The 72,089-nt window shown below is 38.9% G+C and overlaps 2 protein-coding genes across 11 annotated transcripts; one reads left to right on the plus strand and one right to left on the minus strand.

The window, feature by feature from the left end:
* Positions 1-3,876: 3,876 nt before the first annotated feature.
* CYLD (CYLD lysine 63 deubiquitinase) lies at positions 3,877-29,851 on the minus strand. 9 transcript variants are annotated; one of them, XM_050713131.1, is made up of 17 exons: positions 29,685-29,851; positions 25,214-25,866; positions 23,938-24,240; positions 22,984-23,089; positions 21,809-21,907; positions 21,007-21,123; positions 19,037-19,416; positions 17,287-17,452; positions 16,357-16,498; positions 15,633-15,755; positions 14,292-14,383; positions 13,180-13,246; positions 11,758-11,890; positions 11,039-11,147; positions 10,214-10,332; positions 9,349-9,565; positions 4,080-8,419 (listed from the first exon to the last, which is right to left on the minus strand). In XM_050713131.1, exons 2-17 carry the CDS (start codon positions 25,718-25,720, stop codon positions 8,235-8,237), a joined length of 2,865 nt encoding a protein of 954 aa, XP_050569088.1. In that variant the 5' UTR covers positions 25,721-25,866; positions 29,685-29,851; the 3' UTR covers positions 4,080-8,234. The 9 variants fall into 9 exon arrangements, with proteins under 9 accessions (XP_050569090.1, XP_050569088.1, XP_050569091.1 ...); XM_050713134.1 differs by having other exon boundaries at positions 24,073-24,240; positions 29,685-29,745; XM_050713135.1 differs by having other exon boundaries at positions 24,073-24,240; positions 29,630-29,698.
* Positions 29,852-35,444: 5,593 nt separating this feature from the next.
* SNX20 (sorting nexin 20) lies at positions 35,445-43,184 on the plus strand. 2 transcript variants are annotated; one of them, XM_035543206.2, is made up of 4 exons: positions 35,445-35,579; positions 37,654-37,832; positions 39,442-39,593; positions 42,174-43,184. In XM_035543206.2, exons 2-4 carry the CDS (start codon positions 37,667-37,669, stop codon positions 42,840-42,842), a joined length of 987 nt encoding a protein of 328 aa, XP_035399099.1. In that variant the 5' UTR covers positions 35,445-35,579; positions 37,654-37,666; the 3' UTR covers positions 42,843-43,184. The 2 variants fall into 2 exon arrangements, with proteins under 2 accessions (XP_035399099.1, XP_035399101.1); XM_035543208.2 differs by having other exon boundaries at positions 42,198-43,164.
* The last annotated feature ends 28,905 nt before the right edge of the window (positions 43,185-72,089 follow it).

Genomic DNA, 72,089 nt, shown 5'->3' on the forward strand with positions numbered 1-72,089 from the left:
AATATTCAGAGAAAAAGTCACAGGAGAACTGATAATGTGGCAATAATAATGCGGCTGAAGAACAGCATTGTAGTGTGAACTTGTATATACCTTGGTTTCATTTACATGTTTAGCAGCTGCTTGTTTCTCCATCATAGAAAGTTCATTACTTGGCTTGTAAGAAGAGAGGGTAAGTCTGTTCACCTTTGGGCAACTAGCTCTGCATTTATTAATAGTTCTTACCCATCTCATTACACATTTAATTGCTGCATTATCATTTATTTATTCATTGATTTATTGTAATAGATTAGTAGAAAGAAAATTACCTTTGCAAATTACTTGGATAGGTGGGAAACCTGCGTGGTTAAAAAAAAAAAAAAAAAAAAAAAACAGCGTGGCACTTGAGGTACTACCTAACTGATAGCATCTTAATGCATGAGCACTAGCATAGGAACTGGCCTCATTGGAAAGGGAAGGTGAATCCAAGCAATTTCAATACTGTTGCAAAAGAAACGACTGTGGAATTTATATGCAATTTATACTTAAATTCCCAGGTGTCTCATTTCTTCATGAAACTGGACGTCTGCTGAAAATGAGTGATAACTAGGATGGGAAGAAAAGAGGACTCAAAAATTGGAAACATAAACGTACAAAGTTTGCAAAGCATTTGGGTAAGGAGCGGCTGACTGGTGAGACATTCCTAGGCCTCGCAGGGCCTCCCACTATACTCTAGCACCACTTGAAGCCTGGCAAGAGCCAAGTAAACTTGTAGAGCCTTTAGAGCAGAGAGAAGGGCAACGAGAGGCCTTTAGTTTGCACTGGGATTTCTTCAGGTCAACCTGGAAGATAGTGGAGAGGTGGACAAGGCATCTAATTGGCAATAGAGCACACTGGGAGGCACTGGGAGGCATCTTGGGGACACTCGAGTGAACCAGGAGTGTTGGGGAGCCACTCAGGGGCAGTAGAGCACACTCGGGGGCACTGGGATGCCAGTAGGTGACTCTAGAGATCCCTGGAGAGTCCTGCAAGGCCTTCGAGTAGCACTAGAGTACACCAACAGGCCTTGCAAGGCCTAGAAATGTCACTAGAGTACACTGGAGGGCCATGGGATACCTTAAGGCTGCACTGGGACGCACTTAGGGAATCCTAGAGGATAGTGGGGGGCACTGGGAGGCTTTCAGTGGGAGCTAGAGTGCACTGGGGGGACCTGGTATACATTCGGAGGTTCTGGAGTCAAGTGGAGGGCTGTTGCAGGCCTCTAGTGTGTACTGTGAGGCATTTACAGCACCGTAGGACAGCACAGAACCGTAGGAGGCCTCTAACTGGTGCCAGAGGACGCAGTGGGGCCCAGCAAGGCGTCAAGTGTGCCCTACAGCACACTGGAATGCCCTGAGAGGCCTCCAGGGGGCATTATATTACAGTAAGTGTCCCTAGGATGCCTCTAGGTTCCAGTAAGAGGGCCCTTGCACACAGCCTTGTTCCTGCCGTGCTGCATCCCCTCACAGATCAGTAATGCTGTAACCTCAGCCATTGTCACCACATTAATTCAGTGAAGGCAGCATCTGGCTGGGGAAGATCTGTGGCTTAATGGACGTCAACGAAGACAGCATCAACAATAACCTATAGAGAACAGTTGCATGCCCACACACACAGAGTTTACTTCACATTTGTAAACATACATAAATGCCAATATCTGTTATCAAATTACTGTAGCCACCATTAAATTGGATGCAAAAGTTGACTATCAGGGCCAGAAAATGCTACCCTCTCCCCCTGGCTTTTTGTATATGTTTTAATTGTACTACTAGCTGAGTTATAAAACACATCAAATGTCTTTGTCACAGCTCATGAGCACCTGCAGAGCTGCATGTGGGCTGAGGCAGGAATGGCAGCTGGAGGGCTTCCCTCGCTGCTCCCAGCCAGGCTACGTGCTGCTGCCCCAGCACCTCAGGGCCCTCACTGTGCAGCTGGGTTGATTCCAAACCCGGAACCACCCTGTTTTTGTTTTTCCCTAGTGTCCCTTTCTGCAGTTGCTCACAGTAGGCAGCTCCATCGTGCCCTGAGCAGCACCTCAGAGTTGCTCTTTTCAGGCCCAGCCTGGGCCTGGCAGCCACACACTGGCATAGGGTCCCTGCAGCACAAAAGCAGCATAAATGGGGGGTCCTGGAGAGCTGCAGTGCCAGCCCTGCCTCCACTGGGCAGCCTCAGTGCCCCTAGAGCAGTGTGGCTCCATCCCACCAAAAATCGCCTGAAGAGCAGGGTGCTCTCTAACTCTGTCAGTGATGCTGCAGCTGTGAGCATGCACCCTACCCTGGCAACCTTTTGCCCTCCAAAACGTTTAATTCCTGCGATGTTGATGGGGGAGGTGGGCCTCAGCCAGGTCTCATTTCCTGAGCTAGCCTGGAGCAGATCACTGAGGAAACGTCTGGGGACAAGCGGGAGGTCTGCCAGCGGCTGCAGCCATACCACTGGGCTCAGCAGCCATGGCTGGGCCTGCACCTTGTGCATGTACTGAAGACCTCGACTCACCTCACGCATTTTTTTCTTTCTACCACATTTTGTTTTGCATGCATATTTGTTTGAAAACTGCTCCTGCTTTCAAATTGTTTACAGTCTTTATTAGCTTCTACTAAGCTCTAATCCCTCAAGATCTTGTAGGTATATCTCCCTGTAGCGAACGGCTTTGGTCACTGAAACAGCAACTTCATTCGGATCCAATTTTCCCTCTCTGGCGCGTTGCACAGTGCTGCAGGGCCCTTGGGCCTTTGGGAAGCGCTGCTACCCGAAGGCAGCCTGCCCAGCCACACACTGCAGGCCCCAACACCAACCCCTCGGGAGGTCTGTTCTGCTCAGCAGGGACACAAGCTTGGAAGCAGCACTTGCCTGTTCACCCCCTGTGGACTCGACCACTGGGAGAACGACACATGTGCAGTTCAGACCTAAAGCCTATAGTGTGATATTTACTCTGCTTGAAGGTTACACGCCTGAGAAAGTTGCATATGTACCTAATTTCATTAGCTCAAAGGTAGTTTTAACAGTAGCACCAGACAGATGGGATTACAGTATCTGCATAGCCAAATATGAATATAAATCTTCACTTTTTATAATCAAGGGTTTAGAAATAGGCAGTTTTCAGCTGGTACAAGCAGTGCCCTCTTGTGACTGAATACTCAAAATAGTCAGACGTCCAGCTGTAGTGAAGAAAACATTCATGCTAGTGCTATAAAAAGGTGAGATGTTCTGAGCACCTTTCCCACACTGATTCACAGGTCTTAGCTTTTAAATGTGAAATAATAATCTTACTTCAAATGAAAAATCCAGTACTAAGAGTAGGGAAAAAATCTTTATAGAATTACCTAATACATTCCCTAAAAATATATATTTTACAACTATTTTTACAAGTATTTAAGTATTTGCAGTAAGATGGAGGTTTTAAGAGTAGTTAAATTGACAGCATTTCTTTTACAGTGCCACGTAGAACTCATCATTAATCATTGCTATTATACTCAAGGAATTTAAAAAAAAAAGAAAAAAAAAGAAAAAGAAAACTAAAAGTAATGGTTAGTAATATTTTTTTAGAGAATGCAAATTTGTGTGTACAAATAATGGATGCAGTGCTGAAGCAACAGCATGACCCAAGAAGGAGTTGAGCATCTATGTTCAGTAAGTTCGTATAGTAAGCATTTAAAAAAATACTTTTTTTCCCCATAGGCAAACTACAGTCAGCTACAGCAGGTCCTAAGTTTTCTAGAAAAGTTGCAATGAAAAGCCACTAACAAAAAGACATAAAAGAAAACCCTCTAAGTACACAAGCTAGTTCAACACTCTGTTCATTGTTGCTTGTTACACCCACAAAACTCTTAAGCCCCCCCCCCCAAAAGAAGTAGAGAGCACCATAAGAATAATACTTTTAATTAATATTAATACAGAAAGAGCACATGGTACATTCCTTTCCAGCAGCAGTCAATTCCTTTCTACCATTGGGGGGGGGGGGGAGGGGGGGTAGTTAAGGCTCGTTCAGGGCAACCTGATAGAATGGTTTGTTTCCCAAACTCATTCTTGCAGACAACGCTCGTAAGTTTAAGAGACTATTTGTGCACAAAACATGAGATGTTTATTAGCAAAACCTCACGAACAGAGAAAAAACATGCTTTGTTACAGTGGTAAAAATACACAATGTTTTCAAGCTGCTTTTTATACCAACACAGTTCTGAAACCATAAAATTCCGATTTGCAGCAAGTCATGCCTTAGCTTTGTATTAAACAGGCTGTCATTAGGGATCATGGTGACCAAGTTCATCTAAGTGGAGTATAAAGTGCACAAGAAAAATAAGTGCATTGAAATGAACCAACCAGTTATGATTATGAGTAACATCTGTTACGCATGGTACTTGCTTAAAATAGAAATTGCTCAAGCTATTTAGTAAAACACAGTACTACATTTTCAAGAGCACAGAGTCAGTATCACAAATATTAGAAAAACGTATACTGAACAGGTACTTTTTTTTTTTTTCCTCCAGTTGCCTCCCACAGCTAAAGATACCAACATTCTGATGTAGCCTATGGTGCTTTGGTTTTGGTGGTGTTTTTTTTTGTTTGTTTGCCTTTGTTTTACAGCAATGTGTAAGGTATCACCTTTAAGTAATACCTTTTCTTTTTATCGCGTAGATTCAAAATAAGCATTAAGTACTGCAGCGATTTGTTCAATTTTCCACTGATGTGAAATGTGAAGCTGTTTCAAAAAAAAAAAAAAAAGCAGATTAGAGGCTGAGAGTTGTCCAGAAGTGCATTTTTTTTTCTCCTGAGGTAAGAAAAGATGCTTCTGGTTTTTTTACATGCTGTTAGCAAAACACATACGAACTGTGGCTCCTAAGTATAAGACCATTGTTAGCAATGCTTAAGAGGCAAACCCATGAAGCAATCATCTAACTGCTGTCAATTTATGGGTATGTCCACCGTATTTAAAAAAAAAAAAAAGAGAAAACTGAAAGGGAGGTTCCAAATACATTAAATACATAAAAGGTGGGTGCTTAGTCACTGGAACCTTTGGGCATTACATTTACCAGCAGTGGATGTGTTAAAATACAGGCGCTTTCTTCAAACTACCTTACTCAATTCCCCATCAATATATGCTGAAGGCTAAAAACAGTTTATCACCCTATTGTATGACTTATTTTACAAGTTTCCTTTCACAGTGAGTTTTTTTCTCCTGCATAATCCTTTTCTGAGAAAGAAAACCAAAATTAGGGTTAGTTTCCATTTTCATTACATTAGTTTCCATTTCATTTACATTGCCAGATTAATACTTTAAGTATTGCATTGGATCTGAAGTAAAGTAATACTTAAAAGATTTTTAGATTAAAAGGAAAAAGACTCACTTATCAAAAAACTTTTTTTTTTTTTTAATTCCATAGAATACATCCCTGCCCTCTTAGCTCATGAGCAATAAACTAACCATGTAGTCACACACCGTTTGCAAAACTAGTTGCGGTTTTACAAAATGAAGTTGTACAAAATGCAGGCTGTAAAACATTGTCTGCATTTCAAAAATGCAGTATTTGCCACCAAGAAGCATGCACAGTAATGCATTTAAACTGTTTTTTGTGTGTTCTGCGCATACCCCAGTAAAAGTTCACACTTTTACATTTCCAGTCTAAGACCAGAAGATTAGAGTCAAGAAGCCAAGAGTGATATGTACACATCTATTTTAATATACTTCTGCTAATAAAATATGCATTCTGAAAAAAAAAAAGAGAGGATCATTGGATAGTTGCATTTGTGAAAAAGTTGATTATACTTTGCTACAGGATTATTCATCTAGAAAAATTTAATGTGGTTGCCAGGCCCAAGTCTCCCCTCCAGCCACAGCTGTTCCAACGGTCTCTGAATTACAGCAGGAAGGGGTAAGGCTTACTTACAACTTTAGTAGCTTTCAGTACAGATGAAGGCAGGGAGATGGAGGCAGGAGAAGCAGCTGATTCAAGAGCAGAAGGCTGCTGTTATGCCATATGAAGTGTAATGCATAGGGAAAAGTGAAAATAAATCTAGGGAGAAGAAATCCAGACATCCAGACTGGTCGCATTTTTACGTGGGCTTGTGCTTGTCCATCTGTAAAGCCTTTACGTTTGCTACTTGCAAGTACTTTCAGGTTCAGTCACAAAGGGGCATGATGTTGCATATCTTCAATACGCAGCCAAAAGGAAGGATGATCATACCTCATGCTCACGTTACATTAATAAACAGAAGGTTAATAAACAGAAGGTTAAAAAAAGACCACACAGCTTGTATTCCCTTGCAGTGCTTCTGTGGCATCTTTGTCAAGACATGTAAGTGCATGCAGCTGCTTTTCCAGAGCAGGCTGGTACACAGCCTAAGAGCCCATGGACAATAACCCCTTCTAGTGACAGCTGTTTACTTACAGAATCCATCACCTAAAGCTTTACTGGAATTTTTCAGGAGAGAAACAGTTCAAGAGCTCAAAGTACTACTGACACTAGAGAATCAGAGTTTTGCCAAAGAGCACAGACTAGGTAAGTAAGGCATGGGATGGTGGAATCCAGACGATTAGAGGCAAAAGCAGCAGTGACATTTAAAGAACTTCCCTTGCTCTTCACAGTGAAAAGTTAAAACACACTTCAGCAGCAGCCAACAGAACAGATCAACTCTCTCAACATACCTACATTTCTTAGAGCTGACAGCTAGGTACTTCAAGTGTAATTTTCATATCTTGCTCTAGTACAAACACTGTGGTACAGCATGTGCCAAATACACATTTTAGTTTTGTTTTTTTTTTCTTCTCCCAAGAAGCACAAAGTAACACTTTCTACAATATAGGATCACTCTCCCTTGTCTTTACAACAATGAAGCACGACTTTTCCTCTTACATTTTTTGACCTTTCCTTCTACAGACTCAATCCCACATAAGATGCTTTTGTATGGAAAGCTTCCTAAAAGTTGAAAATGTACAGTGCTCTCTATATGCGATTTATCATGTTTGTACAGCCAGATTTTACTGTATATATATATATATATATATATATAATGTTTGCTAGTCAGAGTAGACAGCAGTAGCTAAAAAAAAGCTGCTAAAACAACAGTATTTCATTACAAACAAGAACCAATAAACTTGGTTCTAACCAATAATATTTTACACCAATACAGGTTTTGCAGCTTTGAGTTAGTTCTCATTAGGTACTTGGTATACAGTAAAACTCTTATCTACTTTTATTTCTGGTTTCATCTTTCCAGAGATTTTTAATAGTCATTAATAATCCTGAAATGAAGAGTCAGATGTGTAACATAGTCCCAGGCAGTAGCTTAACGTACTGTATAAAAGTCAGTGTTGTTTCACCAAGAACCAGAGTCTACTTCTGTAACATTCCCTGAGGCAATTCTCCATTTTATTGTTTTGTCCTCCAACCATTTGTACACAGTTGATGTTGTTCCAGTCTGCTTCCTTTAAAAATACAGTTAGGAAAAGATGTTACCTTGCATTGGTAGTTTTGTTTCAGCCATTACACTTCCCCTCAAAACCTTCTTCTTCTTTCTCCTCTTCCTCTCCCCAAAAATCTCAACTTAAACAGCAAATCGGTGTGCTTGATTTTCACAAGACAGGAATTCAGATATTTAAATGGATGTGAATTTTTCAGAGATGTAAATGCATGAACTGAAGAGAATGCAGTAATGAACAGCTAACAGGACAGAATTAATTACAATGAACAGTTTAAAATCTGTGTTCTTAAAACTGAAGTTCTCTCTTGAAGAGAGAATCTACGGTGCTGAAAAGATCAAGGGTGAGGAGCAGTGCTGGGGAGGGTGGGAGAGGAGAAAGAAATACGAGACTCATCATCCTTGGTCCATAGAAATACACTGCGCAATAGCACTGCATCTTTACACTCTCAATGGACTAAGGAGGCTTCTCCTGATAAAACTCCACTTTAAAGATTTTTTTTTTAAAAAGTCTGTATATTATCAATGCACTTAAAGCTTTAAGTTTTAGTAACTTCATTTAGACTTTGTTTATAAAACAAACACACACAAGCACACTTCCTAGAGTGCAAAATGCTTAAATACTTCAATTACAGAACTCCACATGTAGTTTTTGGAACAGTAATCCTTTTGTTCTCAGAGTCCACTTCTTCCTTGTCATCGCATCCATTGCCAGCAACGGTTGCATTAAAACTAACCAAAAAAATGCAGCAAATGCAACAGTAGAAATCTCTTTACTGTTTCTTCAGTTTTCCAGAGGACATCGTTCATTTGTATAAACTCATCGTTGGACTTTGATACATGCACATGTAAGCATCACAAAGCAGTCTTCGTGCACACCCTTGAATTTTTCTGGAATCCAGTGAATGTAGTTCTTCTAGAGACATCTTCAGGTATTCACCAACTTCTGGACATGGTGTAACCTGTGGAATGTTAAAGCCATTCTGACCTCCTATTACGTATAAGGAAAGAAAGAAAGAGATTAGGATACCATCTACATCTATTAGGATATATATTTATTCTTTATAATTTACTTTAATTATGACAGCATCAACAATTCTTGGAAAGGCCTTCTAAAGAAGGTAAATGTTTCATTCTGGACTACCTAGGGGTACACACACAAAAAGCATACGTGTCCAAGAAAAATTACGACTTATCAGAATATCTGTAGTGTCCAAAAAATCTCAACTCAACCAACTGACATTAGATTTAGTCTTTAAAGAATTACTGCATAATTCCTCCTGCACAAGGACTTCAAAGCATCATGAAAAAGTAACATCAAGAACAAGTATTTGCTTTTCTAACAGAGCATCTTTTATATATTTGAAATACTCGTCTGTGTAAGAAAAAATGGCAAGGTATTTATCTTCTTACTCAGAAGATTTGCTTCCCAAGTTTGATTGCTCTATCACCAAACAAACAAAAACCCACACAACCACCACACATGAACCCCACCAGAAAGAGTACTCTGGGTATTCATTAACGCTAAAAGTTGTGTACAACCTCACAAGAGTGACTTGCATATAAACTCCATCTCACGTGCTACTGAATTTGTTAATAAAATGACACCTAATAACAAACTTGCAAAATATAGAAAAAGCCATGAAGAGCCTTGCTGGAAAGCTTCTACAATTATTCTGGTAGCATCTACTTACTACTAAAGCATCCAATTTAGGTGAAATTCAGACCGTACACATTCAGGCTGCTATGAAATCAGTGCGCTGAGGAAAAGCTGAGTCAATTCATGTCTCAGCACTAAATACTAGTATCATCTAACTTGAGGTATTCACAGATGTAATGAAATAATGAAATTGGCACTACAATTTAGAACAGTAATACAAGTAAAAAAATGAATAAGATAATAAATTGAAGAAGATGTACCATCCCGATCTGCCATGCTGTCAAAGAAAAGCCAGGCGGAGTCATCCCTCCCATACTTAACAAAAGCTACATAGTGGCTCGTTTCTATGCAGAGAACAGCAAACAACTCCATCTTCTGGTATGGGATGCAGCCATGTCGCCAATCCCAGTCTGGCAGGTCTTTAGGGAGTGACAACGGATTGAATTTATGGCTCTGTCTCTTGGGATGAAGATGAACCTACAATTGAAGTAATATTTCAGAAGAGAAAAAAAACACAAGATTAGCTTAGTCTGCCACAGAAACAAATAAAGAGAACAGTACTGCTGAACTGAAGATTAATGGCAGCAGAGAAGGAACTGCAATAAAAGTAGCAGAGTAAACATTTCTTCTCTTTTTTTCCTAACAGTTAGTTCAATACTGCCCAGAAAAGTCAAATCTAAGGATAGAAGAGGGGGCAGGTTTAATGCAATAATTTCTACTATATTTAGAATTGAAAACAAGCTGTGACTTTGACAGCTTTATGCAAGTTACCAAACAGCTCTAAACATTAAATGGTTCTGTGTCATGAATTTATCAATTCAAACAAGGTAGCAGGTATGTAAAGTTATGATTTAAAGCAAGCCACATGGGAATAGATTCCAAGCTGCCTGCAATTACTACTTTTCCAATGCATTCAGTAGCAGACTTAGTATTTGCCACATTTTTATTATAAAATTCTTGATAAATATGTTTCAGGGTCAAGTGGAGCTCCCAATTTGCCACTGAAGGCTACACTACCTGGCACGGCAGTTACACTACTATCGATGAGAAAGGTTCACCACACTCTTATTATTGCAGCGAATACCATTTGGGGTAAACACATAGAGAAAAGACAAGACAGCTTACTTGTGTGTTGCAGGTTTTGCAGAACTGCTTGATTTTTCCAGCAGAAATATCAGTATCTTCATAACATTCTCTGCACTCATACATAGCAAGCCCTCCACATATACGGCATTGCCTGGGAGCTGCATTTTTAAACAAGATATTAGTCTCCCACCTGGGGGGGCTTTTTTAGTTTTCTAAGATGACAGGTATGGAAAGGAAGGAGGCTTATTACTTTACATGAAGAAAAATTATATTAAAAAAGCTTAAACCATACTGCTGATCAAAGCAGAAACATACCTCTGTATTTAATTTCTTCCCTTTGATATAATGTGGAAGAAGAGAAAAAGGTTTAAAGAATGGTAAGTTGCAAACAGAGGATGATAAATTTTAAGGTCTACCAACTGGATGAAAAGTAAAAACAGGTTTTTAAAAATAAAAACATCATATTGGTCTTAGCCTCTGCATCTGTCAGCATCAAAGAAATATGTAACATAAGCTGATGGCCATGACAATAAAAGAAAAGGTAATGACAGTTTCAGAACAGAGATTAACGCAAGAATTAATAGAACTGTTAAAGTTGATTAAAATATTTAGAACTAGATGTCTTCCCATAGGTAATGGGATGATAAACTCAGTGGATGACAAGTATAAATTTAGGACTGCCTAATTGAAAAATTGGGAGACTTAAAGCTGAACATGCACCATCATTGACATGCTACAGGTTTACACGCTACTCAGTTCTGAACATACACACACTCTTGAAAACTGCCCGATATAATTACTTACATTGTGTTAGCCACTTTCAAAAACTCATTCTCATTGTACAACACAATACTATATACTTACTGTCTTCAAGTAAGTCTGTTATGTTTAACTCCAAGGATGGAAAAATTTTGTTGAACATTTTGAAGTCTTTTCCAAATCGAGGCATCTGAATAATCAGGCAAGAGGGTGCCTAGGTAAAATGACAGAAAACAATGCAATGAGTTTCAAATAGGTAACAATCTAAATTTAGAGAGATATTTCTAATACTATGAACATATTCGTGTTATTTACACTTGCAGCCCATTGCCTTCAAAATTAACAAGAGAGTAAAGCAAGACAAAATTAAAACTAAAAAAACTACAGCTACAAAACAGGCATCTAGCATCTAATCCATTGTCAAATGTCTTAAGTTCCAGTTATGGTCAAGCACAGTATTAAATACTGTACTTCCTCCCCTTGCAAAAATAAAGATAAAACATGACTTAAGGCTTCCCTTCATAAAGCTTTTTACAAACACAGGAATCTCAAAATATTAGTCCTTAAAACAAGTTACTGGCAGTAATCAAAAAGCTTTTAGTAATTCTTTACCTAAATTACTTCAGTCTGTTTAGCCAAAGAATATACATTATTAAGTCAACCATAAAATATTTTTGTAACATAGGCAACCTGTACCACTGACCTAGTTCTCCCAACTCCAACATGTTCGCATTTTCTTTTCAAACAAAATCCCACTTTTGTCCTATTGCTGAATGGGTAAATATTTAGGTATCATTTCTAACAAAGCAACCATTGTCACCAACCTCTGCAAACTTCAAGTTGCTGTTGATGAATGACCACTCCAGTAACTGCTGAATTGTTGGGACTCCCACTTTCTCATTTTTGTCCATAAAAATTTGATAGAAATAACAGTCTTGTACTTTCTGACCTGCTGATCTAAAAACAGATTACAGGAGAGAAAAAAAAAATCAGATCTACTGTAACAGCAGCTGTATTTTCCTAAGAACATATTAACTTCTATAAAATATTATATCCAACATTCTACTTTGAAATATGTTGTGCTTTTAAAAAAACACCAGCAACAAAAGGCATTAAACAATAGGCAATCAAGTATTAAATGTGGACTGATTGTAGAAAGACTTATTTAGGAAACAAAAGCAGTATGCTTTGTAATGCATATGCCTATGCATTACTAAACCACCAACTCAAAAATACTTCCTAAGCATGTACAGTGAAAACTCCAACACACTAAAGCAGCTTTCTTTGGAGAGACAAGTAAAAAGTTTCAGTAATAAAGCATCAAAAGGAACAATAGTAATTCTCTTCTGTGCCTTCACAATATTCCCAAAAAGGAGTTAAAAAAATCTGACTGGGTTTAATGAAGTATTTCACTTTATTCAAGGAGACATTTACACTGCTTAACTATATTCACCTTCAGTAGAAATTTCAGAAATGGCTAGTGTTGTTAGACTTCCTACACAGCCAACACAACTCTTCAAAAGGGTAATCCAAACTCGGGGGGCTGCCCGGTTCTCAGTTACAACTCCCGTGGTGAGGAAAAGACTGAAAAACTATATAAAATGCAACATCGCTGCTGCCATGGAATACAGCAAGGAACCTTGGAGTGTCAGGGGCCAGCTAGCAGAATGACAGCAATGGGCAACAACCCCCTGCCTCTGTTCATTTCAGTTATGACAACTGAATCCTCGTAGTGCTACTGTCAGAGCGAAGGCAGATATAAATGTCAGTACCTGTTACTTTGGAAAAGAGAAGCAAAACTTGATCAAGACAAGCCACTGAAACTTTTGCATTAGCCCTAACAAGGAAGGCTAACACCTTCTGACATGCAAGTCAGATTCCATGGCTTAAACACTGAATCAGGAATCTCTGCAGCTTGTTCCAAAAATAAGCAGCTATAAGCTATAGCTCACATTAATAAGGTCCTCTTACACTAGCCCCTCCCCAGCATAGGAAGGCACTAAAGCTCCCACACAGACATCCCTAGGACAGGGAATCTTCATCCAGTTCTCATGAGACTGTTTGTTGAGTTTTTAAAACAAAAAGATGAATAGGGCAAAATACACTGTTGGGTTTGTGAATATAACTTCATTGCATTTAATTTTATTAGCAGTAATAAACAAGTCAAAAGTGTCTTACAAGTTGACTCAATGTGAAAAGCAACAGACTCTACGGATAGACAAGTTCAACATAAAAGAGAGATTCACCTTATTTTCAACAGTGGCTCAACTCTTAGAATATGGTGAAATAAAATATTCAAAAATTCTTCTGGATCTAGGAAAAAAATGAAGTGTTGTTACTATGTAAAAATAGATACAGTATTCAAGACTGATGTGAAAGTTTCAAAATTTTTATAGAAAAAAAAAGCTTTACATTTTTCAACACAGTAAGATTATGACAAGCTATGAACATTTTTATGACACTAACCTCTATTTACACTTTTGGTGTCAAATGGCCCTAATAAAAGGCAGGCTCAACAGGGCAACAAGGCTTTCCAGTACAGATTGAAAACATACTCTGTATTTCAGAAGAATCATTTGGCGCCATGGTTTTTTTTCCCAGTAGAAATAAAAGCTTTCAAAATACAACAGTGAAAGCACATAGGAAAGGGGAGGCGGAGTGACAGTAACACTTGTATGAAAACACACAGCAGTACAAAGTTCATCTATCCTAGAGACTGAGTTCTCTAATCAAGAATGCAGCCAGAACAAGCTTCCCAAGAGGTCTATGCTCCCCTGACATACAGTTTTCTAGTATATTTCTCTTCCTGCTACCAACTGCAATAAATACTGATTTTCAAAGCACTTAATGTTTCTTCAGGTAAAACCACACCAGCCACATAATAAAGCATTCATCACAATATGCAGAAGATCAAAAGATTAAAACATGTTTTCTAATATAACATGTATTTTATTTCTTGAAATAATACATAATCACTGTGATGATGAAATGTTACAGTGGAAAGATCAAAGGGAGCAAAGTAACATTTTGAAAGAGGACAGACCACAACCTTATCACAGTCTCACTTCTGAGATCTCCCCTAACTACTAGAAGGGAGTTCTCTCTTCACATAGACATGGGCACAGGAAAGCAACAGCAAAGAAAAAAGATCCAGTCAGAGAAAGACAAGGGATTCCTTACGGACCCAAGGAAGTAGAAAAGAACCTTTCTACCACCAGTGGTTACTCAAATCTCTGGTACATATACTGCTGCTACAGAAAGATGTGTGTGTTTTACTTTGGTATACTAATATAGGCTTTTAAGTTCCTTTGTAGTACATTTCTTCCAAAAGTTAAAGAAAGGAATACCTCCCAGTTACCTTTTTCCTCTGATGTGAATCCTGATGCAGCTTCAACTTTTTCAAGTATTTTCCTCAGTTTCATTATTTTTGTAGCACATACATATCCATATCTAAGATAAATGGGTTAATAAGCTATTAGCTACTTTGCAGTCAAGTCAGAGGAGCAGAAAACACTCTTAAACGTTGAAACAGAGGCTCACTTTTTATTACTGTGTACAGTATTTCTTCAAAGCTACGTATTGACTCCTCATACTCATATGACTCCCAGTTTTCTAAATGCATTATAAATGCAGTGCCGTGCTCAATGTTCTTGCAAAACATTAAGAACATTTTTTTCAAACGTTAACTTACTAAAAGGATAACTGTTTCTGATTAGTCAAGTAACTACTTTTGATTTGTTTTCACACTGATTTGCACCACTTAATGCATCATTTTCAGAATGTCATGCAACAGCACTGTGGAAGTCATTAATAAAAAAAAATCAGTATTTGAGAAAGATACAGAACTGTATCCCTGACCCAAGAAGTTGGTGTTTTGAGCATTCCATCTTTTCCTCTATCTTTACAGAGTAGAGGGAAAGTTTTAAGCCTGGCAGAAAGGCAAGAGGAGTAACACTTTGTCCTCTCAGCCACTTGAGATTTCTGCTACTGTGTATGCTATTGCTCCTACCAGAGAACCCTTGAATAAACCATCCAGAGTACACACTTTATACAAGAAAGGGTTCAGAACCCATCATCTTATTCTGTGAACGTGAAGAAAACTTCCTAATGAATTGTTCAGAGGCAGCCCACAGAGTTTCAGAACTGTTATCTGCACATTTAACAAAATTAGGATGAAGCCAAATAATTTATGATAATTTTTGCCATTTCCCCTTTGTTCATTGTACCCAAGAAATTATAAAGTTCTGTGAGTGTTTTGGCCACTTGCAGACCACACGAAAGAATCAGTGTAACTTTAAAAGCCCCTCAGAGTCTATGAAATTGTGAAACTCCGTAAGATAACCCAAATAGTTTTCTTATCAAGAACAGAAACATTAAAGACATAAGTTACATCAATTCACAATATCCACATTTATCAATGCTTTTGTACTCATTTCCATATAAGTTTTACAGTAGCTTCATGCTGATTCTAATTCCAAATAGAGACTACAAATGTAAGCATTTTATAACTAAACTATGAGTAACTATTTGTAGTTCGTATTGATGAAATTTACAATGAAGAAGTAGTACAAATATTTTTAAAAAATCAAACTGGCAGCAGCAGCTATAAACTTTTCAGATTTGCAACAGGAATGCACAGACAGCAGGATTTATTATAAAGTTTATATTAGACCAGAGACTAGTTTATGTCTTTACTTACATTCTAAGAGGATTCACGATCTCTGTTCGCAACAGCTCTTGAGTCTCACTGTAATACTCTACATCATTCTTTTCTTTAGGTCTGAGTAACACAGTGTCCAAAACAGAGCTAAAGGAAAACAGGCTACAAAGGAGATAAAAAAAAGAAAAAAATGAAGGTTGCTTTGATTCTGGAAGATAGAACTATTCAGATGCCTCAGCAACATAAAACAAGCCAAGCAAAGCCATAGGAAGAATTCAAGAACTAAACAAGTTCAAAATCAGATAATTACAGACACAAGACAACACAGCCGTACTGAAGAGTAAAAGGTCCACTCTAAACCAGTACCCTCACTCCAGCAGAATACAAAACCAGTTGCCGTGACAGGATTCTGCAAACAAGTTAAGAGATTGTTCCCCCGGACTCTGCCCTGCCCCAAGTACTCTTTCATCCTTCAACAGTTCACAGACTTCAGTCAGGAAGTGTATAGATATCTAAGGCCAGTGCAATTTGGACATGGGGAAGACCGATTAGTATTTCCAAGTTAAGCAGCAAATCCTGCAGAACTTGTTCAAATTTAAAGAACACAGTAATGCGTCAAAGACTGTACTGCATGACTTTGTAAGCTTGTTATTTGCACAGTAATAAAAAAACAGACAATCACTGCAACAAAGATTGTGTGTTCTGCATTTCTAGCATATGTCCCATATGCCTTGGGATGCCATGATACAAATTATGAACTTACCAGAATAAGGTGGAGTCTAAGTAACAGGAGTTGTAATGACCCTGGATACCTTTCTTCTTTCCAATCATTGTCTCTAAACCTTCTTTTTCCATTTTTGGAGGAGTGTTTTCTTCTACCACTTCACTTAAGTAACCTCCAAAGGCTGAAATTTTTTTCAAAAGACACTTTAAAGCCTCCAATTTTATCCCTCTTCAGATTTTCCTATTAATGTTTTATAGCTAAGCTACTGCCTTAGTGTAAGCTTTCCTTTTCTGGACTAGAATAGCATTTTATTATAACTGAGATACAATCTCGTCCACAAAGTGAACAAGGCCTTGCATTCCACACACAATGCACACCAGAGCGCTTCAGAAAGCCTACAGCACTCAATTAATTTTATCCTGTAGGAATGAAGTTCTCTTCTCAGTTTAAATGCCCTGTTCACACCATCTTACAAATATCAAGACACCCATCCTTTGGGGTTGTTGCAGGCACAATGACATGGATCCAAGAAAGCTAAGATATCTAAAGCCATTTTTTTTTTCCGACCACTAATTTTCATCATAAAACCACGCTTTCTCTTAGTGTTTAGAAAAAGAAATTATTTGACAAAATAACTTAGTTCTGATATTGCAATCTCATATTGCTGAGCTTGCAGATATCATTTTCAGCAAGACTACTTTACAATTTCTAAAGTAAAGAAAACATATAGCACAACAAGAAATCCTTAAGTCTTATGGCATTTCCTTAAATAAATGAAGATTGTCTTGTTTTAAAAGTATAAAAAAGCAAGTCAGAGAACTTATGTTTTGTACAGATTCATGATTCTCATTTAAGTAATAGCTGTACAGATTTCCAAGTGTTCAATACACAGTACATACTGCAGGAATAAACAAAACCAAAACCCATGTCAGTTCCCAGCTGATAATTTAATAAGCAGAAGCTTGGTACCTAGAGAGTTGCAGCGCTCAATCTGGTTGGAGACAGGCTGCAGCGATGCAAACCTGGAATCTGGCCTGCAGCTTTTGAGTTTAACAAAAAGAGCTTTCTTTGGAGCACAAGTGAAGTATCGAGTTCCTTTAAATGTTCCATCTGTACAACCTGCACATTCATCTTCCTGAAAATTAAAGCGAGAATTCACTGTTTTCTCATATTTCTACAATTCTGTAATGAGAAAATACATATCCATAAATCACCCTTTAGGTCCTCTGAAGCTTAATATACAACATTCCCACATTTTGGTATACAAACATCAGTTGAGGTGTTCTTTATCTGGATTTGTTAAGAAAATTAAAAGCTATACTTTTTCTTCACACTTAACCTTTCACTCCATCCAAAATAAAATAAAAATTCCATCAAAAAAAAGTTGAAGGATGGGGAAGAAGATTGAGAATAAAACCTAGTCAACTTTAGGAACTCAACTAAGCTAGCCACTTACCCTAGATTCCCTTAGTAGGTAGAACGGACGCACACGGACTAGTGAGCATCTTTCAGTACTCAATTAAAATTGCTAAGCACTGGGATGTGTGAATACTTCCAGTGTGATTGTGAACTGCACAGGAAAACTACCCGCTTCAAAACACAATGTGTATGTCAAGGAAATACAACACAAGTTCTGTCTGAAGGACAAAAATCATCATCATTAAGTATCTCTGACAACATAATGAAGGTATATTACCTGCTTACCAACAACTGCTAGGTTCTAGTGCAGAAGCACATGGCAGACAGATCCATGACGCCAGTTTAACACAAGCTATCCTAAGGTGCAGTCTGACCCTGTGGCTAACTAGAGCTTGAGCTCTACCCAAAGAAGCCAGAAGCATCACGATTTTTCCAACAGCTGGAATGCCAGTCACAATCTCACCTACTTGGCTAAAAATATTTTCTGTTTATGAAAAAGTCAGATAAAGCAGTGTACAATTATAAAAAGTTATGCCAAAGTAAAGAACTCCATGCACCTAATGGTTTAGTGATGAGACTCAATAGGTCAGGTTGATGGTTGGACTTAATGACCTTGAAGGTCCTTTCCAGCCTTGATGATTGATTCTGTGACTCTAATCACATACACATTAATCACTGATAGCCATTCACCACCATAGCAACAGCAACTAGAGAGTAACTGTTAGTACATAAGAGCAATTACGTTTGCAGCAATTGTGCGTTCATCAAGGGATGGTAGGAACATGTAGCATGTGGCTACTGTAACAGAACATCACTACCATCAATTACCGAAATCGGTATTACAACTCTACTGGCAGACACTGCTTGTTTGCTGGCATACATCATCATCTCCCCTCTTACGACTGAGAGGTTTTAAGTAGATCTACATTTCAGAGCCATTAAACAGCTGTTCCCCACCCTCCCCGCCATGAGGATCTCAGTAAGGTGAGCAAAGGACACTCCCTTTAAAGCACATAAACGACCTAAAAAACAAACTAGTCACCTACAGTCCTTTTAATTCAATTACCCTTAGTAACATAAAGCCATCTTAAAGCCTATTAACAGAATAAGGCCTAGGGCAGCCACAAAAGTCAGCGCCCATCTAAGACTTTAGCTATGTTACAAGATCACATAGCAACCCATTTAGACAAATTCCTCCAGACTGACTACTTCTCCAAAGTATACAGAGACCAAATCTAAAAACCAAAACTAGTAACACGTAATTAATATTAAAACAAACTACAATTTATCAGATATTTACCAGTTCCAGTCCAGCTAATACTTCATTCACCCCAGGGGGCTGGCCAATCCAGCGGATTACTCCATAGAAAGGAGGATTTTCTTTAACTTCAGCCAAGGAGCCTGCTTCAAGACCATGAGAGTTACCGATGGGGCCTGCTGTTGATGGACTCTCCTGGTTAGCCGTAGTATTTACATCACCAATGACAGACTGAACAGATAAAGACAGGGGACTATGTCCGATAGTACCATTAGTACTTGATGCTTTTGTCAAGCTAAAGGGGAGGGAGTGGAATCTGTTTTCTGTAGACACAGAGTTTGTCAAAGGTGGCTGCAGTGGCGGTGAAGAATGCCCAAATCCAGAAGATGAATCAGTAAGTGATTTTGCAGGATCTTCAGCAACTGTTAAGAATCAAAAACAAGACGTTAACTCAGATTTTGTTTGGTTTGGTTAGAGGGGAGGAAAAAAAGAAGAGACTTCGCTGTCAAACCAATAAATGTGTCTGCAACTACATTGGAGTTAATGAGTGTCCTGCATAGGAAGCACTAACAGCTGGGGATGTACAGGAAGACATTTGTCCCTTAGCAATGGAGACACAGAAGCGGTTGAGGAGACATCACTGTAGCTGTACCACTTTTACCACAACCAATGGAAACAAGCAGCACAAAGAGATGTTAACCAGGAATTATAGGAAGGCTTAGACTGATTCCTCCCGACATCAATCCCAGGTTAGAATTGGTGTTTGAACACAAGTTAACAGCCACAAGGATTATTCCTGTAGTGGAAAAAACTAGTAGGAACTCATCGTACAGCCAAGGAAAGAACTGGGATTATAGCTTGCACACAGATGAGTAATTGCTTGCAGGCATTATTTGTAACCGGGTAAGTGTTTATTCCCCTGGCTGCATCACAACATACTTTGGTTCTAGCACAGGGAATCTATCACTGTCCATAGAGAATAAAGGATTTAAATAAGTCATGACTAACATAGTGCTTGATTAATGAGATCACAACTAGATGTAGTAACACAGATGTTTTGCATCTTCTGTCATCTCTCTATGTGGTCTCTACTACAAAATTGGTATTTACAGAGCAAAAGCCTCCTCACTTCTTCTACCCACACGGTTTTATTAATAGAAGTTAACATTCAAAAAAAAGTAGAAAGAAATTAATCCTTTACTTCTGTACTCTTTTTAGATAGGGTACTTATTTAAAATATGATAACTCATTTTTAAACATATTTCCATGCTTAAAATCTGTTAGGCAACCAAGAACAATTTTAACCTATTTTTTTCATGGTTTCCAGAATACAGGGCCTACTACTGCTGTAAGTATCCACTATACATTAACATTATTGGTTTAGTATCTATCCCTTCAGCCAGCCACACTTCAGGAAGAATTAGCCAAGAAAAGAAAAAATGCATTAGATCTGGATGCAAATCAAGATCCATTTATGCTCTGAATACACATACACAGACTTGGGAGAATTCAGATAGATTTACAAAAATAACTTAAAATACTCAAAAATCTATATACACACACGTATGATTAGTCAAATTTTTCCTACTTCCATACTGATCAGTTAGGATGGCAGAATACTGCAGTTCCCTTAAATCTGTAACATTAAGAACAAAGAGGCAAAATAGAATTACTGTATATACTTGGCTACTAGGAGTATCTTCACATCTTCCTTCCAAGCTGTATGCCTCAGCTTTTATTTTGCCTACAAAACATACACATTCCCACAGTGCTGCACGTACATTTCCAAGACGTAACTTTCTACATGCAGAATAAAGAGGTCTGTCAATTAAGACTGTATATTTTCATTGGGGTTCTGAGATACTTTAAGATATAGTATATCTTCCTCTAAAGCAATGTATTCCAACTGTTTTAATTTAAACTTATACTTGTTTTTATTTAAAGTACATGCGCTTTTTTTTTTTTTTTTAGAAAAAGATATGCCTACATTAAAGGCTACCATCTCTCATTACCTTCATCAATATACCATGGAGGTTTTGGTTTTGTTTGAGGTTGAGAATCAATTGATGAGCCATTTAATGTGTAGAAGACTTCAGATCTGTTTCTACTTCCAGGTTCAGAGGTAGACCCTGGAAGAGAACGCATGCTGTACTGAAGAGATTCATCATCATTTACAGTTTGTTAGCTGTGCTCTCTTCTTATAGTATAAATTTGTTACTATACTTTCAAGACAACAGAACTGCCTTTCCACAAAGGAGCAAACTCCTGCATCAAGGCTAACACAGTCCTAAGCTTGCAATAAGGTAGTAGTTTATTCCATAACTAAATAATTCTCCAAGCTGAAATTCCAAGTCAGGAACCCGAAAAGAAGACAAAAAACACACCCCAAAGGTGCTAACTTTTCATTATTGTGAACTATGGATAAACGAAAACAGTTTGAGATAGTTTACAGTAAGCATTTTTTTTCCTTTGTTCTTATAGAAAAAAAAAACACTTTCAGAGAAGGAGAATGCAGCTCTGAACTGGGCTAGCAGATAACATACTCTTGAATTTCTGTTAAAGATCAAACTAGCTTTCGTGAAAGCAATCTCAACTATTGCCTGCATTTTAACAAAAACACTAGTCAGAAAACAGTCTACCATCTTTATTATGGAAAATAAGTTCATACAAACATTCTGTGCTTTCACTACTTCAAAGAAAGTTATTTGTATGTGACCGCAATAATAAATGAAATACAAGGCAACATTTTTCCCAAAAATATATAAATTCATAATCTTATTTAAAAAAAAAAAAAAAAAGACTTCTCATACATACCTGTTGCCTTTGGCTTACTATGATTGAACAAGCTTTTGTCACCACCACCTCTTGAGGTATAGGCAAGCTTGGGAGGCCTCCTGTCCTGTGACACAGTCTCTAAGATGCAATATAAAAACACGGTATTAGTTTTCCTTTTCTATATTTTTCCTACATCACAGAAAAATTCAACTTGAAATGTAAATGAAGCAAGGTCTGGCATCTTAAGTCTTAAAACTGAGTGGAGCAAAATCCTGTTTGGTACATAATAATTCTGCTTGTTTATAAGATTTGCTTCTATCACATCAACCATTACTTACTCTAAAGTCTACCTTTATTTCTCGAACATCCCAGTCTGACTTCAGGTTCTTCAACGTGTATTTCATGCTTCCATTATGGGAAACAAAAGCATGAAATCTCAACTTTTTCGACCCCTTCTACCAACAGAACTACAGCAAATGCTCTTTTCTCAAAAATAAATAAATAAATAAGAGTCCCTGTGAGCTCTCCAGAGAAAAGAGGGCCCAAAAACATGCATCTCAACTAAACCAAGCAGTAGGTGAACTTAAGAAGAGTTGGCTGGATTGAAGAGAGAGGGGAAACAATTACAGACTACATGCAGTACAAGACTGCACTCTCATTAGCACCTGATTTCAGATACAGCACTAATAAATAACATGACATTTTTCTTTCTTTAGAAAGGGAATCATGGGATTGTGGCGGTTACAAGTTAACACCATTCAGTGAATTACTGTGAATAGTGAATATTTGCACACAGTCTTACTATGAATTTTTCTGAGAATTTTCAAGTGTTTACTCACAGAATGCATAAATAATGCTGTCAACACACTCCAACCAAAAGAAGAACAGCTTTCTGACCAAGGTATTTGAATTCCTTGATTAAGTTGGAAAACATTCCAAGAATAAGATTTCTGCTGTAGACGCTCATGTACTTGCATATCTGATTTGTGAATACTATACAATGACATGAATACTGCTTAATATTAAAATGGTTTCCAGTTTCCACTAGTGAGATTGTAACCAAAAGGGGGAGGTAACTGAAAAGAAGTATAACAGAAGGTGAAACTATTTCAAGGGAAATCAGGATACAATAATTCTGCAGTATTGTTTGAATCGTGTTACTGTGCCTACGTTGTTATCAAAGTCTGCTTTCTGATTAAGAAAGCATAGCATACCTGGTATAACATCATTGATATGCAAAAGGAGTGTACTTTCAACACTTGCAAAACTGCACAGCTGTATTCCATTGTATCTTCCATCCCAGTTTCCAATAGGATTATCCTAGAAATAGAAAAGCACGTTACATGTACCCCAAGAAAAGACTCGCATCATACAGAATACACAAATGTCTTTAGGAACATGCTTAACCATTAATGGTAAAAAGGAAAATGAAAGGTTTGACAGCAACTATTTTTTCTGTACAAACTTTCATTTAGAACTAAGTCAGACATTAGTCTTTAAAGACAAACATTTCTGTTTTTGAAATATTTCCTACTTTAACAAGCATTCCTCCACTAAAATCCATTATTTATGCACAAGTTAAAGCAGTTTCAGTACCATTAGCTAACAGCTACTATAATCAAGAAAATGGAAGTACCTGATCTACAAAAACCCTTGAACTGCCAAAAAAGTTGGAAGTAGCTCATTTTAAGAAATTCCAGTTTATGAAGTTTTAGTGACCAACTTCATGTTTTCTTGAAGCATCAACTTTTGTACTTATAACTCAACATTTAAGATACAACACGAAGTCAAACAAACCAAAGTTACATAAAAAAGAAAAAAGAAATCCAGACTTTTTTTTTTTTTAAGGCAGAACAAAGCCAGTCTCACAAGACAAACATTCAGCTCTTGTTACTTGAAGACTGACATCCACCACTGCAAGTAGCTCAGTGGAGGCTCCTCAGAGTAACCACAGTATTTCTCCTAAACCATTCGCATCAAATAGGATCTAATTTACCTAATGCCAAAACAATTATTACCAAGTGGCATTTTGGACACAAGTGTTTATTTCCCATTTTAGGTCAGCCTCCACTGAAGCACCTTGTGGATAATGCTTCTTCTTCTATATTGCATGTAATTTACTAGCTAACACACATGCAAAAGTTATTAAAGTCAGATTGTTTTCTTACCATGTCCACTCCAACAACGTATCCTAAACTTTCGTTTCCTGGTAAGACATCACAGAATATAACTGTCCCATACTCTATACTCTCTCCTATCTTCAGAGAAACCCTGGAGTTGATCTCCAGAGGAGGAAGTTCTACCTGCATTGCATCAACTGGAGCTGCATAGTCACTTTCCAGTTCATTGTCATCGTCTTCCACCAGCTCCAGTTTGTCCAAAGCAACAAAAACTCCACAATCCTCATCACATCTGAAAAGCTGCTTGCCTTGGTACTGTCCATCAGTAAAGCCCTGGCCACGACCTTCTTCCTAAGTGTCAGAGGGGAAAGAAGAACAGAAAAAAAGAGTAGTGTATTTTGTGCAGGATCAGGCTACTACAAAACAGCAATATAATCCACTGACCTGGAGAAATCACAGTATGAATTAGTCTGATGAACTACCATTATACTGGGAAAAAAAGGCAGAATTTGTGGCAAATATACACACTATCTTATGGGAATAAACGTTAAGATGTCATTAAATTAGAGAGTAGCTGCAGGCAGAAGGCTCTTTACGCAGAAAAGCGTATTTTCTTCAGGTGCAGATTTTGCTTCTATCATCAAATTTTTGCCAGATCAAGGTAAGACTACTTCATAGTAGACATGAACACTAAGCATTCCAAAATTTCACTTAGATGCCAAATAAAGAGAGCTGCTTTTCAGAAGTGCTCAGGCCTAGATACCCCCTGAGGTTCTTACTGGGAATTGCAAACAATGTGGAAAAAGTTTAACAGCTTTGAAAATTACTCTCCTGGCACAAGAGTAGCACTCTCCTTAATCTGACCCTTCAAAAGCTCGTACTAGACATTACGCTTGCAGAAATACCTGTTGGGAGCACAAAACAGCAACATTCTCTACCTTAGCTAGTTGCCATTTGAATTTTGGTGCTCTAGTGAACAGCAACTCTAAGTTTATGGGCTGTATCTTGGCACTGCTATCATGAACAAGGAAAACTAAAGCACTCAACAGAAATCTGAGTCAGATGTTTGCCATGATACAAATTTAAGCAATTCTTCCTACACTGGAAGAGTCACACAGCCCCTGTATCTTCACTGGATGTGCAGAATACAAAGCTAAAGTGATATGGCAAGATCACAGATATTCAATAATAATATTCACGAGAAGACTGAAGATTGCACAATTTAACAATGCTTCTAGATTTTGTTATGACTGCTTCTTTAAAAAAATATTTTCAATTCATCTTCCAAAATATATATGATGCTTCCCGCCATCGAGAAACTTACCAGCAGCTCTACTCCAAAGTATATTCCTGTTAGGGACCTTTCTTGCAACAAGGGTCCTCTGAAGCGAACAACTCCAGGAAATTTATCATCTCCTGACCGAAGCTGTACTCTAACAGGTGAGCCAATATCTATTTGGATGCCTTTAGTTAACCTGCTTTTGCTTTTAAACAAGCTATATCTCTCCTCACAGTTAGTAATGGCCAAAAGCAACTCAGCTAGCTTTTCATTTATTTCGATAACATCCTTCTCATCCACAAACAGGATTGCGTGAGGTTGTTCCAAAATCTTTAATCCAATCTGTAATTTCTTGCCTTTACAAGGAACATTTCTGGAGTGTCCCACAGAAGAACGGTCTTGAAAAAACTGCCCAATGCTACCTTTGGGCACTTTCAAGAGCTTTTGAGTCTGCTTGTCTATGACACTGCATTCTTGGAGAAGCAAGTAAAAGATGCGCTCTTCCCAATATGATGAACTTGCTTTTTCTTGACTCCATAAGCCTGAATTCATTGTGATTAAACTTCAGATGCTGAGCAGAAGCTTTCAGGAAAAAGAAAATAAGATGTTGATATATAAATATACACGCTGATCTTCTCTACTGGAAGGTTCACAATTCAGTATTCATTCTGTAGAGAACCAGATCCAGAGCAGAAGACCTAGGACAAACCAAAAAAAAAAGTAAATTTAAGTTGGGGAACTGCAGCTAGCCTGAAGAACAAAAAATCATTTAAATCTGTGACTACAACCACTCCTCCTACAGAGTAAAAATAGTTCAGGAAAATCCAAGACAGTGAAAACAAGTCTCTGAACAGCCAGCCACAGTACTGTTGACCACACACACATTTCTGCTTGTTAATGCTGTGTATTTCCTTTCCTTCTCTGGTTCCCTGAAGCAATAGGCTATGGAAAAAGCATACTGAAACACAAGAACCACACAAGTGAAAGAAAAAGAAATCTTAGTTTCAGATGAACTGGAATAAATATCCTGTTCCAGCTCACAAACAATATTTCTCGGAAGCTTCCTGCTGTAAAGACCTTTTCTCGTGCTTAGTGACTACCTACTTTTGACAGTGTACTACAGCTGTCATCTCATATAACATTTTGATTTAGTGAAGCAGAAAATTGTGTGAATATAACAGATGAACAGAAAATGGAAAATTTACCAGTTTGTTATAGCCATTTCTTTACGTAATGGAAATGGGCAGCTCCAGTAAGCATCAAACACCATATGAAAACTACGTTGTGTCAGCACTGCAACATTAGATTCTCAAGAAAAATCTGGAGGCTTTTCTTTTTATCATTTCAGAAAGGTAATTCATCTCAATTAAGTGAGAAAAATATCAGTTAATAAAGTCCCCTGGAAGAAAATGCCTTAGTTAAATATCATCCTAGGCATTGTAGCTCACAATCAATATACTTAAACAAAAAACATCTAAAAATACTTCACTGCTCAGGGTAGCAGATACACATGTGTATGTATGTTACTTGCTATATACGTGTATATGTGTTCACAGTCAAGAGCATACTGAATATGTGAAGGAAAATCTGCAATATCATAACAGGATTTGTTCTTCCAATGGAGAGAGAAAAGGGTGCCATACAAATTAAGAATAGGTTCTCACTTAAATTCCCCTGTTGCTAATCCGTGATGTCACAGCTAGCTTGCATGCAGTTAAAGGAGAAGCTCAGTGACTACTTATGGACTTCAGTAAATAATAAAACAAATACTTTGTCCTTGCACCTCTTCTTGCTACCCACTTCCTCCATACCTTTACTCCAATAGCATTCAAGTACCACTAAATCTATTGCCACTTCCCTACTCAGCTCAATCCCAGCTTTAGAGGCTATCAGGAAGCAACCTAGTAGCACTGTAATTGTTTTCAACCTTTTTTTTAAAGAAGGGTGCTTAAAACTATTTCAGCTGAAGAAAAATAACAGCACCCACATACTTTTAAGTTTAAGCAAAGTAGCATCTTCCAGTCACTAGGAGTTCACACATTTCTATGCTGACTTGCCAACCCTCCTAGAAAGGCTCCTGTGCAACACAGCCATTCCACCACTCAGTATAGGGCATTTCATCATCAACATCAGTATCACACTTTGACACCACTACCGCAGCAGCCTGTAGAAATCGTGTTTTAAGTGTTTCTATTTTCAAAATAATTCACAACTGAGGGACAGCACCTCACTGAAACAAAGCCTGGTAATGAAACAAAGACTGTCAATTTGTTTTCAAGTTTAAAAAGATATTTTTCTTCAGCTTTTATTTGATACACATGAACATCAACAAAGAATAAAGCCCATTTAACAAAAAAAAAGTCCAACATCAAACTGAAACAGTACCATTATATAAGGGAACTCATTAAGAATACAACAGGATATGTTTTTTTTTCCTATAGGAAACACACCCAAATGACCATGAATTTTCATAAGTCTACTCAGATATCAAAATCAAGTTCTATCCAAGTTCTGTCTAGTTGCCACCTCCCTTTACTTCTACCAGACACTGAGGAAACTATACATACTGCCCTATTCTTTATAGCTCCACTTTATGCTCTGAGCTTTCAAAGGCTGATGCCCTGAACCCTCCTTTTTACAAGCCATTCCACACAGAACTGACACCCAAAACACTGCAAACAAGCATCTCTGACATCACAGGCATCACAGTCCTTTCCTTTTCACTTTCAGAAACGATTTTAATATGAATAAGTACATACAGAAACAACACATTAACAAAGGTCTGTTGAAGAGCTTAAAAAAAGAAATGAAGGATACAGCAAGTAAAGCTTTGTTTGCAGCTATCCAAAAAAAAAAACTTAATTCTACTCTGCTAGCAGGTCCACTGCTGCAGTGTTACATAATCTTAACATGTTTAGGAGTAGAGAATTCAGTGGGAAAACATGTTAACAGCTGCGATTAGATTACATAACAATAACTTTACACTACATGTGGTCAGTCTTCCAAAGTCCTGTCATCTCTAGAGACTGCATGAAGCTACTAAATAAAGTACCAGGAAGTTTTCCATTATGACAAGTTCATTATCACTATACAAAACACCTTCAAAGAAACTTATTCACCACATTCCCACACCAAAGAAAATACACAGTTCTAAAAGCTATCCCCTTCTTTTGTAAGTGATAAATCAGCACTTAACAGCAAAGAACAACTTGCTGAAAAGGCTATTAGCTTCCAGCAATACATCAGAAGCTCGTACACAAAGCACTTACTTTACAATACCTGTTACAGCTGTTTTCAATGGAGTTTATTACGCTGCAGTAAAGCACACTCGGTACCTCTTACAGATGTTTCCAACAGAGTTGATTACACCGCAGTAAAGCACACTCACTGAATCCCAATACCTACATAAGCCCAGCTACCACTACCAGCCCCCAGAGGGAATTAACTCAGACCTAGGCCAGTTAGGCTCAGCAACAAGCCGTGACCGCAGTGCGCAGGGACCAGGATGCTTGGTGCATACCAGACCATGCCTGACCACCAGCACGGTTGTTTATGTGCTGCTACCACCTCCTACCCACGTTATTTCCACACTCCAAGGGCTTTGGGAAGCAACAGATAAAACAGTTATGACTGCAATAACATGCGCTTTGGGGGAAAGAAGCGTCAGAGGCAGGCCGTAACAAGCCGCCCAACTTCAGGGCTTCCCTGACTTCCTTCTTTGCCCAGCCCTGAGCCAGGGCTGCTGCCACCAAGTCACCTCATCACACAAGTGATGTTGCTCTGCAATGTGCAGGCAGTTCCCAACCCGCACCGGCCCCACACGAAGCATGGAGATGCCGCAGGTTTTGGCAGGGCGCGCAGGCCCGCGGCTCTGCCTCAGCACACAGAACGAAGCACTCAGCTTCTCACCAAACATTCACTTTGAATACCAAGTTTTAAACAGCTGGCATGCAAAGCTGTGTCCTTCAGCAGGCCAGGAAACGTCTCCAGGGAAATGAGAGTAGAATTGGCAGCATGTAAATTTACTTGCAGCTCGGCGTACACACGAACGCAACACAAGCCACGAGTGAAATCAGACGCTGCTTCTTCAAAACACCAGATATGTCCCAATGTAAACGAGATTGTGATTCACAGAAGGAAATGCAATCTCATGGCTGCTTTTACCAGACGCGGTAATTCGCTCGGCTCCAGAGGAGGCACACACACCCCCCGCCGCCCAGCCGCACCTCCTGGCCCTGCCGGCTCTGGCAGGCAGCCCCCGCCAGCACCGCCCTGCGGGCCCCTCGCCGCCCAGGCTCTCCCAACAACGCCCGAGTTGCCCGTTTGCCTTCGGAAATAACGCCGGAGAAGCGGCGGCGCCTCCCCGCGGCCCGCCCGGGCCCCGCGAGGAGCGCTGCGGGCCGCGGCCCCGCCACCCCGCAACCGCCAGGTGGGACCCGAACCCCGGCCGCCGCCTCTCACCTGCCCCGGCCCCGCCTCACGGCCCCGCGCCCCCATCCCAACCGCCGCAGCTCACCGCTCTCGGCCGGTGAAACGCAGTCTGCTGCTCCCCGCCGAGCCCGCCCCCACCTGTCCCCGCAGCCAATCACAGAGCGCGACAGCCAGCGCTTCGGGGTGTTATTGGCCGAGAGCGCCGCCAGGTGACGGTGCGATGCGGGGCTTTCCAGCCCATCGAGGTTGTGTGAGCGGCAGAGGGGAGAGGCGGGCGAGGAGGTCGGGAAGAGGCGGTTGGCGGAGCGTTTCCCATGGAGGGCGCTGATTGGTCGCCGAGAGGACGTGAGCAGGCGGGAGGAGTGGTTGGGTGACGCAGCGCGTCGCTGCCCGTCCATTGGCTGTGCGGGCGGGCCGGGGTCGGGGCCGGGGCCGGGCGGAGGGAGACGGCGCGGCGGGGCCTGTGGGCTGCGGCTGTGAGGGGTTTGGGGGAGGCGCAGGTGCGGGAAGGGCCCGGCCACACGGCTCCGCGGCCACCGGCATCGGCATGGGTCGGTGGTGGGGGCTGGACAAGAACGCGCTGAACTGCGTCGTACTCCAAGCACTAAACGTCGCATTTCAAAACCACTCTTCTGAAATTCGTGGTGCTCTGGAGAAAACAACACAGTCACGTACCGAGGGGTTATAATGCTGACATGTGAACAGAATCACAGAGCCGTTAGGGTTGGAGAAGCCCTCGGGGATCACCTGGCCCAACCACCCCCCACCACCAATGTCACCACCAAACCATGTCCGTGAGCACCAGGCCCAACCTTTCCTTGGACACCCCCGGGGACGATGCCGCTACCACCTCCCCGGACAACCCATCCCAACGCCTGACTGCTCTTTCTGAGCAGAAATGTCTCCTCATTTCCAACCTGAGCCTCCCCTGGCACAACTTGAGGCCATTCCCTCTGGTCCTATCACTGCTTATCTGTGAGAAGAGGCTGACCCCCAGCTCCCCACAGCTTCCTTTCAGGCAGTTGTAGAGAACAATAAGGTCTGCCCTGAGCCTTCTCCAGACCAAACAATCCCAGCTCCCACAGCCGCTCCTCACAGGACTTGTGTTCCAGGCCCTTCACCAGCCTCATAGCCCTTCTCTGGACACGCTCCAGAGCCTCGATGTCCTTGTAGTGAGGGGCCCAGTACTGACCACAGTAAATAAAGGCTTTCCTAGTTTCTTAGCACCTCCAGCATCCCTTTAACATCCCTTTTGTGTAGCGTGTTAATGCACGCCGTTCAGCACTGACTGAAGTAAAGGCCACTCTGGGTAGCCCTGCGCCCTGTAGGTCTCTGGAGCCTGGTGGGGAGCGGGCAGCGAGCGGCTCCGGCACGGCCCCGCAGCAGGGCTGGGACACCCGCTTCTGGCCCAGGACACCCACATCTGGCCCAGCAGCACTGAGCTGGTGTGTGCCCCTGCCACAGCCTTCAGCAGGGCGACAGCAAGGCTTGGGCTGCGTGCGAGGTGCAAAGGGGTAGGGTCTGCGTGTCAGACACCAGCAGGGCGGTATGGGTCTGACTGGGGAAACCCCTCGAGTTTCAATGTGTTATGGAGTGAAAGCTCCCACTAATCATTTATTTAGATGCTTAACAGTAGAATTCCCGTTTAAAGTCATACTTAATTTGCAAAGAATAAGCAGTGGTGGAAAAATATTAAGATTTATGCATTATTTTCCTCCACTGTGCAGGACAGTCAGTAAAACCTAGCTATGCTCTGATAATCCTCAGGGTGGCTATCTCTACACACTGGCTGCATTTTCCTCCATTTGTTGAGTCACCTTTTATACTACTACAAAATGCATCAGTACGTCTGCTATAAATCCTATTATCCCAAATTTTGTGATATTTACATTTTGGGTATAAATAAATTACATGTGGAACATGACTATAAGTATTAACTATACTATAATCACATACAATAAGAAAAGCTGACAGACATTATAAGAATAAAATATCAAAATATTAGATAGGAATAACTATATATGGTATACCTAGTAACTCAACAACAAATATTTAAAAATATTTCTCTAGTCCAAGTAATTATGTACTTAACTCTCGTACTTCAGCACGGAAAATGACCAACATACACCATTTAGAAAGTCTGTCATTCTACAGACAGAATAGCGCTTGTGAAATTTAACCGGAGTTAATATCCTATTGACCCATTGGGCTTGCATTACAGCTCTGTCTCTCTGACAGACTGCAGATGAAAGACAGACCAAGACTGTTATTTACTCTAAAGCTCCTTCGTACTCCTTTAGAAGTAATAAAGGAGTTGTAAAGTGGTAACAGGGCTTTGGCAGTGTAAAATGGGCCTGTTGCATTTCTTTCATGTTAAAAACCCTGTCTGTAATACCAGCACAAAATAATTGCCATTAAATGGCAAGGTTGTTGTTTTTTTTTTAAACTGCACTCTTGATAAAAGAAACATGTTTTGTAATATATAAGTATGGTAAACAAATTCCACTTTCAAAAGACACAGTATCATACAATTAAACATTATATGAATAACATGGAACGGTATTTTGTGCTATGCCAAGTTGCTATTCATTTATCATGGTACCCCAAAAGTGCAGAATATTCGTACAGTACAGCTAAGTATTTCTCCTACTTCAAACATGGAAATAGAAGTTACTTATGCAGTTGCATTAAGAAAAAAAAAATAGGAAAAATTATTGTAGAAGCATCAAAGAAAATTACAGCACTTTCAAAATATTAGTTGTGTGATAAAAGAGGACTTGGGTAAATATGTTAGGTATTTCTGCCTCCCCTTGTGGTTGTTGTTTTGTTTTTTTTTTGTTGTTGTTGTTGTTTGTTTTTTTTTTCATTACCAACAGTTCTAATGAATTATTTGGTAAAATAAATAAGGATTAGTTACATAGGTTGGAGCCCGAGAGGGAAAAGCCATACAGGCCCTAGGAGGGAGCCTGAAGCTGCATTTCATAGGGCTGAAGCTGAAGAGGATTTTGTAACAGAAATACTACAACCACATTCTTTTACTAGAATAGGAGCTTGTTATGCCCATTACAACAGGACAAACCTGGCAGTAAACTGCAGCTTGTGCATAACTTTGGTTTATCGCATTATTTTCCAAGCTGATAGCAGCTTTGTGTTCTATGATTGAATGTTTTTTCTGTCTCGGTTTTGTAGTCTATCACGTTGGGAAAATGTTAACTGCCCAAATCAAGGCAGGATGTTTTACACTGTTGTAGACATCCCTTCTGGTTCTTAAACCATCAAAAGCATGAATGCTGGTCTTTGGATACAGGCATCCTTAATGTGGCACCACAAGGCTTGCTCATCTGGTGGCTAATTAGCAAGTTTTAGACATAAGCTTCCAGGGAACTCTTCCTAAAATGGGACCTTCCATCTTAGATATGTATGGAGGACATAACTCCTATGACAACCACTTTTATGCACTGCAGTGTTACAATTTTAACCTTGCCTAGCTCCTGTGTTACTGCAGAGCATTCTTTTTCCATATCCCTCGGTAAATGTGTCTTAATGCTGTGCTCTTTATGTATGCCAGGCAAAGTCAGTGCCTGCACAGAATACAAACTCTGAGTAAGCCACTGTATGAAAACCCTTTTCCATCACTGAATGTGACAGAATACGCTTTTTCATAAATGTTTACCATCATTTTATGAATAATTAAATAAATTGATGGTGTAAGTGCACTTTCCCATCTCAGAACAGTATGCTGCCATTGTGAAAAATCCCCTTGTCTGCTGCTTAACCCTTTACTCAGTATTTGACTGCTGGAAGTGAAACTAAAAATATGAAGAGAAAGATATTCGTTATGCATTCTCCTAGCAAACACCACTGTATATTGTAGGGTTTTTTTAATGTGCTAATCAAGTAGACATTCAGAAAAGTAAAATACTGCCAGACTAACAACAGTTGGTCCTGGTGAAGGGCTGGCGATGTCTGGACAAAACCTGAGCAGATGGGAACGGGATGAGGAGGAGCAGCCAGGGAGGCCTGCAATGGCTATCACAGCTCCCAAGCGTGAGGCCAGCAGTAGCCCTGGGGATGTTCCCTTACCACCGGTTCAGGAACTGCCTGTACCTGCCACAGCTGGCCCTGCTGAGGTAGACAGAATTCCTGCAGAACACCCTCAATTTGTAAACTGTTTCGTATCAGTCAGCCATGTTCATAATAGGTTTCACTTTTTTTTTTTTTAATCATCCAGGTTAATTTGACTAGAAGGTCTGAAATAATTGAACACAGAGGTCATTCTTCATATACTGAAAAATACACTTTCCTCTTTTCCTTCAGCTTTATCAAGAGCAGGACAATAGCACTAAACATCACAAAATAATACATTGCTTTTTGGCAACATAAATTAGCGGATTCAGAATTCAAAGCTCAAATACATCTGTGAACTGTCAGCAGGGGTGAAATGCACTGAAATCCCCCTTGGTTTTTGTTCACAATTGTAACCAAACCCATAAATCTAACTTTAAAGGAATAAGACTTGAGCCAGGAACCCATGCCTTGTCTACACTTGAAAGAGTTGGCTGGTACAGCTACACCTTAGAGCTGTATTGGCAAGCAGAGATTTCTTTTCTGGTGTAACTTAAATCACTTTCTGCATGGAACATGCTAAATGGGCTAAAGGACTCTGCCAATATAACAGCATCTATGCTAGGGGTCTTGCCAGTATGGCTGTAGCTGCATGGGAGTGATTTTTCATCATTCTGACAGCTATTTTGGCAAAACTTCTACATTTAGACAGAGTCCAAGTTAAAGTTGGCATTGTTCTACATTGAGAATAAAGCAGAGGAGAGGCATTGCCAGTTTATGGCCCTGGTTTTATATTATTTGAAATTGTTGTTCTAAAGGAATGTGTGGGGCAGGATCCATGTGGTGCTTTGGACGTTCGCCTGCCACATTAGTGCTGCATTAAAATGTCCTGTTTTTTTTTCAGTGAGTGAGCTTTGGCAACCGGGAAAATTACATTACTAAAAAAGAGTGTCCATACTATTTACCCCAGAAATAGCTATCCCGGTGTTTTAACGCAAATTTCCAAAGTGAAGTGAACTACAAAAGGAAGCGTCTGGGCCAATGGACATGTGGATTAATGCATCATTCTTCTTCACTCTGTCCTCAGCTCAACAAAGAATTTAAGTACAGGATTAATTTTAGGCACACACATAAGTCCATTTCAAGTTTAGTCGTCATGTCAAATATGATAATGCTCCTTTTTGAAGTTCAATTAAGCAGATATTTGAAATTTATCATATGTTTAAGCACTGTGCAGAATCAGGATTTCTGTCAGAAGGGCAATTTTACATAGAACGAGGCTATTTATTGTGGTACCATCTGCATTTTCTTTCCTGAATTGGATGCTATGTTTGTATTTTAAAGATGTCCTACAGGGCATATTTTTCCACATAAGTGCATTTACATATTTGACTCTTTTTTTCCTCATCTCTTATTTGATAAGTGTGGGCTTGTTTTTTTCTTGGGTGGGTGGGTGGGTGGTTTTTTTTCTAGGGTGTTTTTTTTTGGGGGGGAGGGAGGGTGGTCAGAAATCCACATGGACAAGTTTTCATTGATTTTGTAATTGCATTTACTGTTGAGCTCTTTCCTCTGCCTGCTTTGTGTTTGCGTGTGTAATACTGACATTTGGGTTTGCAAACCTGCCCTTGTGGCTGGAGCTGCATCGCTGCATCTTGTCTGCAGACAGCAGCCAGGCTGTTCGAAGCAGATAGGAAATTACATGTGTAATCAGTCAGCACTGAAGCAGTGAGCCAATTGGATGAGGAAGTCTGATTTAATCAAGACTTCTTCCTTCCTTTTTGTAAAACACAGAATGTGCCTGCTAGCAGCACACACAGACATATTTTTCTGCATTTTGAAAATGCAAAGCAGGCCTCTCATGACTTCGTACAGACTACCCACGCACCACAACTAAAATCTCCTTGGCAGTTCCCAGGTGAGTTTTCTGTGCACTTTGGCTTCTGCTGATACTTGTAATTCAGTCTGAGTGACATTTACTCTAATACAGAACAGCAGTGTCTGGCCAACGTAAAATTTTTGTCATTTATTGCAGGTTTCCTTATGTTGTTCTGGACTTTTTTTATATGCAAAAATAAATAGTCACTTAGTTAAAAAAGTTTACAGTGACTTTTAGTTGGGAAAGTAAAAGTGTTATGAAGCATAGATAGTTTTCAATGCAGATACGTGAAGACTTGTATATTACACCATTCACTTCTGCATCACTCTATCTGCAAGTATGTTGTATTGCTCAGATAAATCATGTTTTAAAGTGATATTTTTATATGTATACACACAGATATTTATGTATATAAAGTTTATAGATATATAAAGATATATTTCTTGAATATAAATGCAATTTTGCTTATTAGGTTATGCCAACTCACAACCAAGGAAAACGTCCTTATTTAAATTTGGCCATTTTCAGATGCCTCATTTAATCTGATATTTTAAAATTACATTCAAAAAAAATATTTGAAAGTTTACAGTCTTGGGATAAACTGTCACAAATATCAAAAGGGATAAGCAGATCAAAATAATCAGCTACTCTTACTGTTCAAAAAGGACATCTTGGAAAGTAATAGAAGAACAGTGAGAACTTTCACCTCTTAGTCCAAAGTTCAAAACTAAGGGCTTCTATGATGCTCTTCATAATGAGGAAGATGATGTGTATGTTCTTGTTTATCCAAGCCAGGCAAAGGAAAGGCTGCTGTTAGAGGAAAGCACTTCCATTATTTCCAGCAAGGAAAGTAATTGCTTTTCTTTTTACAGCCTTGTAGTTTGCCAGAAATCAATAGCTCTGCTGAAGGAGTTTCCTCACCTCTGTAACTGGCATTGCATAACTGTTTGGTAGACAACTGGTGACAAAATGATCTGTAGTAACACCTCTGTCCTAAACCCCCTCATTACTTAATAACCTCTCCTTGGGCATTATTTCTACATTTAGAGCAGGGGGACTTGCACTTTTTTAGAGTAGGTTTTCATGTTATTTGATTTTTACCCATTGGATAAACTGTAAGCAACACTTCTCATGGTAACTAACTGAACACAGCACCCTGGCAAAGTTGTTAGGATGTTCTTAAAACTTTCTAAACTGCTGGTAGAATGCAATGATGTTAGAAGTACTTTTTTTTTTTTTTTTTTTTTTTAATAAAACGTAAATCTTAAGGAGACATTTATGTGGCAGAATAGCCAATCCAGTCTATGGAGTAGTAGATTGTTTTAAGCATTTTATAAGCACATGGCAAAATATCAGTCCTAGCAGAACAGACTTACAAATCTACTACAAGCACAGTATATGGGCTAAAAGAAGTAAAGGAAGACTGCTTGTGCATAATAGTTAGAAACCTCGGTTTGCCTTCCACCTAGCCATTGTCAAACTCAGTTGTTATTCTCTCACAGTACAGTGACAAGTCTCTCTGGAGAGAACTTGAAACTGTGAAATAAAACAAAAATATTATGCTGTTTCAGATAGCGCCTTATTTTGCCTTATAGGCCAACGTAGTGATTAAGAACAGATGGCAAGTTCTGGAGTCTTGAGAATGGTAATTTCCAGCAGTATAAGAGAGCCAGGCTGCTAGTTATACTAATAATCTCCAAGATTTGAGTCCACATGAACTAATACTTGTGAGGTGTGGGGCAAAAAAAAATATAATAAATAAATCAGATTTCAGGAGAAAAAATCAGCTCCCACTGAAGTTTATGGCAAAATTCTCATAGGTAACCATGGAGTTATGCACCTAATTCTATTTAACATAACTTACCATGGTTTTCATGTTTGATTTTACTCTGCCAAAGAATACCCAAATGCTTTCAGTGGTAATATTAATAAGAATAGTTCTTCATTGGTAACTATGTAGATATTTCAATTTATTACTTTAGTTTTCACGAAACTACCAGTGCCCTCATACATGTTCACAGAAAGTGATGAGCAAGCCAACGAAAAAGATAACCAGGCTGGATCCTCTAAAGGCATGCTACTAAGAAATGTCCTATTTTTTGTAATCTTTCAGTGACAGCTTTGCAATGGAAGAAGACACACACTGCACAGCAGAAAGGGGGCTGTTGGAAGCTGTGAGCAGGATTACTATGTTTTCTACCACTGCTTCTCCTGATGAAGAACAAAATCAACCTAAAGCTGAAATTTCTTGTCAAGCGAACAAAGAAAACCCGGAAAAAGATGGCCTCCAAGGTTGATGCTATCCTTTCATTTTATTTCTCATGTAGTTATTGACCACTTGTATAAAAACTTCACTTTATTTACTAGAATAGTCCAAATTTACATTGCCTAATCCACTGAAAATAACCCTTGATTAAACTTGTAGTAGTACTGTAGCAATAGCAAAACAGATGCACTTCTTGATACACACACGTACAGTTTTCCTTCTAAATCTCTTGTACCTGAAATTTATTCCAGAATCAATTTATACACCCAGGACCAAAACAATGCTCATCAGATGGCCTGTCCTGGGAGTGCTCTTTCTGTACATCACAAAATCTGAATTTCTTGGCAGTATCATCAAGGACACTAAGAACTTGATTGAAACTAATCTCAAGCAGTAGTTTCTCACATGCCCAATGAAGAAGCAGCATTGGACTTCTACTATCCCTAAGATTACTGTCACGTTATTAAAAAAAATGTTAAATATAACTCATAATATATACAATTTCATCAAGATTTTCAGCCTACAAAGCTGTCATAAACAGCACCTCTCTCAAGAAATAACATTTTACAGAGATTGAGCCAATCAGTATAGGCCTTGATAATTAGAACTGTATGACCAAACGATTAACAACATGTAAAAGTGGGGCTACTGATGGAGTACTACAGTGCCTTTACATTCCTGTTTCTGCATGAAGCAGTTATCCTCCCATTCACTTGTGGTCATTCATTTCCATTGTCTGCATGTTGCAGGCTGACTTCAGCTGACTGTGTTGACAGAGACATTACTGATAGGAAATTGAGACTGCTGTGCCCACTATTCCATTTCCTTTATCCACTTTGTTAGGCTGTATGCCACTTGATGAAAACTGTTGTCACTATATTTCAAAGACAGAAATCACCCTTTTGAACAGCTTCATCAAATTCCCCTGTAAACAAACATTTCAACCAGCCGAGCTTCATTTTTACATATGCATATATGGTGGGGATTTTGTATGTATGTGACTGTTTGTGCGTGGAGGAAGGAAGGGAGGTGCACAAACAAATATCACTGTGGCATCACTTCAGCTATGAAAGAAAAGAGGATGTGACAATTCCTCCCTCAGCTAAGCTGGTTATCTGAATTTCTTCTTTAAGGTTAGGGCATTCATGTTTCTCAGCTTTCACCTGTTACTGCACAGTCCCGATATTTGAATATGGTCAGTATTTCAATATGTCTGAATTTGCAGCTGCATTGTATTATCTCATCCTCTTAGCAAGGAAGAAAGCTGGAGAAGCATCTGATTCAAAAGACTGAGTCGGAGGGTTTTAGGCCTACTGGCCCTCAGCTGGGATGCTGAGGCCTACCTCCTGCTTGGACTGCACCTGAGGCTACAACCTAGACATACAATACTTCTTGTCAATATTTTTCCATAAGTTAAATTTATATTTTGCAGCCAACGTAGCGTCTTTCAAATTTCAGAGCGCAACAGCTTTCCTTAGAGAATCTGGAGCAGTCTTTATTAGCAGTGGGATCATTCTTTAGGTTTTGCTGTTATGGCAACAGAAATTCTAAGCTCTGCTTTCACAATAAATGTGTATAAGTTTTCTTTTCAAATGCAAAGGTTATAATCTGAAATATTAAATGTATTGGTTTTAGATTCTAGTGCATCCCTAAGTCCCAACTCTTCAATGACCACTAAGGAGCTTCAGGAATACTGGAGGAATGAAAAAAGCCAGTGCATACAGGTCAAACTCCTTTTTGAAATCCCATCAACCAGAATCGTAGAGCACCACTTATCTAAATATGTGGTAAGTGAAAAAATTAATATGTAAGAAGATCATTAATTTTTATTCACTCTACATGGGTCTGCACAGCACACAGCATGAAGGCCTCACCGATGGCCAAGTTCTGCAAGCTGTGATCATACTGAGTAGAGCCTGTTCTCGCTGTTCATAAGGGCATAGCTGGTGGTATCTGCCCCTAAAAAAACCACCTCTGATAATCAGTTCATAAAACCTGCAGCAGTGGGAAAGCAATATCAAGTCAATTAGTAGCTTGAGTATCCTTTACACCCAGAGGCTTGTCAACATTAAAGAAATACGCACAAGTACAAAAATATCAATGCAGTTACACTTGCACTGAGCTAGACTGCTGTAACAGCTGCATTGTATTTATATAACCTCCACATCAGAGATTTATGTTAGCACAAGTGCAAAATTCTTTGATGTAGACAAAGTTTAAGACATCCTCCAGCTAGATCTCTTCCAGGATTGTTCCCCTTCCCTACCTAGGGCTCCATTAGATAGAATATTTCTGTCGCATTTTTAAGGTGAAGCATGAGTATGAGGGACAGGAACAAGAGAACAGGTTGGATTTTCATACCTTTTCTCACAGCACTGAGACTTAGGTGTTTTTTTTTTATTATTATTATTTCTGATTTTGCTCTCGGACTTCTGGAGGACTGATCTAGAGCAAGTCTTCTTCAGTACTCGTCAGTGAAATTCAGATAGGGTTGTTTTCCTCATTTGCAACAATCTGTGAGATCTGCAGATGAAAAATGCTAACAATCATACTGGTGACACTGGTACTGGATGATGCTGGGTGATGCAGCTCGGTAGAATTTAAAGCAGGTTCTAGAGATTGTCTGAATATTTTGTTGCACGCTATACGCACCTGCTTCGATGCTACTGTCTTACACATCCTCAAGAGTATATAGGTTATTGAATAATTAAAGAATATTTTAGTACAGCTGTATGAGGGAGGGCAAGGTTATCAGTTGGTGTACGTGCAAGTAGTTAAACCTAGCTGTTAAGTCACAAGCCCAGGCAAAATGATTTACATTACAACAAAATTGAGCCAATTTGAATGACAGTTTAATTAAATGGTATTTCTTCCCTTTCTCATGCACACTCCACACACGCACAAAAAGTACATGTAAATTATTCACTTAGCTGCCCTTGATAAAATGATAACTTATGATTGCTTTGGATATGCATCAAGAGTATATACACTTTTCAGCAGGGAACAGGGCAAAATATAGCAAAATGTCACAGTGCTTACAAATGAAAAGAGATCAGAGGAGTCAGCTCAAATTTAGAAACCTTTCAAGAAGTGCCTGTAAAGATCATTTATGAAGATTAATACAGAGAATTTCCCTTTAAGGAAAATCAAGGAAGAGGATCAGAATGACACTAGTGCTAGTACTAGTTTGCACCCTTCTATACCAGCACAGAAAACAATCGGTGTGTGTAAAACCACTCCAGCTCTTGTATAATTCAGTGGGAATAGGGGGAAGTTGAATGTGAACATCCAAAAGCCAACAAGGTCAACAGTCTGTGCCCTTAGCTGGTGCACAATGATACAGCGAAGCTGGCCTCAGTGGAGCTCCACTGGTTTACGCATATTAGGTATTTGGCCCTTCTTCAACATTATTGTGCTTGGATCAGGCCCAAAGGAGGCTGTATCTGTCCAACACAACTCTCAATTTTATTTTGCAGCTATTTTGTTAATATCACATTTATTATAGTCATTTTCTTTTTGAGGCCAGAGAAGAGCTGAGGAAGATGAACTCTTGAGTACTGTTAATGTGGGACAGCATTGCTGTTAGTGAAGGATTTTTGCTAACAAACACAGATTTTTGTAGAAATGTCACTTTTTTGCATTATTTATACGCCAAGTAAGTTTGACCAACAGGACAATCATTTAGAGGGGAAAAGAGACTTTGGATTTGCTCCATCTTATTTTTGCATACACCAAATATTACTGCCAAATATTCCCTTTTCTTTCACAACATTAATAATGCCCCCAAATCCTAGAAATGTCTGATACAAACATAATTTCTGTGTATTACCACCAATGTAAAATACATTAAGTTCAATATTAAGTCTGGGATATCCATTCAGTTCACTGACGATGATTGATTGCAGCAGCCATGGCTATTACAAGCAAGTATAGCTACAGAAATGCTCTGTAAGGCTCTGTAAGTGATTTTATGTGCTTCAGTCTGCTAGTTCGCCATTCTCAGCACTTTGCAGGATGGGATCCATTAGTACTTTGTTTATCTACAACTCATTTACATGCAAAAGGCAAAGTATGGTGCCAAAGTCCAAAACAGCTGGAGGTGGGAATTATTACTTTGATGGCTACAGATCTCAAAGATCAGCCCTACACTGAGCATACTCTATAATCCTAGCCAGTGACTAATTTAGAAACTGCACAGCAATCCCGAGGAGTATACAGGATTATATGCATGAAATTGGTGCAGGAAGGTTTCAGCTGGTGGAGTATGCAATCACAATCTTTTCAAAGCAGTAACAGACCCAAAATGTGGCTGCACTGGGGCTAGGATGGTCCTTTTCATTTTTGTTTTTCTGTTTTGTTGTGTTTAGATGTATAAAATCATAATTTTGCAGACAGGAAGCTTTGACAGCAACAAGTCTGTAATTGAACGGCGTTATTCAGATTTTGAGAAACTGCACAGAAATCTTCTGGAGGACTTTAGTGAAGAATTGGAAGATGTGACCTTTCCCAAAAAAGCCCTAACAGGGAACTTCACAGAAGAAATAATCAATGAGAGAAAATTAGCCTTTAAGGACTACCTGGGGCATCTATATTCTATGAAATATATCCGAAGATCAAAAAAATTTATTGACTTTTTAACAAAGCCAGAGCTTCAGGAAGCATACGGCTGCCTGCGAGGTGGCCACTACACCAAAGCTTTGGAAATCCTTTTAGAAGTCATTGGTCTGCAGGAGAGGCTGACAAGAGGCAACCCTGTCTCAATTGTCCCTACTCTCTGTGCTATCGTGGTGTGCCACAAGGACCTGGACAACCCAGCAAGTGCCTTTGAATATGGAGAAAAAGCTCTATCACGCCTTCGGGTGCATAACAGTCACAGGTATTATATTCCCCTGTTAGAAGCAATGATAACTTTGGCATATGAACTTGGCAAGGATTTTCTGTCTTTGCAAGAGAAACTGGAAGAATGGAAGGCAAAAAAAGATCCCATACGGGTTTTTTCCCTGAAAGAACTTGCAGTTCGGGAGTATGTACAATGAATACAAGAAATAATTTAATTGAATAGCAAAGTTGCCTGCTCCTTTTCCTGAGCACAGTAACTTGAAAGAGTAATAACTAGAAATTACCTGTTAGGGTAACATAACTCTAAACTAGTAGAACAAATATATATGTGTCAACATTAGCATATGTTTGAAAATGTTATATTTACTCTACAGATTTGAGAAGCGCCTAAGCTTAAGACTTCTGGAAAGAAATTTGTAACTAAAAGTCATTTATAATTTGCTTATTTTGACAGTATTTTGAACATAGCCTGCTTTGTATGTATGGATAGCTAGAATAGGAAAATACAATGAATAAAGCACTTAAGAATCTGCAGAATCAGAGGCATTGCTTGCTCTGGGGGAAATTACTTCCTTTCAAGAAGGAAAATATCTAAAGGACACATTTTCAGACACCAAATGTTGTTTTTTACTCTTCCAGCTGAAGCCCAGTCAAACAACATTTTGCCATTTCTGAGAATGCTGAGGTTGGTCCTGTTCATACTGAAGTCACCTTCTTTGGGGGGAGGATCTGGGGGAAGGTTTGCAATCAACTTTGGTAGGAGTAAAAAATACAAGTGATGGTCATGCCATCAGAGGTGAGAGAACGTGCTTCATTTCCCTTTTGTAGCTGACACAGTTTTATGACTTGCATTGAAGGCATATTCTTGTTTGAGGCAATTTTTAAGAATAGCTGTGACCTGAGTAAAAAATTCATACCACATGCCACATACAGATAGCAGAAAGGAGCCACTGAAGGGTGCCGCTGAGGAGAACATCTGGCTAATATAATGGTAGCATTTAATTCTGATTATCAAGCTGTGAGACACATGATTAATGGCAATCTATCCTAAGCACATGCTTCTCTGTTGTCTTTCAGAGGTTTATGTAAATTGGACTTTGCCTTAGTTTTACAGCCTGGTACACCATACAACTATCATTTTGGTGGCTCTACAATATCATATCTAATTCTCTGATGGACCCGATCCACATATATGAATACCACACTTAGCTTGGCCCTAACACTCTTGTGAAAGCTCCCTAACAAATGGAAAAGCCTGTGTTTACCTGCTTCTGTCATTCTCAACGCTTTTCCCATACACTGGTAATAATCTGGTAAATTAATTGTTAGAAACATTGTAATTAACAGGTCATGCTAGCATGGGTCATTATTTTCTGCCCAATGTAGTCCGCTGAGTATTTCTAGGCCTGTGCTCCAGCTACAAATACTACATGCACCACAGCTGCATTGTTTATGAATTAGGAATAGCTGTATTAAGTTGCCTCCCAGACATATAAAAGAATCAGCCATTTGAAAATGCATTCAACCTGAAAAACATTACTGTGCATTGTTACAATGTGAACGGCTTGGAAGAAATACAGAATAATAGAAGGGTCTAGGGTGGAAAGTTAATATTTTAAGTAGGTATTACCAGCTAGGCATTAAACTCAAAATATGTGTATTATAATATTTGACATATAATTTTATTTTTTTCTAGTTATATTAAAAGTAAGAGAATTAAGAGTATTTAAGAGACTTAAGGACTAATCTTCCCACAACATACCATATTGCAGGACAGTCAAAATGGACCAACGGTAACACTTTCTTCTAGGATCACATCTCAATCAGTGACAAAGCAGTGACAAAAGAAGCATGCCTGCAGCCTGCACCATGCTCAGGCAGCTTGGAGTTAAGGCAGAAAGGAAGCATGGCCATGATGCTGCTCCACCTCTACAGTAGTTTGTGGTGAAAGACCAGAACAATAGGGAAACAATTTCCCCCCTTTTGTTCCCTCCCCTCATTGTGTGCAGCATCCCAGACACAGCTGCCTTGGATTCTCCTCAGGTTCCTGTGAGGCTGCATGTGAATAGCTAATTGTGTCTGCAGACCCTTGTCCTACAGTTGACTACAAGATTAGTGGGTCCATAAGTACATGCTGTCTGGCAAAGACAAGTACCAGGAAAGCAGCACATCAGAGAGATCTTCCTTAACCTTTACTTGTGGTGATGCTGTAACTTTCCATCTCTGAAGGATTAAGTGATCCAAAGCTGACCAATTTTTGTTGGCATGGCAGTGCACATTAAGAATATGAGGTGGTGCAATTTGGCAAAGAGAAAATTTTACATCATCTAAAAGGCACTAAAATAAACTTTGCCAAAAAAATACTATTTTGTTGGTATAAGCCAAATTCCTTCTGAGCATGCTTTTCCATATAATATATTAGCAAAGTTATATCAGCAAAATGCTCCTAGAACAAGTCACTTTGTCCCTATCCACCTAAAGACAGATGTTGTTCTCCTCTTTGTATTGTAGGGATAATGAACAAAAAAAATGCAGGAATGGCGCAAAGAAAGAGCAATGTGTCTGTTGTATAATTTCCCCATACTGAACTTTTTTAATGCAGAGCCTTTTCAGTGCATCTGGGGCAACCCCTTAGCCGCAGTCAGCTTTTTATCATTCCTTAGAGTCCACCTTCAGAGCAACCCAAGAAGAACACACCTTGCTTAAGGGCCTGATTGCAATTTCATCTGCACTGAGACTTCCAGGAAAGCAGCTCCATGTATGAATCCACAGAGCCTACAGCGTGTTAGCAAAGGGTCAAGCATAGCATCTGTAAAATCAGTTTGTGATTTCATACAACAAAACAAAAATCTTCCCCAGCAATTCAACCTCCCCCAAAACATGTACATGTCCCCTTCCTACCAATACAGAGCCTACGACCTTCTGGTTTATCACTTCAGAGATGATATTGAAAATCCTCAAGAAGGAAAGCTAGTATGGCGATGGCAGCGAACAGGGACCCAAGGGGCCTGGATTCCCCAGGCTTCATTTGAATTTTGCTCAAGTAACTTAACCTCTATTTCCTCATTCAGTACTTCCCCGCTAATGTTTCCTCAACCAGGTTTTCAGTGGTCACTGAACAAAGAAGCTGTGAAACTTGACCAAATACGTTAAGACTAATGTTTAACTTAGGAACATGCATTAAGATGGAGGCAATTTTGATTTATACAAGCCATTTCATTTCTTGAAGATATTCTTGGAACAGAAGAGAACTGAAGAGGCAGTAAATTGTCAAACCTGGATGATTATTGTTGATTGCATAGTTTCTTACTAATGCTGTCTTATTTTAGAATCAGACATTACTTTCCTTATACATTAGAGAAGGTACAAAAGCCTCTATTTACCACAGTGAGGAGATGCTGCCTCATCAGGTCTGCAGGGAATCGGCCGGTTCTGATTTGAGAGCTGTGTACACTCAAATTGGTCAGGCCTGCCAAAAGAATTCAGCTTTCATTTACTCACATTTCAAAAAGTCAAATTCTCCATTTTTTTTTTTCACTTAAGTAATGGTAATGGCACCTCTGTTCCAATAGTGACCCTTCTATCTTCTACTTGGAATGACAGCCTGAAAGGACCAGGTTCCCTCTGCAGGTACACGTGACAGTCTTCCACAATTAAAAACATGTAGCCAGGTAAGCAGGTGCCCTCTTCTATAAAGCTATGTTTCAGCTCTATTTTATCAGTATATTCCAATATATCATCATTACTATTTTACAGCTTGGGAAATGCTGGTACAAATGAGAAAAGTGAATTTCTCAAAGTCTCATACAGTGGTCTGGATTGTTTGGAGAGATAGTTAAGCATCACTGGCTTTACAGCTTTGCAAAACAGAGACACGTCACAGTTCTATGTTATTAAGTTCATCTTACATGGTCAGCCACAACAAAGCTTTATTTTTGCCTGATATCAGATACATGAGACAATTGCGCATGATGTCTGTGGAAGGAAGAATACTTGAATAAATCTGTCACATACATTTGAAGAAGTAATAAATGAATACAGAAAATATTTGATCTGCTATTTCATGAAAATACCAAGAGAGAAAGCCTTGTGTAAGAGGCTTTTAGAATATATTAAAAATCTCTAGGCTTCAATATCATTTTTCGTGAGAAGGAACAGAAAAATATTTTCAAATACATTTTCCAGTTTTAAGCAATTCTTAGAACTGCATTATTTCTTTCCCCTGCTCCTGTACTCTAAGCTAGAAGAACCAGACAAGCACTACAGAGTACCATAGATACTAACAATCCAATATTATTCACTTTCCTCAACATTCAGCATACACAAACAGCACACAATACATCCGAGCTTTCCCATACGATCTTACTCTTCTTGTTGACACTTAGCTCTGAAGCATACAGAAGATAACAATCCAAGTATAAATTTACATTTTTTTTTCCAAAAGAAAAGGTCAAAAAAAAGAAGAAAATGTCCAACCAACATCTGCCTAGCATGTTTAACAAACCACAGGCTGCATACACACAAGCTAGAAGAAAATTTAAATAAAATCTGGGCAGATCATCTCCAAGAGTCTATGGAGAGTTGTACTACAATCTATTGAGCTTTGCCCCATTTCCATATCAATTATTATATCATTTGGGACATTAAGTAGATAATGCTGTTTACACAACTTTCTAAAATAACTAAAGAAGCCCATGAGGATGCCTAGTTACTTATGAAACATATGCAGACAAGATGCTCTCTGTGCAATGCAGCATCTTGTTTACAGGGAATCCTGTGATCTTTATCACATACTTGTTATTAACTGCTGTTATCTGCTGCATCACTGGAGGATAATATTTGCTCTCCTGAATCTTAATAAGGCTAAATATATTACTGAATTCAACAGATATATACAAGCAGCATGGGAATCCAGTTCAGGACACAATCTAGAAAGGTTTTGTGCTCAGACAGCAGCTGAGCAAGTCAAATCAAGAATGTTTATTTTCTGATTAGATCAAAAGCAGGAGCAAGACGTGTTGAAAACCTAAACACAGTTGTAATGGTGTAAAATACTGAATGTCAACTCCCATCTGGATGAGGTGAGAATCCCAAAGAACCAACCTGTTTGCATTAAGATCACATTACAACACATGTTCATCACACTTCGTGAGTATATATTTGCTGTATATACAGATACACAAGGCACTAATTTCATGTCAGAGCAGTGAGAGTTGAGAGTAACTACACTAAAATTAAGTTATAATGTAATTGAGAGCAGAATAAGTTCTAATGTCTGTATAAACGTGCACAATCCATGTACATAGTGGATGGGTGGACAGACAGATGAATCAAATGAGTGAATGGAGCAAATAGATTTGGGTGTTTTGATGCTTAATACTTTCCAAATGCTTCAAGAAACTTATATAAAAGCTTTATATAAAAGCTACTTTCACAATGACCATGTGGTTAGATATACATATGTAGCTTTAAATATACTACCTTCTTTTATTAGTAATACATCTGTAAATCTGTGACTATTCAGGCAAGGAAAAAAATAATGAAAAATAGACTGATGGACGAAACGTCATCTCTCTACCAACTAATCTCTCTGAACTAGTGTCATCTAAATATTATTTTTTCGTTCTGGACACTGTTAGAGTAGACTCAAACCATGACACCTGAAAGGAAATCCTAAATAATTTTACTGAAAATGCAAAATTTAAATCCTAACGTTTTTCTTCATTTTTAGAATCTCTGAAAGATTTGCCTCCTCCCTGACAACTGGCTGCAGTGTCACTAGATGGAGCTGCAGCATTTGCAGGAGCTCAGGACCTCCTCAAGCTTAAGAGAATAGAAAATAAACTTTTTGTTTTAAACAAAAAGGATTGAACTATTTGAAATTTAAAAAAAAATACTCTGAAGTCTAACATTTAAATTTCAATACCATTAAACTAAATTATATATATATATGTGTGTGTGTGTGTGTGCGTGTGAATTCCATTGTGAGTTCAGACTGTAGCACCTAGCTTTCTAGCTGTCCTTCAGGACAATTTAACATACCCCTTTATCAGCCAGCTCTATGAGCTGGCTAGAAAGCTGAAAGAGAAAATGTTCTTGCAGGCTTTTAGACCTGGTGAGTTCAAAGGCAGAGCCACTGCAGCACCTCAGTTCCTACAGTACCTTTTCCTTCTGATCAAAAGGAACTAAGTAAAACTTGCAACTCTTAAAAGAACTATCAAATAATGGGGGGAGGGAAGTAAAAATAAATGAACCCATAATGCCCTCTGAACAGTATCGGGGAAAGTTTATTGACTCCATTTTAGATAGCTGCACTCCCACTGGGAAAATGAGCGCTGATCACATTTTCATCTGACTACTATCGAATATTTTAAAGCACCATTAATTTATTTCCATAAAGGCATAAATATTTCCCGAACACTATGAATACACACATTTCATTTTGAGCTTTGCCCCCTTGTTCATAACGCAGAAGGTGAAGGAAGACACAATGACTAAACTTGGATTGCAGTCACCTGTCATCTCTTCATCTATGCTTTAAGTAACAAAAATATTGGGGAAGTAGCTCCTGAAAAACACAGTAAGCCTGGCTAACACAGGCCCACAGTTCCCTGAGTTGTGTTCATAATTTTTTCAAGTTGCTGGGATAGCCTGGATTTGGAACCTAGCTTCTCCCCCCACTGCATGCAAGCTGCAGACCAGAGTTTGAAAGCAGTCTCCCCCTGCATCAAGACTTTTTTCCTCCAAAAGGCTTCTGCGGAGGCTGCCAGCTTTCAAAAGTGCTTAGGAAACAGCATGAGGGAACTGGGCAGTCCAGCAGCAGTGAAAAGCAAGGAAGACTATGCCAAAATCTTTGAAAGAATACTCTCAGGAGGTGAAAACTTTGAAGGGGGTCTCCCCCCTTCCCATTCAGTTTCTTCCAGAAATTGTGGAAGGAAAAGAAGAAGGGAAGGAGGGAAGGAGGGAGGAGAAAAAAGATGCGATCTCCAAAGATGAGACGTGGATTTGGTTGTTTCTGTCCCTGCACCTCACCACCAGAACGGCAGCTTAATGTGTGCTGAGTTAGCAGCAGGGGACTTCCATGGGGTCAGTAATAATATACAGTGCTTTTATAGTGCTTGCCATGTTCAGAACATTTTATAAATACCAGGCCAGATTAATCCAAGCTTTAAATCTGCATAAACCTTGGCAGAGGGGTCTGGTGCCCGTGAGATTATGAAGTCTGCCATGCAACTAAATTGTGATGATCAAAAGAGAAGGCTCAAAGAAGGCACAGCAAGAAAGAAAAGTGTGTTATTGGGGAATCATGAAGAGAAAAAAGAAATCTGGGAAGAAGCAAACAAATGGGTGGGCAAGGACAGCAGAGCTCAGTTGCATAACAGATGGCTGCATTCTTAGGGCTGATGTTGGCAAACTCTGGGAACGGAAGGGCATAAGTTTCTTCTCATCTCCTCTGGAGAACAAAGGATCATGACGATTTTTTAAGGTAAAACGTTATTTCAGAGAGAGTGACAGGAAAACGAAGGGGGTTTGGTTTATGCACTTACGTTTCTTTTTTATCTTGAGGAGATAGCAGTGAGGCTACTTGGTTACAAGTAAACAAATAACGGTGTAAATTATACAGATTTCACAAGCAGTAGCAAACCCTACTGAATTGTTCCTTGATTAATATGTTCATCTGACTGGTCCACATAGCAACTGTAAGAAGCTTCATTTTTACTGTGTCTTCAGAATGTATTTTAAATATTATATTTTAAATGTATTTAAAATTATGATTTGCCTGCTGTGAGGTAGCTTAATGATAACTGACCTAATTTGCCATATAAATCTCTTGTATAGGGAAGTAATTCATTTCCCTTTGGGAAGATGATGCGCTCTCAAACAGCCTTCGTCTGCTGCTGCCTCCCCAGACCCTTCAATCCCTAAGTTAAGAGGCAGATAATGAAGCCAGTGCAAGTGAGACCCTTTTATCTGATCTCAGCATGTTCTCCCTATTTCTCCCACCCTGTAAGCATGCCATTGACACTAACAATAAAGATGAGGGAGCAGTAAACACAGTAAAAACCCAAACAAGTAGAATGCCGAGACAAAGAACAATTATACAGCTAACCACTGCCAGAGGAAGCACATGGAAGAGCTCAGCAGATTGTTTGTACGTCAGTCCAGAGGTCCAATCTTTCTGCTGGATGTCTGGATGTATTTATAGCTGCTATTCTGCATCGCATTCACAATGTCACCACACAGCTTAATAGACCTTCTCTCTGCCTCACACACTGCAATTATATTTGGAACAAAATCGTGTCTGGATTTACTAGCTATGGAAGAGCCTCCAAATTGGAAACAAAGCACTTGAGAAACCATCTCTCACCTCTGTGTTGCTACATCAGAAAATCAATTCAGAACACTGTAAGGGATTGGCTGCAGCAGCACAGGCTCCAGAGACGCCCTTAACTTCCTAATATTGTTGGTCTTTCCTTAGACACAGATGGGATTTATTCACGGAACGCTGCAGCCTGAATGTACATCCTTCTCCACATTTTGTCTTTATAGTCTGGTATAATTCTTAATTTTGGAAAAGCACATGTAGCCTTAGAGAGCTAAAAATCTCAGACTAAGATCAAGTTTTCAGACGTGCAATGCTTGCTGTCCTTGCAGTACAGCTGAGCAGCACCCTGCAGTAAATTTTCAGCTACACGCTGAGGATGTTAAGTGTTAGAAGACATCTCTGCAGAACCACAGAAAACACGTCTTACTTGCATAATCTATTAGCAACAGTTACAGGCGCTTATGTCTCCTTGCACAGTTGTACTTACAAATCTGACTTTTCTCTCCAGATTTTGTTGTTGTTGTTACAAATGCCAGACTTCAAGCACTGTCTTTCCTAACCATGTGGTTATAAAATTTCTCTTCCTTTTGTCCACTGCTATTTAAGCCCTTCCTACCTGATGTAGATGACCTTCAGCCATCTGCCCTGGCTGCTGTGATTCAAGGATGCCACATATCTGATGGACTCTCTCTCACTGCTCTGGAAATAGCAGGGGCAAGCCATTGGGTTGGGACTTCCACCAGCCTGATTATCCACTTTGGTACCAGGAGATCTTACACACACGCACAACCATCAGTAAGAGCACTGAATTACCTTCAGTTCCCTCCTGACTAATTCAGATCTCTAAGGTCCGGTTAAGGCAACATCCTCTCCTAATTTCCTTAACAAGCTTAATGCATTGTCAGGCTCTACAGTTCACTTCCATAGAGGAGAGATGGTGGTGATCAAACTGCTACCTAAGCCTTTTTTTTTTTTTTTTTAATTTAGAAGAAAAGGATTAAAAGAAAGTTTTATAACAATGAAAAAGGCTATATGCTAGTCTGTTGTTAGGGTGTTGGGTTTTTTTCCATTAAGATCACTAGATCTGAGGAAGGACCTAATTTTTTCTTAGCCTCCTTCCTCAACACATCACCCTGAATCAGCCTGTCCCTCCTGACAACTTCTGGCAACAGTCTTTTTTCTTTTTTAATCCTGAGAAAGCAGCCAGTGTTTGCTTCATCTCCAAGCCCCTTGCTCTGGCAAAAAAAAGAAAAAAAAAATCCACAATTCAGGTCCCTCAAATCTACTTATTTATTCTTCCTCCTGTCTTCCTAGTGTATGACTGTGACTGAGGCCAGATATCATGAGGAATTGTGTGGCTTTCTTGTTTGCTTACCAGAAGCAGCAAACATTAGAACAACGTGTAGATAGACGGGGATCTGATAACCCAGCCATGTAGTACTTCACTTGCGACCTCCAGGTCATTTGCAGCAGCCACACAATTCGTTCTGGTCAGCGTTGTTACAACAGTATGTCGCACTAACTGGAGCGTCACACTCCAAGCCTGCTATAAAGGAAAATACTGAATTAGATCCTTCTCTGTTACTCTGGTGTCCCTCTGCCTGCTTTAACTTTGAACTGAATGCATATATTTCTACCTTCTATTTACCATTTATTAAAATGAATCTTTTAGGAATTTGTATGTAGTTCAGAGCTAATTTTAGCTTGATCAGAAAGTGCTCTGGGGATGCTTGCATGGAAGGTGCTATAGAAGTGTACTACATTGCATTGTATCCAAATCAAATTCAACACAGTTAAAAATCAACTGTTGTAGCAAAGAACACTGCAGGGACAGGATAGCACAGAGTCTGTGCTGGAAGAAAATGGCTAAATAATTTTGGTCTCTGTATTTTTACAGTTTACGGCAAGGGCCTTCACGTGCAACTCAAATCTGATACTTTGAGATAGGAGCTGATCACAAAGGGATTTATAAGCAGTGGATAACTGAGCTCCAGCCATACAGAAAAGCACTAGTAGACCTAGACTACAGAACGCTCAATAGCTGTGGGTAGGAGAGTATTCTCTTTTCTCCCTGCCCTGTTGGTAATAATGCAAGGAACATGATGAGGGCAACACGCTAGGTGAATCAATGCTCAGAACCACTGAGAAAAATCTTATTTTCCATAGAATGAAGAAGTAACAGCACTCTGAGGTCAGAGTTAGGCAGTCAGGTGTACATGGATAATTGCAAGCATTGCAGTTCCTATATGCAGTCTTCACAAACACATTGATTCACTACAGAATGCCTCCAAAAGAAAAGGAATTCTTAAGATTTTTCAACATTCTCCCATGGGAGCAGGGTGCGTTTTTCTTTTTTTTTTTTTTTTTTTTCAATCTATTGTTCCACTGTTACATCCTTATTTTTATTTTCAACAATTTTCATTGAATCACAGAATTACTTTCTGACATAGCTCACCTTTTAGAGATACTTTCTAATTGATCTAACCCATCTATTCTACCTAAGAACTCCTTTGCCTGTTTTCTTTTAAAAAGAAAAAAACAAATCAAAAAACCTAGGATGCATGTAAAATGTAGCATCATTAACAATTCTTTAATATATACAAGCAAATCTGGCAACTTTAAACCACGTTACCTCTTTGAAACATGCCACAGACTGTCTTTTCCACTTTCTACTTAGTGAATCTTCATAGGGTTTTTAATACTCTTTCTACTTTTGCCATGATCAAAGGAATTGCTCTCCGTTTGCTTGTTCCTCTGATAAGTGATAAAAGATGTCAGTGAGACTAATGAGAACTGCCTCCAGCTTCCTTCATAAAGCCCTGTAGAAAAGAAATCACAATGCATCGTCAGGCCTGCTAGTCTTTTAGGAAATAAAGTGTGGAAAAATACTATGCACAAAGACAACAGGGGGATGGGAGTGGGGGAGGAGGGGAAAAAAACCTTTTACAGAAGAAACAAAACAGGATGATGATGAGTAAGTAGAAATATTACTCCCACAAATAACCTGTTTCAGGATTTACCCCAATACAACTGTATCCTTAAACTGCATGTGAAAATGTGGAGCTCCAGTGCTTTGTGAAATACTATTTGCTTTCTCCCCCCCGGCCCGTCCCCCATGTCACATATACTGAAAAGATAATGGGTGTTAAAATCAGAATCCAAACCCAGATTAGGCCTTTACCCTTCAGTGCTGAATGACAGTTTACATGACTTTTTTTCAGGATCTGCCAGAACAAAACTCTCTTCAGCTTCAAAGTGAATTTTGCTTGCTAGAGCAAAGACCCTCAATTCTAGTGAGACCTGAGGACAGTTAGCACATCCTCAGGCCCTAAAACCACGGATATGTTTCCATTTCCTCACACTGAAAGCAACTGGAATAAACCCAATGTATCAAGTGCAGCACGTGTGTGTCAAAAACCAGTCCCAAACAAGCGGCAGGATTTTAATTCACTCCATGAAGAGCTGTTCAACCTGGGTGAATTTCTCTGCCAGTTGCTGTTTCTAGTTTGCTTCTGCAGATTTGCAGACCAGTATCTCATCAGTGGGGGCTGCTCATATGTGTTTCTTCCAACCCAGATAATGGTCAAGTGCAAATAGTTCGGTATCTTGCTGAGGTAGAACAGGCAGTCTCAGTTTGTTGAATTAAGCAACAAAACCAAACAACTGTGCAAATCAAAAAACATGCTCATTCCTTGCATAGCCTCCTCCCAACAGTATCGCGCACACGTCCTTTGCCACCTCCTCCACGACAGACCTCTAAAGAACATGCTCTTTTTCAGGCTGATGTGGACATACCAAAAGGCAGTAGAACTGTGATTTTTCACATGGATAACCCGTGCTATCACATATGCTTAGTCAATTGCATATTAAACCCTGTTGAGCTAGACCTGTGGGTTGAGTTTTATTTCAGTTCTCTGAAGGCTCAGAACAGCACAGCCTGATAAAGAATTACAACCTTTAAGTCAAGCAAGCAGAAAACTCTGACTTATTTTTGCTTTGTTTTACATCGATACTTCGGTTATTTTCCTAAAGAGAAGATGACTGTCTCAGGCTGGTACCTATTAAAATATGTTAATTTATGAGCAACTATAGCCATCTTCTGTCTGCATATGTAGTTTTCCAAGGATAAACATTTATTAAAGCAATCACAGAATGTAAAAAAAATGCAGAAATGTGTATCAGTAGTTAGATTAAATACAAATTACTGTAGGTGTTCTCAAGGGGAAAATGTAAAGTTACCCAAATATATTTGACATTTAAGAGTAATTATTTTAATCAGTAAAGAAATGCTTATTAAAGCATCTTGCAATGGTTGTTTCTGGCTATCATGTCATTCGAGTTTTTAAAACTACTAGGTCTTATCTTACACCTCATTTTTAACCAGAGGTGATAGAGGAAAAGCAGGCAACCTGCTTTTTTTAGTGCTCTGAGTGCCAGATATGACAAAATGGATATATTTTATTCCAAAGAAAAATTTTTATATTTGTCTTTTAGGAAAATAACCGAAGGATACACAGTAAAGACAAACAGCTCCAGATTTTCTCTGTTGACTTTAGTCACTGAATGAAATTAAGAGAATAAATGGAAACTATAGAACTATTTTCTCTGCACCATTAACAAAGAGTGATTCACTGGTCCAATGTGAAAACTGACAGCAAACCACATTTTTTGATTTTTTTTTCCTTTAAACATTGAATGATTAAATACATCAGAATAAATTGGACTTAATATAGGTTTAAAACTTAATTTTAAATGGTTTTACTCAAGAAAGATTTTTTTAAGCCTAAATTAAAAATCCAATTTATTTTTAAGTCATTGATTTTTATCCATCCTGCTGTTCCTCTTCATTAAGGGAAGAATGACTCTGATGCCTCAACAGAACAGAAACTCTGATCTTTCTCCTGGGGCTCCGTTTCCTCCTTTATACTAATATTAAATATGAAGGACCTACAGAATCTTAAATAAGAAAGAGAGATGTGTTTCTAGGCTGGATAGGGGAGGGATTAAGCCAGGGATGTAGCCTAGGGGAGGGTGGAGATGCATAAACAGAGACACCCCAGGGCAGCTTCTGTTGCCATTACCTTCACTGGGCTGAACCAAATTAGTACCAGTTAACACCAGCCTTGAATTTGGTCCATACCTCAAAGTCACACTCACACATGATCTTAAGGCTGTGTTCCTCTTGTAAAATAGTACAATTTTTGGTGACTTAAATATAGCTACAAGGTTAATCACAAAAAAAAAAAAAACCACAGAAGTTGCTTTTGGTTTTGATTCTATACAGATTACTGTCATCTTCTGAGAAAGAGTCAGAATGCACTAGTGTCACAATGAACTGACGTTTGAATTAAATTCACTCATGATCACATTCACTGGAAGAATCATTTGTTGGAAGATGCGCAGTTCTGTGCTCACTATTTCAAGCTCACAAATGCTATCCTTGCAGCTTTCCTTCACGCAGAATACCTACAATGAAACCAGTGCTTCTTATATTCAAAACAACAAATCTTGTGTTTTCCCATGTGAACTGCCCATTTCATGCATTTACTAATGAAACATTATGGTCTCCAGAGCAGCAGGCCACATTTTTGACCCATTTTTACAAATCTCGAAGTTAAAGATTGGTGAGGACATTTAGCATCTGCCAAAAGAGCTTGAAACTCACAACATAATTTCAGCAACACAAGCTGATTCAACCAACCAGTCCTGCTCCAGATCAAAATTTCTCAGAGATTCCAAAGGTGACTGCCTGTACACGAGTTAGTGATGCCTTTGAGGTCTGTAGCCTCCAGAGACTGAAACTGAAAGGTCTAAACTGCTGAAAACAAAAACAAACAAAAAAAGTTCTTCATCCATCTTTAAGATAGTGGAAAAAAAATACAGATTCCCTTTTAGGGCCACCTCAGGAAGATACAATTTTTCACTTGATATTTAGCTCTATTTCATTTGTCAAAACTTTCAAGGGCATATCAAGAGAGCCTTGATGTTGTTTGGTGAAAATGTATGTATAATTTCCATACCTACACAGCAAAACTGACTGTCAGAGATGCATTGGGGAGGAAAGAAACCGCAAACTGAGAAAGGAAATTGCAATAGGAATAGTGTTCTTCAGAGAATGAAGAGAGGAGGCTACTGAAATGCAGTGCTACCTCAGCACTCAGATAGACAGCTAAGTGCTTTCGGATGCCCACTTTTGTGTTTGTCCCCCAACTTACACCTCCTCCAGATTTCAACAGCTCCGTTAGTTACAGGCTGCAATATTCAGAAATACACGTTTTTGTTTTTGTTTTTTTTTAAAAAAAGCTTCATTTCTGAAAAAAGAAAAAACAAAACCTTCAATATCTGTTAGCTGAGATCACTGCTTTATTCTGTGCTGGCTAAACTGCAGCCTGCATTTTGATATTCCAGTTCCCATCTGTCAGAGCTCTTTCCCAAGTGAGCAGTTTCCCTGTGCAACTACCAAGAGAGCAGTAGTCTCCTGGCTACCTCATCTATCCACCTTCCACTGGGTGGAAGCATATGAGAAACTGAAATAGATTTTTTTTTTTAAAAGGAGCTTATGCAAAAATAGATGAAAGAAGAAATGAAAGAAAGAGAGGATAAAGACAAGAGAAAAGAAAAGTAGTCAAATCTAGAGCGGTTTAAAATCATGAGGGAAGAGAGGAGGGATTTAGAAGAATAAAAAGTGCTGACATAGGATTGAAATTTATCAAATGAAGTGCAAAGGGAAAAAAAGAAAAATAGGACGGCAGTTATAGAAATATCCAAAATAAACAAGTCAGGAAAAATAAGAAAATAAAGGAGGAGAATATCTTAAGATCCAGTCATCTCAGTTATTCTAGAATGCCAGACGGAAACCTGGAATGGCTTTCTCAAAGTTGCACTGTGAACAAAAGAGGTTATGTTGACCTTTACTCATTTTCAGCAAGAAAATTATTCTTTTCATTTTACTTTTCTTCAAAAAAAAATTTAACTGGAAATTTCCTACTCCCCACAGGCTGCAAGGATTTTCTACTTGAAAATGAAATTAAGTTAAAAGTGTACTGCGGGTCCATGTCCAAATATTTTAGACAGCTTTAAGAACACCACAGAATTTCCTTTGTCAAAAGAAAACAAAATTTCACAGGTTTGCTCAGAAATTGTTCAAAGTTTATAGGGAGAGAAAGCTGTTTCTGTTATCTTCACATGGGCAATCTAAAAGCAGCTGAATGGCCACATTTCAAGTCTGGCAGAAATTAGGTCCTACATGTCTGTACTATCTACCTAGCACATTTTTGTTATCCTTCATTCAGGTAACAGCTCCTTCCTTCAGTAATTTCCGTGCAGACCATTCTAAAAAGCTATTCCAGAAACTACATGAAACAAAACATGTTGAGGAATTGCTGCAGTGACATCTATTAGTGTTTTTCCAGGGGAATCAGTTGGTTTGAATTTTGCTGTATTACTTCTGGGAAACATCTAGGCCAAAGCACCTCTTTATACTTGACCATTTATTCTGATATTTCTTTCACTTAATAGGCTTTTCAGTTTGCATAAAATACTAGGGATTTACGTGTGTTGTTTTCAGGATATAGATGCAAGGAATTCATGGAAATAGAAATACCAGTGAGGGCTTATAGCAGGAATGCCATAGAAATGATCATTCTTGTGATAAGTTCTATTTCAGGGCTGTTAACCAGACCTCTTGTAATAAACTTAGGATTTCATAAACAGGAAACCTCAGGAAAATTCATCTGAATGAACTGACTTTGTGAGTTACTGTTCCCAAGTGCCTTGACACAGACACACACTTAGGGGTTTAACATGCCACTGTGCAGTATAGTTTGGGGATGTCCAGCATATGTCTGAGAGATACCACAACTTCTGAAGTCACCATTTTTTAACAACATAATTCAAATGGGATGACTTGCACTGTTCTTAGCATTTTCAACACTTTAGTTTCACTCATTTTTAAATATTTCTATGAAGACTTGTCCTTGAGAGACCCAAAGTAATGAAGTAAAGTGATAGTTTTGCTTAGTGCTGCATGGCATTGAGGAGTAAGGCTCAATTATTGTAAAAATTGGGAATTCAAGATCTGGAAGGCGGAATCCTTATCCCTTCTCTCCCCAAAATGAAGACCAGAGAAAATATCATCTGGTTTACAGCTGCATTGCAGACACACGGATATACATCACAACTGCCACCATGGACACAGAATATTTCAGGACAATATCAGTTGTATCTGTTTGTGGATCCACTGAACTTATATAAGGTCTCCTTTTCTGTTCAGCCTCTACAACTTGCCAATTTCAAATACTATTTTAGAAACCTGAATGCTAGAACTGCACGCTACCATCCTGTACAGCCCCCACAGCCTTCTTTCATTTCCCCGCTGGACTACTTACATCACACATGCAGTTGCTTCTCCCCTGTGCTACCCAAACTCCTTCCACAGTGCTTGTGTTCACAATACCACTCTTAATCATCAGGCACAGATCCCTGTTACTTGACTGAAAACTTTGCATTTGGTTATATCACAGACTATTCCATTCTGGTGCCAATCCTACTTTGCAGTCCAAGTCACCTGGAAGGACAGGTTTGCTCTCGGTTGGCATTCAACCATCAGCAGTGTCATAGCAGTGATGCTACAGTGAGAAATGCTGATTAATGACAGGCTTCAGATGGATATACAACATTCCTGGAAATACTGTTTTTTGATGAAAAACACTTTTTAAGAGCTATTGTAAGACAAATCAATTCAGTTATTACTTAATGTTTTCCATACCAACAAAGTATAATGTTCTTATGTAATAGTCACAAGATTTACAGAAGCCTCAATATAGTCTTTACTTGGTTAATTAACCAAACTTCATTTGCTCAAAGACTAAAGTTAGGCTTGTTTGAAAAGACTGGTTTTCCACATTGATTGGCACTGATGTTACTCTTACCATTACTATTACTTTGTTAAAGAAATATTTGGCTATCAATTTTAGCAGCTTGACACAGTCACTAAAAACATAAGAATTAGTTACATCACTAATTTTTCAGCTCATGTGGGAGCCTGGTCACTTCTTAAGAGTTAAGAATCTTGGTAAAAATGAGAATATTTTATAACCACCAGAACCTCTCACCAACTTATAAATCACAGTGTCTTGACAGAGTGCAACTGAATCCAAAAGAAAACCCAGAAGGAATTCTTTTATTTATACAGTCTATTCCCAGCCATCTAAGCAGCCCACATTTCTATCCTCAGTTTGCTGAGAAAGTAAGGTGAATCAAACCATGCATTACGTGAAGTAATTACACAATAACATTATTGAAGTAATTACACAAAGTATTATTAAATTAAAAACTTACTTGCCTGTACTAAGTCTTATCTTTATGTGAAGAAGCACCCATCCTGGACCAGATTCAATCTTTACGTAAATAGGCATATTTACATTCCCTTCACTAGATTACATTTAAATAGACATTTTCATTCACTTCACTGGACTTCTATGCAAGTATAAGCAGGTGCAGGAGGCAGCCTACACTATTTTTTTTTTTCTTCAAATATTTAAATTCCAGCCTTTAACATCTTCAAAATTATAATCATTACAGAATAAAAAGATTTTGGACTGTGCTGCAGAAACTAAAGTTATGAAGTGTGGAGGCCTCAAAGATATTTAGGTCAACATTTCCTTTTCTTCTGGGGTGTGCAGCTACAACCACCTACCTCTCACAGAACGCACATGGACAGAGTTAGCTAAAATGGGGTACTATCAGCTCAAGTCCAGGAGATTGTAATCTGCTACTTTTTTGGGTACATGGACATTTAAGATTCAGTATCTTTTTCTTATCCATAGCATTTATAAATTCATGTGAAAAAAATCCTTCCCTAAAACTTTTTAAAAGCTGTTCTTAACTGAAGTGCCACTTGGTTGTGCTTGGTGCTGTTCAGCTCCACAGCAAAATTTTTACTGATTCCAACAGCGGGGACAGTTCTCAGCAAGCGTTTCATAGGGAAGTTTTTTCTTCCAGTTAGTAAAACATTGTCACCTGTGAGTACCGGGGTTTTCTTCTCACTCTCCATCATCCTTATAGCAAGGCAAAGGGAATTTTAGCCTTCAGAACACAAACTTACTGTGCATAAGCTCTAGAGAAGAGAAAGACATGAAGAACAGCAAGGCAAAAGTCTGGTGTACTAAAATTGCTTCTTGTCCATCTACACCTTAGACACCAATTCCACAAGAAAAATAAATTCCCTGCATCTGGCAAAGGAAGGTGCTCTCTGAGCAATTTGGAGCAAGAAGGCCATTATAGCTTTAAGCTCATTATATAAGACATATTTTTAAAATTTATAAACAAACATAATATGCTCTGAGAAGACAGCAAATTATTAAATATTGGGAACAGATGGGTAAATGTCAGACCATAGCTACTTGTATTTCCTGCGTTTTACAGCTGGCTTGCAAGTATGAAGCATGCAAAGCGTTAAGCCACTCAGGTCAAATGATCACAGTGGACCAAATTCTGGGCCCTTTATTCATGCTATTTATTCTGCATTTAATTCAAGTGGTGTTTTACATGAAAGCTACACCTTCTTGTTCAACATGCTTTCACTTAGGGCTGATTAAGACCTCTTTAAGATAGTCCTGGAACTAAATGAAGTTTCCCACCTCCTCCAAAGCCTTTGTCTTCTCCTGCATGTCAAGGAGAGAAGGACTGCCATAGCATTCCTAGCACAACCAAAAATCCCTGATCTTCCCTTACAGAAACTGATGGTTACAGCACATCCCTTCCTCTTTCCCTTCAATCTTTGACGTACCTTAGTCTCTTCAACATTTTCACCCTCAGAAAATATGAAAGGCATCTTTATTTCTTTGGATTAAAAAAAAAAAAAAAAAAAAAAAAAACTATTTTGTTCTAGGACTATTTTCTCCTTGTTTACGCTGTTGCAAACAGAAAACAGACCCTGCTTAAAAAAAAAAAAAAAACACCCCACACATCACTCCCCAACAGCAAACTGCTGGTGTCATTACTTTTAAAACAAAAAAAACGAGTTGCTAGATGCAGCCAAACACTATGAGAGTGCTCTTTTTAACCTGAAACTCTGCCTGTGGGCCATATCATCCTAAAAACCCTTTGATACAAGATAGGAACTAATGCTAGGGGCGGATCCAGAACTGCATGCAGGTACCTGCCGATTTGCCAACTCGTGGGTTTTAAAAGTCTCCTAACCTGCTCCTGGCACCTCTCATCAGTCACTGACAGGAAGATCTGCCTCTGTGAAGGGCGATTTGCACAGCCGGTGACATGCAAAGCAGCTGCCGCAGGTACTGTAAAGAAAATATAAGAAGCAAATGATATAAAAAATGAAATAGAAAAAAGGAACTGGAGAGGGAGGGAAGGAATTTGCTCTTATGAAAAATGGGGCATGGAGCAAAGGGGCAGAAGAGAAAGAAGATATGAAAATGTCATAAAAATCTCAGAGCACAATGGATATATCTGGTAAAAGATATTAAATGCCATATAGCAAAAGAATACTATGTTCATTGCACACAGAAGGCCATGATGAGCATCCTACTTGGTGTTCAGGCCAGGGACTCCTGTGCTCTCAGTACAGGGCAGAGCTCGAGCCAGAGCACACCCTACTGTAAGTTCTTGTGGACTACAGCTTATCACCTGGTGCTTCTGGCACGATGGCAGCATCCTGTGCTCTGCAGCCTTGTCATCTCACAGTACTCTGGAGGACGTTTCTATGGCAAGTTGAGGCACCATTTGCATATCTGCTCTATTCCCCTCTAAGGCAGGGCTGAATCATTTAAAGGTACAAGAGATACAAAGATCCAGCCTTGGCATTTACAGTTTGAAAATCCAAAATTCTGACCCAGGACAGAATGCCTTCTTCAGGCATGCCAAACTACAGGCATATGCAAAAGAGATGTTTTTCAGTTTTAACTAGAAAGTTAAGTAAAGAACAAATTGCAAAGAACTAGAGGAGAAATTAGTTCATACAAACTTGACATTTTAAATATAAATAAGAAACCCTACACATTTTCTTTAACCTGTCTATTCCTAATTGTCTCCAGGAGCATGCACTAACATTTTAAACTTAAGAACATATAATTTCACACAAATGCAATTGTGTTTCAGCTCTTTAAACAATCCTTCTAAACCATTACCATTAAAAGCCCCAAATCAGCTGGAAAAGATACTTCATAGCAATACAGAACTAACATTGCCCAACTTGTTAAAATTAGTCGTGACTATAATTAAGAGCATACACAGGAGTAGCCATGGGAAAAAACAGACCTTTGAAAAGTATTTTTGGAAGTAAAATTACATATTAATCCCTACTAATAATGGAATAATGCTTCAAGTTTGTAGGTAATACTACAGATCTTTTAAACCATGAAAAACGAACCCCAGAAGCTAAGTGAAAAAGTTAATAAGCTACAGGTGAAGCTGAATATTTTTCTAGGTGGTGGAAAGAAAACTTCACTGATATAACATTAACATCATCAATATTTTTTTAACAAATTCTGGGCAGAACTACATCTGTGAGTCTTAGGACCCCTGTAATATTTTATCTTTGAGCTCAGGGCCATAATTCTTGCTGTCACACAAGACAATATTTCCTTTTAGTATGAGAAATGATTGTATCTTGGCTGACAGCTTTGACCACAAGTACAATGACAAAGCATGCACTTGTGTGCTGCAAGAATGCAATCAGAAATAGAATACTCACCTGTTTGCACATACTTTGCAGTAAATAAGTGACTGTAGAATACTCAGAAATTGTGATAAGGGCCATGCTGAATGACTGGATAATCTGTTAGTAAGGGAAAGGGTCCTGGAGCTGAAATAGTTCATTAAAGTTAGGTTGATGGCTAAACTCTATGAAGTGCCTTAAACTTAAGCATTCAAAACTGACTAAAAAGGAAGCAAGAAATAAACCAGAGATGGAATGCAATCTGTCACTGGTCTTTTGTGATGACAAATAACAATAGTGATAGGAAAACTGGCACTCTAGGAGAGAGAAAAAGGGACCATGAAGTCAGCATCTCCTCCTTCCCCCACCAAAGTGCAGGGTTATTCTAAAAGCAGGAATTTCTGTGCTGCCAGATGCATGTTTTCATTAGGACCAAGAGAGCACGGCTGCACACATTTCAAACCCACTCAGACTTGTGGGTTTAAAAATGTGCCCTGGTAAGCAAGCCTTCTGCATTCCATAGAGAAACAGGACTCACATTTCCAGCACCACTAGAGGTTGGAACTGACCTAGTAAATCTATTTATTGTCATAGCTATGTACCAGAAGGTATGTGGCAATTCCCTGAGCCAGCATTGTTTGGCACCTCACAGAAGTGTGAAACAACAGCTCAGGAACAAAATACGCTAAGTTATCCAAAAAAAAAAAAAAAAAAAAAACCTGATACTGAAAGTCTCCACAAGAAGAACCTTGTCTTTGTAAAACAGAGAGAGAGAATATCTGAAACACACTTACATTCCTTCACTGATCAGTTCTTTACCTAGGTCCCAAATTGATATATATGTAGGGGGTACAACAAAGTGATGTGGCTTGTACCATAAAACTAGAATAATATTTGCTGCAGAACAGCACTCACAGATTTCCTTTGCTGGGGAAAACGCTTTCTGTAGGAGCAGGCCTTCTCACACAGGGATTCGGCAAAAGGGAGAAAAAAAGATGTTGACCTCTTTTCAAGCCAGATCCTCAGCTGCTGCACATTGACATAGAGCCACTGATTAAATTGTTTGCAGCTCTTTCTTTGAGTGAACAAAAGAAACATTTGATGAGATTCAGGTGAGCCACTAGAACAGTACTTGCTAGCCCACAGGGCCAATTAATATTTTAATTTTTAAAAAGCAGGGTGTTTTTTTTCTGAACTGAAAGAAGGAAAGGTCAGTACAAGCCTGTTAAATTGTTGTTAATCCTTTAGAATCAGACACCAAATACAAACAGTGTTATTATTCCTCCATTTCTTAACTCAACAATTATGAGATATTAGAAAGTGTCTGTGCTTAGCAAAATTACAGAAATCCTATTTATCATCTTCATGTTTCACATAAAGTTTATCGTTGGACAGAAATGTTGTGTTGACTTTTAAGCTCTGGAAAACTGCCTTCTGAGACAGCAATTTTCACCCAAATGTCTATGTGACTTGGAGAAGATTTCCCAGATAATACAAAGCCATTTTTCTTCTATTTTGATAATTATATTAATTCCCCTGTTCATACTTCACCTATTTTAGAAAGGCAGAAGTAAGTAATCATAGTTTACAGTTTCAGTATGAATGATGATTTAGCCCAAATGTCTTTTTCCATAGTTTGTCAGCATAGATTATGAAATGCAGAGCCCATTATTCTCCAGCTAAGCTCAAGAATTTCAGTTTTATATTCTACTATATTCTACTACTTGGTTATGAATTAATATTACTGCACTAGCAAGACCACGGCACATTTCTATAACACTCCCTTTTTTTTTTTTTTTTAACTGGCATATCAAGTTAAGTTGCTTTTAAGAAAGCAATATCTTCTTAAAAGATATTTTGCATTAGGGTTTTACTACTGGTAGGCATCTTGCTGGATGGTGACATTATGGAGATCGTTGTGTCACATTTCGTGCCATCACTAAATTTATGTCTGCTTCCTGTCTTCTTCCAGGCACTTGTATTTAGATTGTGTGTGAAATCCTGGCCCTCTTAATCAATGGCAAAATTCCAATCAGCTTCAACAGGATTTGGATTTCTCCCTGTGACCACTGGAATCAAGTCCCCTGATTTCATTCCAGAACAAGGCTCCTATAGCCTTCGTCCTTAATGCCACTCTTAATGTTTTGGCTAAATGGTACAGTATTTTAACCACTGCTACTTCCAGCTCACCTAACTCAAGTACTTCCCATGGATAGCTCATGAGATTATTCATGCTTTAAAGTTAAAATTAATTTTAAGTGATGAAATGCCAGGTCCACACTTTCTATATAGCTTTTTCGTTAGATGGTATTTGATAGCTTTCTGCTGAATCAATCTAGAATACTGTTGCCACAAATAACTTCTACTATAAATGAATAGAAATCAATAAAATAACAAGAGGAGAAACCTTTGTGTGATAATTTATCATTCAACTGCTACAAGATGTTAAAAAAAAAAAAAAAAAGTCAAATAGGCCTGAACAGCCACTTGAAAAATAGATCAGCGTGGAGGCAGACACAAGGCACAGAGAAGCAGAATAAACACAGGAAACTACTCAGAGAGGGAAGACCCCCTACCAAGTTTCAATAACCGTGTGCAAGTCCAACTCAAGATTACAAATGGTGTCACAGACTGTGGAGGGCCCAGTTCCTTTGTGTACAAAAATCCACGGCCATGGAGATCCACATTTCTTTCACAGGCCTTTTGAGAAATGTGGCTCTGAGGCATCTCATTTGAACCAAGCAGACAGGAAGCATAAGTTCTTTCTGCTGCCACACTGCATGGAAGAGAGAGAGGTCATCATTTATGACATCTGCTCTCATCTTTCTGCACTTATAAAGCTCACATTTAAAATCACATAGATTATAATGGGTATTTGTAAGACATTCTTCCTTTGTGTTAGTCTTTATAGATTAAAAGTTCTTTCAAGGAGGTGCTGTTTATTTTTAATGGTCTGCCCAGAGCCCATAACACCAGGGCTCTAAGAACTTCAAGGCTTCTGCTCCTGCTAACCAAATAGATGTACAGCAGCTGAATGGTGTGAGTGTGATTTTAGCCAAAAATCTGACAGTGCCTGCTGAAAAAGTAGAAACATGTCTGATTTTGCTGTTTCTTTTGCCAGGTCAAACCATGAGGACATACACAGTAAAAAGAGAACATTTTTTGAAGAATGCTCTTGTGCAGAGCTGAATTGTCCAAAGCATCAGTAAAGCTGATGCAGTGACTTCATTCAAAACACAGTACTATAGAGAAATCATAATGGGATTGATTTCTCTGTCCCAAATCTCTGTCCACGCAGGGCTCTCCCAAGTGTTTGCATGATTCTTTCTTCTTCCAAAAGCACATGTTCACCAGGGCACAGGCTGCACTGCTGTCCACACACTGCTGTCCAAACTAGAAGCTGGACATGTAGGTCTGCTTTCAAAAAACCTCCCGTCTGTTTTGAGGCTCTTAAAGTCTTCTCTTTTTGAAAGAGAAATGCACTCTGAAAGCAGAGAAAGAGACTGAAACACAACAGGTACCCTCAGGGCTCCACTGTGGCACTCTTCAACAGTGGAATGCCAATCACCACAACAGTGCAGAACAAGTGAAAACTTGATACTCATATAATATCATTTGGTCTCCCTTTGTATCGCTGACCACAGAAAAGAATGGAAAGGATTTGCTGGATCTTTCCCTACTATTCAATACTGTTCTGGATGTGCAAAAAAACAATCTGGCCCTGATTTTTAAATAAATTCCAAAAAACAGAGAGATGTCTGTACAGAACAATAGCAAATTTCTTTGACTTAGTGTTGCCATACCCAGATAGTTCATTACTAGTCATATAATATTTTATTTAGCTTCAGTTCCTTGCTTATCTCTCTGCTTTCAATTAAAAAAAAAAAAAAAAAAAAAAAAAAGGAAAACTGTTCACTTATATGCCTCCTGCTTTCAAGGCGGTACATAAACTCCAGAAGAAAGTAATGGGAAATCTAATATGACTTTTCTAGATCTCCTGATTTTAAACCTCATGATTTCTGTGGCCTACCCATTTTTGAATGCTCAGGCTTATTGAAACTTTAAATTCACTCAGAGACTTTTGGTGTCATATACAAGATTTAATTATGTGCTATGACTTATGACTGAGTGTACGACACCTGTTCAAGTGTCATGTGTAGTATACCAATAATGATGCAAGACAAAAATTATATTCATGTACTTCATTGCATACAACAAGCAAGATAGACATTAAAAAAAGTTATAACCAAGTTTTCAGTTTGGTTGTAAGTTTGCATCTGAGCAGAGAACACTAATGCTATTACAGAAAACTCATTTATTGGATAAATTCTTTAGCTGGAGAAAAACTGCACCTGAAAATGTCAGCATCTGTAAATAACTGCAACATTAGCCCATCTAGAAAGTTTAATGTTGAGACATGTCACAGATTATGTTTGTAAGATTTTTATTGTAGTTGGTAGTAAAAGAGAGGCTTAAAGTCTTTATATCTTCCCTCATACTTTGGGAAATAGTCCTGAACCGTAGGAAGAATGTAGAGACTTCCTCAGGACACCTTACAGTTCTGAATTTAACATGGTGTATTTGTGATACACTTCTTAAAAGAGAGACTTGCCTTCATTGTTGCCTAAGTTAAGACAACAAAGCAAGATCAATAAACATTTGGGGCATTTTGCCTCTGTGAGAATCAGTCTGTGTAACTCTGAGGAAGAATAAATGCTCCAAATGTAGATGAATCCATTTTCAGTTTCTTTTCTGATGCAAAAATACGGTAAAAATATGCTGTAATTACATTTTTGTTTTTCAGACTGCCAGGAAATACCTTGCAGATATCATGATTAGCTCCACCTGTGTACACAGATTTTTGATTATTTTTTTTTTATCAACACCTGTAGCCGAAAGACTTGAAACTGCCCCTACAGACTTTGCAGACTTTTGTCCAAACTGCTCAGTAGCATTCTCAAGTCTAATATGCTGGGGAATATCCACAGATCAGAATAACCTGAACGATGAATATTGTAATTATGTTACTTAGAACATATTTCACAGAAAACATTGAGACCATTTGTTAAGCCTCCTGTTTTTGTATGTGACAAGTCCAAGATATGTCAAGGTACACCAGTAAGGGGTTAAAACGTCTGTGGGTGTTTTGCATGGTAGAGTAAGGAAATGTTTCTTCAGTATATTCTGAAATGCTTCAAGACTGTCTCAAACTCTACCCTTAGGATGAAAAAAAAAAAAAGAGGAAAAAAAAGAAATTGAGAGTTATTTTTAGTTAAGAAAAACAGAACAAATATGTCTTCATTGCTCCCTCCTTACTGGTAGGCTTGGAAAGATGATGAGGCAATAAATTCAGCATTAACCTCAGCTGCATCTGTCTCTTCCAACTGCAAAAGCGTTGTCTGTATTAGCCCGTATAAGATTAATACATAGGATCAGATTATCACATCCTCATGAGCAACACCGCCAAAATAACAGGACATTATGTGGAGCGTGGACTAATACTCTGTGTAAGAGAAAATGCACCTCGCTTTTTCAAAGCAGTGGGAATTAAGGGTTTGTGGAAAATAGACCTTTAGTCTCTCAGTGCTAGTATGCCAATGCAGCACAGACTGAGCACATGCTAAACTTCAGGGAATATTCATCAGCTGCTCACCATTTTTCCTGCATCAGGAGCTCTTCCAGTTTTTATGCCCTTCTCAGTTCATAGACTGTTCTCAGGTTGCTCTTCTAAGTTTTCCCAGATCTGCTGCTGATCACTAAGCTATGCAACAAGATGTTCCTTTGCAATTTTAGTTACTTTGGCTTTTTCATAAATGAAGAGGTCATGAACTGCTCTAGAATGTGTCTGTGCCATGTCAGCTATTACTTCCCAGTCCTCTGAGGAACAGATAAAGCATTCAGTCAGGATTCTCAATAATTCCTACTCTTTTCACAGTATTGACTGTTGGTGACCCGTTTCCTTTCATTTTCTAAATCCTGCTACAGGAATTTGAGCGGTGTGCTGATCCAAGAACAGGAAATACAGACAAAACTTTCGGATGCTGGGCCCCAGGTCTACAGCTAATGCTGAAACATAGTATGTACCTACTTTAAAGTACGGTTCCCATGGATAAAATCAAGTATAGGTGTTTTTCCAACTTGCTTAAACAGTCTACAAAGTGCATTCAATAATATGAACCAAGTTAATGCAGGAATTTTTGGAAGATTACTTAAATTCTAAGACCACTGAGGACCTCAGAGAACTGGCACAAGTTGAGTCCAAAGCATTTGCAGAAATCTCAGTGGATTTCATTACTGGTAAAACCTCAGACCAGACAGAGATAATCTTACTTGGCTTTCAGCATCCAGCCATTAGAGGTAAGTGGTGATAACACTGTTCTGACTGAGCTTTTGTCTTGTAGAAAGAGTACTTAACAGCACACAGTGTATCAAGCCTCACATAAATAAATGGTGTGATTCATTTAAATCAGAATTATTGCCACAAGCATCACGGTGTGTAATTAATATCTTCTGGTATGCCTCATCTCATAATAGTTTTTATTCAACACAAAGGATCATTAAGAGTTGTATCGTTCTGAAGAGAACGCTGCAACACAAATTCCTTCTGCTAAGATCTAGTTTAAGGATTTTCTACAGTAAGAAAAAGAGGTATAAAGTACTCATTACAATCCCTTAAAATATGTTAATGAATGGTGATATTTATCTCAGTATGGCAAATACGTCTTAAAAGGTTTTGCTGAGAGACAGCTTTCTGAAGCTGGCACATGATGAGCCAGTGGACACATTTCTTCACTTTTGACACCACTATCGCACCCTACCACAGTCTGCCAAGTAGTATCCCCATCTGCGTTAGTGTAAAACTGCAGAATACAATTATCTGTCATCACGTCAATGCACACACACAGATTCTCAGGTATCCTGTGTAAAACTATTTCCCTGGATATAGTGAAGGAAAACATATAGCTTTTGCTACACAAGCTGTAATATTAACATCTGAGGAAGTCAGTGCCAATTGAAATCAACTGAAATTGGATTTACCGCCAAGGATTTTTTCCAGTGGGAAGAGCTTGAGCTGCCTGTCTGGGGTTTTCTGAGTTTGCTACGACACTAGGTGGCAGTAGTTGTTTTAGAAGTTTTTCTTTCTTTTTTAATTTTGATCCCTAAATAGAAGCGAGATAGCACACACAATAAGATCAGTGCTGATTCCACTGCTAGTTGATGAGGTGGGGAAATTTGTAGAGACTCGATACCAGAATAACATATAGCTTGAGAACCAAGACGAAGTTGCATCCAAACAGAGAGTGATGGCCAGTCCCAAGTTCTTGTTAAGAAACCTCTGGGAAAGACAACAAAAACCTGCTAAGAGTCATACAGTCTGTCATGGGAAGGTTTCTTCTAAGGCATTCCCAGAACTAGACCTGTCATTTCTTTCCCTTTCACAGTCAGTTACTACCTTATCAAAAGATTACAGGCTCTTTTATCACATGTGGGAATAATACTGAAAGATTTTTTTTCTTTTCATATTTGGAGACATGTTATCTTAAGACATGAAGAAGTATGTACATTAATACTGAACTGAAAGTCTACTTTCTACATTGCATACAACGGGATATTTCTTAATTAACTTTCAGAAAAAGGAACATGATGTATTCCCATCACATCCTCTATCCAATAAATAAATAATAAAACAATTATTTATCTTTTAGAAATTTTAGCCCACCAAATGCTTCCAGTATTAAGCAAAATTGATTCAAATAGTAATACCTCATGAAACAGTGTACAAATATTTTCAAAATTCCTACACTTTGATTATGTAAAACCAAAAATTAAAAACATGCCAGTCAGGTCTAAAAACTCAGGAGTATTCTAAAAATATAATACATTTCAGTTTATTTTGTGCCTGATACTTTCCAATCCTATAAAAGTATGTATAATCAAGTTTTTCTCCATATCCATTTTTATAAAATGAGGTGCTTACTTTTTTATGAAAACTAAGATTTCACCTAATCATTTGAGTCAAAGAGCTGAAGTATTAACAAAATGTTGTGAGGTTTGCATTTAATTTGCTAGAGTTGGCAGTGCTGCATTTCAGGAACTGCACAGATCATGCACATCAGCTGGGACACAACAACACTCTTTTCTGTGCAGCAATAGAAGCAAGTAATGGCTAGGTCAGCAAAGGGGGATTTAACAATGATATTATCCATGTTGAAATCTGATCAAGAGGTCTCTACCTTCAGAAAAAGTATAGAGATCATCGTATTCAAAAGCATAGCACACCTTCACCAGCCGAGTTCCTCCGGGGGTCATACTGGGACGTTGGCTGAGAACAAGTACTAGCTTAGAACTAAGGTCTTTCTTAAAGACTCTTTGAACACTTACTCTAAATAATGAAAGCATCTGTAGTCACAGCACAAAATGTTCTGGCTAAAATGGAGGCAC

The sequence above is a fragment of the Cygnus atratus genome, chromosome 12, assembly GCF_013377495.2.
Source record: "Cygnus atratus isolate AKBS03 ecotype Queensland, Australia chromosome 12, CAtr_DNAZoo_HiC_assembly, whole genome shotgun sequence".
Lineage (NCBI taxonomy): Eukaryota > Metazoa > Chordata > Aves > Anseriformes > Anatidae > Cygnus > Cygnus atratus.

Excerpts from the sequence above, each read along its gene's own strand:
- CYLD (XM_050713131.1), bottom strand. The coding sequence starts at position 25,720 with ATGAATTCAGGCTTATGGAGTCAAGAAAAAGCAAGTTCATCATATTGG. Across the intron at positions 19,417-21,006 it reads TCCATGGTATATTGATGAAG|TTGCTGAAGATCCTGCAAAA; the intron begins GTAATGAGAGAT and ends GATTCTTAACAG. Across the intron at positions 16,499-17,286 it reads TGAGCGCTGCAACTCTCTAG|CCTTTGGAGGTTACTTAAGT; the intron begins GTACCAAGCTTC and ends AAAAAATTTCAG.
- SNX20 (XM_035543206.2), top strand. The coding sequence starts at position 37,667 with ATGGAAGAAGACACACACTGCACAGCAGAAAGGGGGCTGTTGGAAGCT. Across the intron at positions 37,833-39,441 it reads GGAAAAAGATGGCCTCCAAG|ATTCTAGTGCATCCCTAAGT; the intron begins GTTGATGCTATC and ends TATTGGTTTTAG. Across the intron at positions 39,594-42,173 it reads ACCACTTATCTAAATATGTG|ATGTATAAAATCATAATTTT; the intron begins GTAAGTGAAAAA and ends TGTTGTGTTTAG.